Genomic DNA, 72,089 nt, shown 5'->3' with positions numbered 1-72,089 from the left:
ATGGTGCGTGACTTGGAGGGGAACTTGGAGCTGGTGGTGTTCCCATGCGCCTGCTGCCCTTGTCCTTCTAGGTGGAAGAGTTCACGGGTTTGGGAGGTGCTGCCGAAGAAGCCTTGGCGAGTTGCTGCAGTGCATCTTGTAAATGGTACACACTGCAGCCACGGTACGCCGGCGGTGGAGGGAGTGAATATTTAAGATGGTAGATGGAGTGCCAATCAAGTGGGCTGCTTTGTCCTTGATGGTGTCGAGCTGCTTGAGTGTTGTTGGAGCTGCACTCATCCAGGCAAGTGGAGAGCATTCCATCACACTCCATACTTGTGCCTTGTAGATGGTAGAAAGGCTTTGGGGAGTCAGGAGGTGAGACACTTGCTGCAGAATACCTAGCCTCTGACCTCTTTTTGCCACAGTATTTATGTGGCTGGTCCAGTTAAGTTTCTGGTCAATGGTGACCCCCCCAGGATGTTGATGGTGAGGGATTCAGCGATGGTAATGCCATTGAATGTCAAGGGGCGGTGGTTAGACTCTCGTTTGTTGGAGATAATCATTGCCTGGCACTTCTGTAGCACGAATGTTACCTGCCACTTATCAGCTAAGCTTGAACGTCACCCAGGTCCTGTTGCGTGCGGGCATGGACTGCTTCATTATCTGAGGAGTTACGAATGGCACTGAACACTGTGCAGTCATCAGCAAATATCCCCATTTCTGACCTTATGTTGGAGGGAAGGGCATTGATGAAGTAGCTGAAGATGGTTTGGCCTAGGACACTGCCCTGAGGAACTCCTGCAGCGATGTCCAGGGGCTGTAATGATTGACCTTCAATCACCACAACCATCTTCCTTTATGCTAGGTATGACTCCAGCCAGTGGAGATTCACTGCCTAGTATGACCTGAGCCTGGGTGGTCCCTGATCTGGGTTTGTGGTGAGTTTGTTGATCTCAGTCAAATGTGATAGTTGAGATGCTTCAATTGACCTCAGCATCCCTGGATTAGAAGGATAGAAAATCAACCGCGATCCCCTGTTCTGATTGCTCTCCAGTAACTCCTGGTAGAAAGTGTGCAGGGGGTGAAGGTCAGGTCAAGGAGTGGAATAGGCTCAGTTTTTATTACCTGCACACCCATTCTCCTCCCCTCCCCTGAAGTGAACAGAAAGTTAGGAGTAGGAAGGAAGTCAGGCAAACCTTTTTCACCCAAAAGTTTTGTGGAAGAAACTATTAGGGCAATTCACTGAAGTGGACAGTGTGAGTGGTTTCAAGAGACATTTCGATGCACTGATGAAGAGCAAATGGATTGAGAGATACAAGGGTCAGTTCCGCACTCCCAAAGGGGAGTAGCGCAGAGGGCGCACCTCATGGGCAATTGTAAGTCCACAGAATCCTGATGTTCCGCCGGTTCATATTAATAGATGGAAAATCACAGGTTGTGAATCCAATGCCCTTCACCAAGCTCCACTGCAAGGGTGAAATTGGCCCCATATTGAAGTGGGATTGATGCCTATCAAAAAAGAACAGGCTTTTTATGAACATACGAACATTGACGGACAGGTAAAGATCCTTTGGTCCATCGAGCCTGTCCCACGCATTTGTGATATCTTGTGTATCATAACATATACACTCCACCCCACACAAAACCAAAAAATCCAGGCAAATTTGGGGGAAAAAATCTGGAAAATTCCTCTCCGACCCATCTAGGCGATCAAAACTAATCCAGGAGATCATTCTGGCCCTGAATTCCCTGCGGTACTTACGTCTAATGGCTTTTCCCTGGTCCTAAACCTCCTATGTTCATAGAAAATGAATGCAGCGGCACCTTTAATGACACTGGCAGACCACAATTAGACTGCACTAAACTTCACGTCCTCTTTTAATTCCTCATACAGATCATGAAGCTTCTGTTTATTAGGTCTGAACCTGCAGTAACACTGAGTGCAAAGCCAGTCTGTAAAATTAATCTGCTGCTTGTACATCCTCTGGGATATAGTGCCCTTCTTTCCTATTTCTTTGATGTCTATGAATCTGTAAGCTTCAGGTGGTTTAGGAAATTGAAATGCTTTCTAAGGCACCTGGGCCTTATATGCTGTACTCTTGTTCCAATTCACACTGATGAAAGGAGGTATTAACCACGGCAGAGCAAACAACTTTAGCTATTCTTAATCGAAGAACAAAATAACATTCATCATTAGGTTGAGAACGATTGTGATTTGCTGATTTACCTCACCTTCTTCCCTCCCCTTCTAAACATGTTGGTGTCCTGTGTAGTGGCCCTTCATGTAGGTCCCTCATTAACAAAAGTTTAGCTTACATGTAGCGATGGTGTGTGGTGCTGTATGGCATTCATGATTAGTCTGTTCATTAGTAATATGGTATAATTAGGGCTTATCACTGCTGGCATAGAGTTTTGTGTGATGGGAGCACGCATCAGTGTTTCAGACACGCACAAAATTTGACGCCTGCACAATTATCTTAATCAATGGTTCATGCTGGGGTACAGCTCCATAAGCACCAGCCACCCACCTTGTGCCTCGCCAACTGCCCATTCTTCATGAGGCTGAGCAACAAAGGTTAGTAGGGAGGAATTGGATGTGGACCCAGTTCTGTCCTCAACCACACAAAGTGGGGGTGTGTGTTTACTGGAAATGTGAACATCCCTGAACTGTACGGAGTGCAGCTTGGAACAGAGTGTAAAGCTGTGATTTTGGTAAGTGAGGGAGTTCGGGTGGGGGGTGTTCCTTTTTTTTTCTATCTTTGTCAGCTTCCAGGAGAGCAGGAGTTAAAAAGCTGTGCAAGAGGGGACAGAGAACCAGCGGGAGTTCGGCTCTGTGACACCGCCGCCACCCCCCCAACCGCATTTGGAGAAAAATAAAAGGTGACATCACAGGGAAAAGGGTAAGGGATTGGTTGGTGAGTATTTTGCTCACTTCCCTTACCCTTTAAAGCCCAGGAAATGCATTAGTAATTGTAAGGTTTCAGTAGTACTAGTTTTCTAGCAGTAATAAATCTTATTAAGTGCAGTATGGTTTATCAATTAATTAATAAAAATAAATTAATTAAGACTCAATAAAGATCACAGAATCACAGAATCTACAGTGCAGATAGAGGCCATTTCGGCCCATCGAGCCTGCACCGACACATATCCCACCCTATCCCCGTAACCCCACGTATTTAATCCCCTAACACTAGGTCAATTTATCATAGCCAAATCAACCTAACCTGCACATCTTTGGACTGTGGGAGGAAAGGGCAGCACGGTGGCATAGTGGTTAGCACTGTTGCCTCACAGCGCCAGGGACCCGGGTTCGAATCCGGCCTCGGGTGACTGTCTGTGTGGAGTTTGCACATTCTCCCCGTGTTTGCGTGGGTTTCCTCCGGGTGCTCCGGTTTCCTCCCACAGTCCAAAGATGTGCGGGTTAGGTTGATTGGCTATGATAAATTGACCCTTAGTGTTAGGGGAATTAAATACGTGGGGTTACGGGGATAGGGTGGGATATGTGTTGGGGTTATGGGGATCGGGTGGGATATGTGTCGGTGCAGGCTCGATGGGCCGAAATGGCCTCTATCTGCACTGTGGGGTTTCTGTGATTTCTGTGATTCTGTGTGAAACCGGAGCACCCGGAGGAAACCCACGCAGACACAGGGAGAATGTGCAAACTCCACACAGACAGTCGCCTGAGGCCAGATTTGAACCCGGGTCCCTGGCGCTGTGAGGCAACAGTGCTAACCACTATGCCACCGTGCCAGATGGGAGGGCAGGTGATGTGTTGTGACTGCAGTATGTGGGAGCTCCTGGACGCCAGTGTGATCCAGGACAAACACGTCTGCGGTAAGTGTCTGCTGCTTGAGGAGCTTCAGCTCAGAGTTGATGAGCTGGAGGCCAAGCTGCGGACTCTGCGATGCATCAGGGAGGGGGAAAGTTACCTGGACACTTTATTCCAGGTGGCAGTCACACCCCTTAGGATAGGGTCTTCTAATTAGGTCAGTGGTCAGGGAGAGGAGAATGTGACTCTGAGTGAGGCAGGTATGGGGACCCAGGAGGTGGAGGAGCCTCAGCCTTTGCAATTGTCCAACAGGTTTCAGGTTCTTGCGGCCAGTATGGATGAAAGAACTGGCTACAGGGTGGATGTGCAAACTGATCATGGCACGGAGGTACAGGAAGCCATTCAAGCGGGGGAGTTAATAGAAATGTAGTGGTAATTGGGGACAGCATAGTCAGGGGGATAGATACAGTTCTCTGCGGCCAAGAGCGAGAGTCCAGACGGTTGTATTGCCTGCCCGGTGCCAGGGTTCGGGACATCTGCTCTGGGCTGGAGAGGAACTTGCAGTGGGAGGGGGAGGAGCCAGTGGTCATGGTCCATGTAGGTACCAATAGAAACATAGAAGATAGGAGCAGGAGTAGGCCATTCGGCCCTTCGAGCCTGCTCCGCCATTCAATGTGATCATGGCTGATCATCCAAACTCAATACCCTGTCCCCGCCTTTTCCCCATATCCCTTGATCCCTTCAGCCTCAAGAAACATATCCAACTCTTTCTTGAATATATTTAATGAACTGGCCTCCACCGCCCTCTGTGGCAGAGAATTCCACAGGTTCACCACTCTCTGGGTGAAGAAATTCCTCCTCATTTCAGTCCTAAATGGCTTACCCCTTATCCTTAGACTATGACCCCTGGTTCTGGACTCCCCGGCCATCAGAAACATCCTTCCTGCAACTAGTCTGTCCAGACCTGACAGAATTTTATAGGTTTCAATGAGATCCCCTCTCAATCTTCTAAACTCCAGTGAGGATAAGCCCAATCGACACAATCTCTCCTCATACGTCATTCCTGCCATCCCAGGTATCAGCCTGGTGAATCTTCGCTGCACTCCCTCCATGGCAAGAACGTCCTTCCTCAGGTATGGTGACCAAAACTGCACACAATACTCAAGGTGCGGTCTCACCAAGGCCCGGTACAACTGTAGCAAGCCATCCTTGTTCCTGTACTCGAACCCTCTTGCTACGAAGGCCAACATACCATTTGCCTTCTTAACCGCCTGCTGCACCTGCATGCTTACCTTCAGCGACTGGTGCACAAGGACACCCAGGTCTCTTTGCACTTCCCCTTCTCCCAATCTATTGCCATTCAAATAATAATCTGCCTTCCTGTTTTTGCCACCAAAGTGGATAACCTCACATTTATCCACATAATCACCCAACCTGTCCAAATCGTACTGGAGTTTCCCGACATCCTCCTCGCAGCTTACCCTCCTGCCCAGCTTTGTGTCGTCTGCAAATTTGGAGATATTACATCCAATTCCTTCATCCAGATCATTAATATATATTGTGAAAAGCTGGGGTCCTAGGTCCGATCCTTGCGGTACCCCACTAGTCACTGCCTGCCACTCGGAAAACGACCCGTTTATTCCAACTCTTTGCTTTCTGTCCGCCAACCAGTTCTCTATCCAAGTCAATACTGATATACCTATCAATTCATTCCATGAAAAGCGACGAGTTAAGATAGTAACTATAGGTTTTTATTGGCTAAATAACAGAGCCCACCCTCGTGGGTGATCGGTTCCAACAAGGAAGAATACTAGCCAATCAGTCACCTTTATACCTGGGCAAGCAGGCGGAGCCATGGGCGGAGTCAGCTGAGGTATGCCTAGGTATAACAGCGTGCGTGGCAAGAGGTAACCTTGTGTAGTGATAACAACAGTGTAACAATAGTGAACGGTTGTGAACGATAACAGTGGTTTACCACAAATACCTTGCCCCCAATCCCATGTGCCTTAATTTTGCACGCTAATCTCTTGTGTGGGACCTTATCGGAAGCCTTCTGAAAGTCCAAATACACCACATCCACTGGTTCTCCCTTATCTATTTTACCAGTTACATCCTCAAAAAATTCCAGTAGATTAGTCAAGCATGATTTACCTTTTGTAAATCCATGTTGACTTTGTCCGATCCTGTCACTGCTTTCCAAGTGCTCTGCTATTACATCTTTTATAATAGACTCCAGCATTTTCCCCACTACCGATGTCAGGCTTACCGGTCTATAATTCCCCGCTTTTTCTCTACCACCTTTTTTGAATAGTGGGGTAACATTAGCTACCCTCCAATCCATGGGTACCGTTCCAGAGTCTATCGAGTTCTGGAAGATGATCAGTAGTGCATCTACTATCTCTAGAGCCACTTCCTTAAGTACCCTGGGATGTAGACCATCAGGCCCTGGGGATTTATCGGCCTTCAGTCCCATTAATTTTCCTAACACCATTTTCCTACAAATACTAATTTCTTTCAGTTCCTCGCTTTCATCAGACCCTATGTTCCCCGGCATCTCTGGCAGGTTATTTGTGTCCTCCTTTGTGAAGACAGAACCAAATTATGCATTTAGTTGGTCTGCCATTTCCTTGTTTCCCATTATAAATTCCCCCGATTCTGACTGCAAGGGACCTACGCTTGACTTCACCAATCTTTTTCTCTTCACATATCTATAAAAGCTTTTACAGTCAGTTTTTATGTTCCCTGCAAGCTTACTCTCATATTCTATTTTCCCTTTCTTAATTAATCCCTTTGTCCTCCTTTGTTGACTCCTAAACTGCTCCCAATCCTCAGGATTATTGCTTTTTCTAGCCAATTTATATGTCCTCTCCTTGGATCTTATGCTATCCCTAATTTCCCTTGTTAGCCACGGTTGAGTCACCTTTTTTGTTTTATTTTTGCGCCAAACTGGGATGAACAAATTCTGTAGCTCATCCATTCGGTCTTTGAATGTTTGCCATTGCCTATCCACCGTCAACCCTTTGGGCGCCATTCTCCACTCAATCCTGCCCAACTCGCTCCTCAGACCATCGTAGTTTCCTTTATTTAAATTGAGGACCCTTGTCTCTGAGTCAACTACTTCATTCTCCATCTTAATAAAGAATTCGATCATATTATGATCGCTCTGACCCAAGGGGCCTCGTACAACAGGATTGCTAATTAATCCTTTCTCATTGCATAATACCCAGTCTAAGATGGCCTGATCTCTGGCTGGTTCCTCGACATATTGGTCCAGGAAACCATCCCGTAAACACTCCAGGAATTCCTCCTCCACAGTATTGTTACTAATTTGGTTGGCCCAATCTATATGTAGGTTAAAGTCACCCATGATGACTACTGTGCCCTTATTGCACGCTTCTTTTATTTCCCTTTTAATGCCATCCCCAACCTCCACCTTACTGTTTGGAGGTCTATATACCACTCCCACTAATGTTTTTTTCCCCTTAGTATTTCTCAATTCTACCCATACAGATTCCACATCATCAGAGCTAACATCCTTCATTACAAATGTATTAACCCCTTCTTTAACCAGTAATGCTACCCCACCTCCCTTTCCTTTTTGCCTATCTTTCCTGAATATCGAATACCCCTGAATGTTGAGTTCCCAGTCTTGGCCATCCTTGAGCCACATTTCTGTAATCCCAACCAAATCGTATTCGTTTACCTCTATTTGCGCAGCCAATTCATCCACCTTATTACAAATGCTCCTCGCATTAAGACACAAAGCCTTCAGGCTTGTTTTTTAATGCTCTTAGACCTATTAGAATTATTATTTACTGTGGCCACGTTTGATTTAAACCGTTGATTTCTCTGACTGCCACTTTTGTTTTTCTCCTTCCTATCTTTTGCTTTTATCCCTGTTTTCCTTTCCTCTGTCTCCCTGATTGAATTTTGCATTCAGTTTGAGAGAGAGAAGAGTGGGTCCCAGACTAGTATTTTATAGGTAGAAATAGGACAGAGGTTCTGCTGAGAGAGTATGAGCAGCTAGGGGCTAAATTAAAAAGCAGAACCTCAAGGGTAATAATGTCTGCATTATTACCTGAGCCACAAGAAAATTGGCATAGCATAAATAAAATTAGAGAGATGAATGCGTGGCTCAAAGACTGGTGTGGGAGAAATGGGTTTCAATTCCTGGGGCACTGGCACCAGTACTGGTGAATCGTTGGGACAGTCTTTACCTGAACCATGCTGGGACCAGTGTTCTGGCGAGTCGTATAACTAGGGCAGTAGAGAGGGCTTTAAACTAAATATTGGGGGCATGGGATCAAATTTGGGAAGATGTAGTAATTCAAAGATTAGAGACAAGGCAATAGAGAAAGGTATTAATATGGGAAATGATAAACAGACCATGACAGGAAGGGATAGAGAACACAAATCTAAGAGTAAATCAACTGATAAGGCTTGAGGTTACAAAAATAATGAAAGGACAAAACTAAAGGCTCTGCATCTGAATGCACGTAGCATTCGAAACAGAACAGATGAACTGATAGCGCAAATAGAAATAAATAAATATGATCTGATAGCCATTACAGAAACATGGCTGCAGGATGACAGATTGGGACCTGAATATTGAAGGGTACATGACATTTAGGAAGGACAGGTAGGTGGGAAAAGGTGGAGGGGTAGCTCTGTTAATTAATGATGGTATTAGCACAATAGAGAAGGATGACCTAAGTTGAAACCAGGATGTGGAAGCGGTTTGGGTAGAAATGAGAATTAATAAACGCAAGAAATCACTTGTGGGAGTGGTGTACAGGCCCCCTAACAGTAACCACATGGTAGGATGGAGTACAAAGGAAGAAATAATGGGAGCTTTTCAGAAGGGTACGGCAATAATCATGGGGGATTTTAATCTGCATATAGACTGGAAAAATCAGATGGGCAAAGGTAGCCTAGATGAGGAGTTCACGGAATGTTTTCGGGATAGTTTCTTACAACAGCACGTTCTGGAGCCAACCAGAGAGCAGGCTATACTGGACCTGGTATTGTGCAATGAGATAGAATTAATTAATGACCTCATAGTGAAGGCACCCCTAGGTAGCAGCGATCATAATATGATTGAATTTTGCATTCAGTTTGAGAGAGAGAAGAGTGGGTCCCAGACTAGTATTTTATACTTAAATGAGGGCAATTATGAGGACATGAAAGCAGAGCTAGCTAAAGTGAACTGGCAAATTAGGTTAAGGGATCGGTCAATAGAGTTGCAGTGGCAGACATTTAAGGGGATATTTCAAAATACACAGAATATATACATTCCAACAAGAAAGAAAATTCCAAGGGGAGGACCCACCATCCGTGGTTAACTAAAAAAGTTAAAGATAGTATTAAACTTAAAGAAAAAGCATATAATTGCGCAAAGATGGGTGGCAGGTCAGAAGATTGGACAGAATATAAAAAACAGCAAAGAATGACTAAAAGATTAATAAGGAGAAACATTAGAGTACGAGAGAAAGCTAGCTAGAAATATAAAAACAGATAGTGAGAGTTTCTGTAGATATTTTAAAAAGAAAAGAGTTAACAAAGTGAGCGTTGGTCCTATAAAAAGTGAGTCTGGGGAATTAATAATGGAAAATAAGGAGATGGCAGTTGAATTGAACAGGTATTTTGCATTGGTCTTCACTATAGAGGATACAAGTAACATCCCAGAAATAGCTGTAAATCAGGAAATGGAAGGGAGGGAGGAACTCAAGAAAATTATAATCACCAGGGAAGTGGTACTGAGCAAATTGTTGGAGCTGCGGGCTGACAAGTCCTCGGGTCCTGATGGACTTCGTCCTAGGGTCTTAAAAGAAGTGGCTAGTGAGATAGTTGATGCGTTGGTTTTAATTTTCCAAAATTCCCTAGATTTGGGGAAGGTTCCATTAGATTGGAAAATACCGAATGTAACTCCTTTATTCAAAAAGGGAGGGAGACAGAAAGCAAGAAACTATAGGCCAGTTAGCTTAACATCTGTCATAGGGAAGATGTTAGAAGCTATTATTAAAGATGTTATAGCAGGGCACTTAGAAAAATTCAAAGTAATCAGGCAGAGTCAACATGGTTTTGTGCCAGGGAAATCATGTTTAACCAATTTATTGGTGTTCTTTGAGGAAGTAACATGTGCTGTGGATAAAGGGGAACCAGTGGATATACTGTACTTAGATTTTCAGAAGGCATTTGATAAGGTGCCACATCAAAGGTTATTGCAGAAAATAAAAGTTCATGGTGTAGGGAGTAACATATTGGCATGGATAGAAGATTGGCTAGCTAACAGGAAACAGAGAGTAGGCATAAATGGGTCATTTTCTGATTGGCAAGATGTAACGAGTGGTGTGCCACAGGGATCAGTGCTGGGGCCTCAACATTTTACAATTTATATAAATGACTTGGTTGAAGGGACTGAAGGTATGGTTGCTAAATTTGCTGATGACGCAAAGATAGGTAGGAAAGTAAATTGTGAAGAGGACATAAGGAGGCTACAAAGGGATATAGATAGGTTAAGGGAGTGGGCAGAGATCTGGAAAATGGAGTATAATGTGGGAAAATATGAAGTTGTCCATTTTGGCAGGGAGAATAAAAAAGAAGCATACAGGAAACTTTGTGATATCTGGCACCGACAGGACCGAGCTGTTGCCGTCCCATCAAAACTGCCGGACAAACCAGCGCTAATGTTAAAACATACGGAAGTTTTTGAGCTCCATATCTGGCAACAAACCCTGTTGCTTAGCTTCTAAACAGTCGGCCATAGCTTGCAAGTGTCTCTGTAGCTAAGCGACAGCTTTAGCTAGACCTTGCAGAGCCTGACTGGTGAAAAAAAAGCAATGAAAAGAAAAAAAACTTACTGAACCGACTCCTGAATTTTGCTGGTGGTTCAAGCATTCCGGACAGTTAACCTCCGGATAAACCAAAGTTTCCTGTATTATCTAAATGGTGAGAGATTGCAGAGCTACCGACCATAGAGCACATATACCAGAAACGCTGTTTACGGAGGTCACGGACCATCATCAAAGACCCTACCCACCCCAGCCACAGTCTGTTCGCCCTCCTGCCATCTGGGAGACGCTACAGATGCATTCGCACCCGTACGACCAGATTTAGGAACAGCTTCTTTCCCAGGGCTGTCATCCTACTGAACTCCACAAATAAACTCTAAAGCCTGCACATCTGCCAATGCACTTTATTATGGTTATGTTTATGTTAATGTATTACAAGCCAAATGTATGTTGAATGTTTAAATGTCTTAATCTAAATGTACACTCTCGGGAGCCACAAGCCTACATTTCGTTGTACTGCACTTGTGCACTAACAATGACAATAAAGTTGATTATGATTATTATTATTATTATTATTAGATCTGAGATGCAGAGGGATCTGGGTGTCCTAGTGCATGAATCGCAAAAAGTTACTTTGCAGGTACAGCAAGTAACTAGGAAAGCTAACAGAATGTTCTCGTTTATTGCGAGGGGAATTGAATACAAAAGTAGGGATGTTATGCTTCAGTTATACAGGGCATTGGTGAGACCACATCTGGAGTACTGTATACAGTATTGGTCTCCTTGTTTAAGGAAGGATGTAAATGCATTGGAAGCAGTTCAGAGAAGGTTTACTAGACTAATACCTGGAATGGGCGGGTTGTCTTATGAGGAAAGGTTGGACAGGCTAGGCTTGTATCCACTGGAGTTTAGAAGAGTAAGAGGTGATTTAATTGAAACATATAAGATCCTGAGGGGTCTGGACAGGGTGAATGTGGAGAGGATGTTTCCTCTTGTGGGAGAATCTAGAACTAGGGGTCACTGTTTAAAAATAAGGGGTCGCCTATTTAAGACAGAGATGAGGAGAATTTTTTTATCACAGAGGGTCGTGAGTCTTTGGAACTCTCTTCCTCAGAGGGCAGTGAAAGCAGAGTCTTTGAATATTTTTAAGGCAGAGGCAGATAGATTATTGGTAAGCAAGGGGGTGAAAAGTTATCAGGGGTAGGCAGGAATGTGGAGTAATCGGATCAGCAATGATCTTATTGAATGGTGGAGCAGGCTCGAGGCGCCGAGTGGCCTACTCCTGCTCCTAATTCGTATGTTCGTACAGCTAAATAAGACACTGGGTGACATATTAACTCACTAAGCCACATGAATTTTAAGTATATGGAGAAATTTAGGTGAAAAAAAAGGGAGAACTCCCCTGCTCTTCTGCGGAATAGTGCCACAGGATCTTTTATTACCTCGACCTGAGAGGGCAGACGGGCTGTCAGTTGAACAACAGTGCAGCACTCCACTCCCTCAGTAAAAGAAAGACTTGCATTTATATATCGCCTTTAATGACCACCGGACGTCTCAAAGCGCTTTACAGCCAAAGAAGCAATTTTTGAAGTGGAGTCACTGTTGTAATGTGGGAAACGTGGCAGCCAATTTGCGCACAGCAAGCTCCCACAAACAGCAATGTGATAATGACCAGATAATCTGTTTTTTTGGTTGCGGGATAAATAATGGCCAGGACACCGGGGATAACTCCCCTGCTCTTCTTCGAAATAGTGCCAAGGGATCTTTTACATCCACCTGAGAGAGCAGACGGGGCCTCAATTTAGCGTCTCATCCGAAAGACGGCACCTCCGACAGTACAACACTCCCTCAGCACTGCACTGGAGTGTCAGCCTAGCTTTGTGTGCTCAAGTCCCTGGACTCAGAGGCGAGTGTGCCAGCAACTGAGCCACAGCTGACACCTGACACCTGATGAAGATCAGACGGGTAGGAACAGACAGGAGGTTTTTTTTAACCAAAATCCCATTAGAAGCATGGAGTACGGATAATATTGTTACAGAACAGACCTTCACAAACTGTCTTCACTCAGTGTAAAGATATCACGCTTCATTAAATTATGTTTTCATTCTTTGAAACCAGCCCAGTAAGATATACCACAATCACTGGACCGTAGAGAACTGTGATATATTTTGAAAATCAATTAAAACATATCAGGTTTATATGGTTTATGCATAATTGTACAGAAACCCAGCAGAGGATGTCAAGTAATGTCCTTAGAAAAATGTAACATTTAATCCATGACAAAATAAATTGCGTTCATCAAAGTGTGATAAACTCTAATTCAACGATTCTAAAACATTTTCCAAATTGTTATCCAGCAATAATTTCAAAGAATTTACAGGCAAAGAACATACATGTAAACAGATGAGATCGCATGACCTCCATTTAAATTGTGCATATGTGACAATGAATCATAACATAAGCAATTCATAATTCTGTGATGGAAGAGTCTGATAAACCTTTAACAATAATACATTCTTCACATTTTTTTAAACAGATTGTCTCTCGTCCCACTTCCCCCCCGCCCCCCCCCACCTCGCCCATCTCCTGAGGTCACCGACCTACGCTGGGGTATGGTTCTAAAAAGACAGTATCACACTTGCTTGTGATGCAGCCCACAGTCAAATGGAAGAAAAGAAAGACTTGCATTTATGTAGCACTTTTCACAACCTCATTGACGCCCCAAAGCACTTTACAGCCAATGAAGTGTAGTCACTGTTGTAATGTAGGAAACACGGCAGCCAATTTGCACACAGCAAGCTCCCACAAGCAGCAATGAGACATTGACCAGATAATCTGTTTTAGTGATGCTGGTCGAGGGACATATATTGGCCAGGACACTTGGGAGAACTCCCCTGCTCTTCTTCGAAATAGTGCCATGGGATTTTTTATGTCCGCCCGAGAGAGCAGACGGGGCCTCGGTTTAACATCTCATCCGAAAGACGGCGCCTCCGACAGTGCAGTGCTCCCTCAGCACTGCACCGCAGCGTCAGACTTAGATTTTGTGCTCAATTCTCTGGCGTGGGACTAGCAACCCACAACCATCCGAATCAGAGGCGAGAGTGGTACTAACTGAGCCTTGGCTGACAAATGACTCATCAACGTGTGTGAGCTTAATTTCCTCTGGCTTTGCCCTGCTGAATCAGTAAATGACTCTGTTAAAGTGGCACACAAATAAATTCCACGTGAGTGAATTAAGCGGTGTGCTATCAGAAGGAATAAAAGCCCAATTTGTCCAAGTTTAGACGCTTCAGTGCTGGGTCACTGCCCCAGTGGAGGACACCAGCAAGACTGAAACGCGTAAAATAGAAGAAACGATAAATTAAGAAATAATGGCTCGGCAGTTACCAAGGCTGGGTTTCAAAAGCCAATAAATTGTAGGAGAAATGGCAGAATGAGGGAATTAAGGAATGCTGCAATTCTGAGGCCCTGGAAATGAATAGGCTAGAGCATGCACTGCACAACAAGTCTTTATTTCAACACAATGGGGATACACGGATGAAGAAGAGCGTGTAGAACGACATAATTGCATTTTCACAGTACAAAATTATACAAAACTGAAGCATTATAAAAACACCCTAAACAGTTATTTTGCAGGTGTATGTCTTATTTCAGAGTAAAGAAAGAAAGAACAGATAGAGGTACAGCACCTTTCATGACCTCAGAGCACCCTAAAGCAGTTCACAACCAATGAAATACTTTTGAAATAAAAACAGAAAATGCTGGAAATACTCAGCAGGTCAGGCAGCACCTGTAGAGAGAGAGAAACAGAGTTAATGGGCAAGATTTTCATTCAGGAGTCGGGTTGGAGTCGGGATTACAACTTTCGGGGCTGTAGTCCCGCCTCCATCGAGATGCGGCCAATCCACGCGATTTTAACTTGATTGACCTTGTTGAGCCCGCCCAGTGGGCTCAGCAGGCCAATTAAGGGCCACCCGGCAACAGGTGACGTCACAGACTGAAATTTCATCTGTCAAGAGCTTTTGACAGATGAAATATCAGTGTTTCACAGCTGTTTGAAGCTGTCAAACACTGACAGTCTGACTTCTAACCTGAGTCCTTCTACACAGACTCAGTTAGAAATCTCTCCTGCACAGAAAGCTGCAGGCTGTCACTTTTGACAGATCGCGGCCATTCTGCTTTCTGTGCCGGTGAGATGAGGGACTCCCGAGACCTAAAGGAAGGAAGGCTGAAAAGATAAGAAAAGGTATGTAAAACTTATTTAATCACTTTAGACACACCAAACACACTTACCTTTGCACTCATGCACCCATCCCTCACCTGAACACTGACATCTCGACCACTCCAGGTCCTTCAACCCGACGGCCCGCCTCCTCTAACTTGGCATGGTTTGGAGCCACACTTCAACCTTAAAAATAGGGATTGGCTAAAAACTGCCTGTTAACTACCTGTTAACAGGCAGCTAATTGGCACTAATCCCTTCCCGCCTCGGGGAGGCGGGTCCCAGTGCGGGGCGGGTACCCGCCTCCTTTGAAACTGGCATGGAGGTGGGTTTGGGTGCGGGATGGGGTCGGGACCCCCGATTTCAGGATTTTAACCCCCCGCACGCCTCCAATCCCAAATCCATGGCCCAATGAAAATCCTGCCCAACGTTTCAGGTCGATGACCTTTCGTTCTGACGAAGGGTCATCGACCTGAAACGTTAACTCTGTTTCTCTTTCTACAGGTGCTGCCTGACCTGCTGAGTATTTCCAGCATTTTGTTTTTATTTCAGATTTCCCGCATCCGCAGTATTTTGCTTCTGAAATACTTTTGAAGTGTAGTCACTGTTGTAATGTAGGAGACGTGGCAGCCAATTTGCGCACAGCAAGGTCCCACAAAGAGCAATGTGATAATGACCAGATAATTTGTGTTCGTGATTGATAAGAGGAGGACCTCACTTGCTGTGTAATCACCTCCGTGGCCTGCCTCAGGGAATGTGGGGCCTTGGTCAAAGTCTTGCTGCTTCAGAAAATCGCTTTCCACTAACCTTCATCGACAACTGCGCCTCCTCTTTAAGGGGATGCGGGTAGCCTTTAATTAGCGGCTGTCCCTCTGGGTTGCCCGCCCGTCCAATCAGCCAGCTAACAATTAGTGCTGGCACCTCATCAATGATATTTAAATGAGGGCCAACCACAAAACGGCTTGGGTCTCCCGCCGATTGCATTGCTACACATGAAAGTCGACCCTTAGGGTTCAAACCTGGGATCTGCTGTTGTGTAAGGCTATGTACCACAGCAAGCAGTGCATTTACTCACTGAGTTGTTGGGACCTGTATAAGTTAAAGTCTGGCCTGTTTCGCATCCCTTATTTCCATCGCTCCACCATTGGTGGCTGTTCCTTCGGCTGCCTAGGCCCCAAGCTCTGGAATTCTCTTCCTAAACCTCACTGCTTCTCTCTCCTCCTTTAAGTCGCTCCTTAAAACCTACCTGTTTGACAAAGCTTTCAGTCACCTGTGCTAATATCTTCAGCTGCTGTAGCTCAGGTACTGTCCCCCTCTCCCTCAAACCTGCCGTCATCACCCCACTCCTCAAAAAAAACAATCCATGACCGCTCCGACTTTGCAAACTACCACCCTATCTCCAACCTCCCTTTCCTCTCCAAAGTCCTTGAATGTTTTGCAGCCTCCCAAATCCGTGCATATCTTTGGATCCCTCCAATCAGGTTTCCGCCCTTACCACAGTACCGAAACAGCTCTCATCAAAGTCACAAATGACATCTTTTGTGACTGTGACAAAGGTAAACTATCCCTCCTCATCCTTCTTGACTTGTCTGCAGCCTTTGACACGGTTGACCACTCCATCTTTCTCCAACGCCTCTCCACTGTCATCCAGCTGGGTGGGACTGCAGTCGCCTGGTTCCATTCTTATCTATCTAATCGTAGCCAGAGAATCAGCTGCAACAGCTTCTCTTCCCGCTCCCACATTGTTACCTCTGGTGTCCCCCAAGGATCTATCCTTGGCCCCCTCCTATTTCTCATCTACATGCTGCCCCTTGGCAACATCATCCAAAAACACAGCGTCAGTTTCCACATGTACGCTGATGACACCCAGCTTCACCTCACTGCCACTTCTCTCGACCCCTCCACAGTCTCTAAATTGTCAGGCTGCTTGTCCGACATCCAGTTCTAGATGAGCAGAAATTTTTTCCAGTTAAGTATTGGGAAGATCAAGGCCATTGTTTTCGGTCCCCACCACAAACTCCATTCCCTAGCCACTGACTCCTTCCCTCTCCCTAACATATGTCTGAGGCTGAATCACACTGTTTGCAACCTTGGTGTCATATTTCACCCTGAAGTGAGCTTCCAACCACATATCCACGGCATAACTAAGACCACCTATTTCCACCTCCGTAACATCACCCGTCTCCACCCAGCCTCAGCTCATCTGCTGCTGCAACCCTCATCCATGCCTTTGTTACCTCTAGACTTGACTATTCGACACACTCCTGGCTGGCCTCCCACATTCTACTCTACGTAAACTTAAGGTCATTCAAAACTCGCCTGCCCGTGTCCTAACTCGCACCAAGTCCTGTTCACCCATCACCCCTGTGCTCGCTGACCTACATTGGCTCCCGGTTAAGCAATGCCTCGATTTCAAAATTCTCATCCTTGTTTTCAAATCCCTCCATGGCCTTGACCCTCTCAACCTCTCTAATCACCTTCAGCCCCACAACCCCCCGAGATATCTGCGCTTCTCCAATTCTGCCCTCTTGAGCATCCCTGATTATAATCACTCAACCATTGGTGGCCGTGCCTTCTGTGGCCTCGGCCCTAAGCTCTGGAATTCCCTGCCTAAACCTCTCCACCTCACTACCTCTCTTTCCTCCTTTAAGACGCTCCTTAAAACCTACACCTTTGATAAAGTTTGCTCACCTGCCCTAATTTCTCCTTATGTAGCTCGGTGTCAAATTTGTTGTCTTATAATACTCCTGTGCAGCGCCTTGGGACATGTTACTACATTAAAGGCGCTATATAAATACAAGTTATTGTTGTTGGCCCAGAAATTCAGGTCCCAACGCATGAGTACACACGCATTGAACTTACTTTTTTTGCAGGTTTCTCCGGGAGGGTAAGTCTCCAGCAGTTACACTTTTAAAAAGCAGGAACAAGGCCTGCTTTTAACAAGGTAAGTGGTGAATTAATTCAAATTAAAACATTTCTCCACAGGTTTATTATTTTTAAAAACTTTAAAGAAAGGTAAGTTTATTTTTAGCCCTGTTAGAAAATGTAATTAATTTTTTCAAAAATTTAAGTTATTGTTTATTTCATGTAATTTACAGTTTATTTTAAAAATGTAATTAAAAAAAAAAAAAATTATTTGAAGATTTAGTGATGTTTTTGGGCTTATAGTTTTTATGGTTTTGACAGCTCTTCCTGTCAAACTTATGAATGAAGCATTCCCTGCTACCATTGGCTCTCCATGGCCCACGTGATCCCAGGGGACACATCGAACTAACTGTGTCCCTGGGATACGCAAGCACTGCACGCTGACAGTTGGAGGAGGCCCAGGATCGGAATCCCACGCGGGCCCACAGCTCAACGGCCGGCGCGCTAGGTAAGTGCAGGTCGGGGGCTTGTACCCACGGGAAGCCCCTGACCCGAATTTCTGGGCCGTTGTTTATCTGGCTCGGTTTCAAATTTTGTTTGGTAATTCTATGTGAAGTGCCTTGGGACATTTTAACTATGTTAAAGGTGCTCTCAAAATGCAAGTGGTTGTTGTTGTATTTTTATTAATCGCTTACTTGTTCTTTCTTTATGAGTGCTACTTTTTAAAATATGGGTGAAATTGCTTTTTAAGGCATTGTGGTCTCGCCCATGTGTAGGAGCATGGGTAATGTCTTCAGTCTTTAGGACATATGTGCAACATGGCCCTATGGATCAGAATCGCAAACATACTCAACCTCCGGGCAAAACAGATTTGATTCTGAGTCACTTCCAGAGACCGTCGCTCCCACTGCCAGCTTGGCATCTTGCTGTGGCATTGATGAATGTGTTTTCCTCTATAAACAGACGTGACACCCAGTGATCAGTGCAGATGTCACAAGATAGCTTTCTTGGCTGCGAAAGGAACCGTGCCCTTAAAGAGTAGCACAAGATGCAGTTTAAAATGAAACTTTTCAACATTTTCAAATGGAAATGGACCTTAAAAGACGCAAAAAAAAACATTCTTCTGCTTGCCATTCCCACTTGCTTACCTCTTCAACCCCCTTCTACCAGTTTAATTTTAAATTTTATCCAATATAACCTAATTTACCTATTCTATAGGTTTGATCAAATACTTTCGTAGAATCATAGAATATTACAGCACAGAAGGAGGCCATTCGGCCCATCGAGTCTGCGCCGGCTCTTTCGAAGAGCAATCCAGTTAGTCCCACTCTCCCGATCTTTCCCCGTATCCCTGCAATTTTTTCTCCTTCAAGTATTTATCCAATTCCCTTTTGAAGGTTACTTTGTTTATCTCTCCACTGCCTCTCACATTCTACTATACATTTTGGAGGTACGGATAATATGAGGGAAAAGATTGGCCTCTTCATCTTCTTCTTCTTCTTTTGTATGGTGGTAGCAAAGCGAACCAAATGTCAATATCGAAGTCAGATATCTAGGCCAAAGTTTCCGGTGTAACAGCATGGATATCTTGTAGGTTGCCTGCGAATTTCCTCTGAGGGCAGTGCTCAATGATGTGCTCCAGGGTCTGATCAGGAGCTCCACAGTCACATGATGGGGATGCTTTAATCTTCCATCTATGGAGAAGGTGGCAGCATCGACCGTGACCAGTTCTGAGGCGGTTGATGGTTGTCCACTGTTTGCGAGGAAGGTTTGATCCTTCAGGTTGTACTGTGGGGTCCTCTAAGGAATCCGTTCGGTATGTCGCAGTTCTTCCGAGCATTTCGCCATCGGTCATCAAGGCTGAGAGGAGATCGCTGAAGGGCTTCGGCCATGGTCGAAAATGGCCTTCTAGATTTGAGACGGGTTGGTGGTAGGTTGTTCAAGTCAGCCTGGATCGGCCTGTCTTTGCTGGTGTAGTGGTTGTATTCTCTGGAGACTGCATACTCGCGGCGTAGGTGTGGTGGGCGATGTTTGCAAGCATGGGCAGCCAAGGTGTTGGTGTCAATAAAAGCGTACCAGTGACAATTCTCATAGTAGAATTCAGCTGGACATAATACATTTTCAATACAAAAACTTTTTTATTTTACAAACTCTGTGTGTGTCATTTCTTCATGACAAACTAATAGAAACAAACCAAAAACTCATTAATTAACATAACTGGTTCTCTCAACCTGGAGATAATGTCCAAAACACTAAACAAAAGTTTGACAACGAACCGCAGCCTTTAATAAAAACATTCCCAACATTTCGTCAGACCTCCTACTTTTTGCCCTTCGAGGGTGATCTCCTTCCCTTGCGCACTTCCCCCCTTCCCACCCTCCTGCTCCTCTGTAATGAGGCCCCAGTGGCTGCAGCAAGGCTGGTGGAAGGCTGCTGAATGTCAGATCCTGAGACTACAGATGCCATTGAAGGATGCCCTCGACCAGCTCTGGGCCTGGAGGGCGCGGCTGCAAACTGCACCAACTCTGCATGGGCGGCAGCAGCCTGGGCTACAGGTGGTGGCAAGTGCAATGGGGAAGTGCCAGTGGTGGGAACAGGAATGCTGTCATCTTGAGGGAGGACAGCACCTTCCTGCTCGACCGACACACTGGCACTCCCACGGGGCAGCACCTCAGCATCCGGAGCAATCTGCTGGAGCATAGATTGCTGGCCTGCTGCGGCGCCGAGAGAGCCCCAGAAAAATGTGTCTGAACAAGCGACGATGGCAGCAATCAGTGCTTGCATGGCCTCAATCTGAGACTGCATGAGAGAAGTCTGAGATTGGATCACGGCAGCCAGTGACTGAATTGCAGCACTAATCATTTGCGTGGCATCCACCTGTGCTGCAGCGTAGTGCTCCACGCTCCTTGCCAGTGCTTCAATGCTTTCGGGCACCCTTCCCACTGCACCCATGAGCTGAGTGTGCATGTGTACTGCCTGGGTTTTCATTTCAGCGATGAGCCGCTCCTCCTCTGTGTCCAGTGCAGCAGGACTCCCTGGCCTACTCTCCCTCCAGGGAGAATGCCCCCGAGCTTCCTTACCCCCATGGTGTTGTTGCAGCCCGCTGGGTCCCGGAGCTTCACCCTCATCAGACCCTTCCCCACTGCTCCCCTCCAGGGAAGGCATGTTCCCAGTGTGGGCATGGGCTTCCTCAGGAGAGGGTGGCGCTGATGCTCCGGCTTCATCTTCCTCCTTGCCTGCAGCTTCACTCCCACTGGCAGCTTGAGGGCCCGTCTCCTCAGCTGGTGAATCACCATCTGAAAGCCGGGAGGTACAAGAATGGCTTTAGCATGAGGACAGGGAGGCAGTAAGGGAGGAAGGAGTGCAGCGATTTAGTAAGTTGGATTGAAAGTGTCAAAGGCTGGTGTTGTGAGGGACAAATGGAATGTGTAGGGGGGCATCCTTTACCTGGTTTACGGTAATTTACCTGGTCAGGCAGCCTTTTGCCACTGCATTGTGACCAATTCCAATCAGCGGTTTCGAATCGCTAAACCACCCCTTCCAGTTCTGACTGGAGGAACTTATAATTAATGATATATTAAAAACGGACAAATGGTCTGGATGCAAGAAAGTCAAATTTTATTAAAACTAAAGAAACTACACCACACGATCAAAGTAATCACGGTAAAATTGCTTAACAGGGGAAGGCAGACGGCAAAAATTGGGGATAAATGGCTACAATGTTAATTTTACAATCTTAGCAACATTTCCCTTAAATTACCACCCCTTTACTTCTCACTAGATTGTCTTGCTAGTGGGTCAGAAGCCTTGCTCACCTGCAGTCCAAAGAGTAAAAGAGAAGAGCGAGATGCTTCTGGGAAGCTATCTTTTATACCCCTTTTTTGGGGGGCCCGCCCAGACCTGCTGTTTCTGGGCTAAAACAAGAGATCCAAACTGTCCACTTGTCTTAGATGGGTTTTCGAATAAAGCTGCAGTGGTTTGAATGTGTTCTTGATTGTCTGTGATGGGCCATCGAATAAAGTTACTTCCTCGATTGCTTGAGTAAATAGCCTTGAAGGTATTGTAAACAGAAAGTCATTGTTCTGTGGTCAACTGAGACTGCAGTCTCAAGTGGTTACTTCCTTGTGTACACAAAGTAGCAGTTTCTGTAAACAAATCGATTATCTAACTTCCTGAACTGCCCTTGATTGGCAGATTCAAACGGGCTACTCCCCAGTGCAAACAAGCAGCGAGTAGGTTACCAGACCCGCCCAATACCACATGGTGACTGACAGCTCGGGCTCCATTCATATGCTAACAGCCTGTCTGCCCTTTTGAAATTCTGTTTCCATGAGGTCTGTTCAGCCATTTTTAACAGTCCAAAACTCAAGAGTACATCTTTTAATAAAATGTACAATCTTAAAGTGTGCGATTTTCACAAAGTTCTTTGATTCCAGTGTCCAAGTGCTGCCTAGCTTACGAGCTTTTTAACGCAGACTTTTTGAGGTTCTGGGTATGTTTTAAAACATTGTCCAACCCAGAGACAATTTAAATCACAGAGGTCTTCGTCCACGATGTGGATTAATATTTCCCGATCTTCGGGGGCTGAGGGGATTTTGTGACCCCTACATTCCTCCCTTGGATACTTCCAACTTGCTTGTCGTATCCTCTTGAAGAAGTGAGCAAAATTTTCTGACCCCCCACAAACAATCATCCCCTGTATTTACCTATAGCTACCTACCACTGATCCCCTGACCCGTCTATTCCCCTCAAATCCGAGAAAAACCGTGGTACGGTAGGCATCTACAGATACATCAACTACAAAATGTTACAATAGGGGTCTCATACACCTGCACCACTTGTTACATTATAACATATTACAAAATGTTGCAATCTTGGTTATACAATGTAATCAAAATGATCCCAAGCACAGAGAGGGTCCTACGCCTCTGCACCGCTTGGAACTGTAAAACAAAAAACAAAAATCTTCATTAAACATTTGAAACAAAGTGCTGAAACATTTGAAACAAAATGCTGAAATAAACCCCGACCATCACGTGTCAATGATGGGTCGCGAAATTCGAGTGGGTATTGCTCCTCCCACCCGGGCAGTAAATGTTCCTTCCACCCCCCCCGCCCTTTAATGGTCTTAAACTTTTAAAACATACGGAATGGATTTTACAGAACAGTCTGATCCACCAGCCCCGAGCCGTTCCCTTGTCCCTTTGTGGAGGCGGGGTACCCCTCATGTTTCACAGACCGAGACCGGAGAGTATTGGATCGTGACTCCCAGTCCCTCCCCCTCCCGTCTTCCCTCGACTGGCTGCAGAAAATGATGCGTGCCTGTGTGGCAGCTCTCACTGGCCCCACACTCAAACTTGGATCCCAGATCCAGCCACCCACTCATCCTTCCCAGCCACACTTACACTCTAACTTTGCCCGTGGGCCCCGGGTGAGTTCCTCCCTTCCCCGAACGCACCCACGCGACTCTTGGGTCTCCCCCTCCCCATTACAATCTTTCCCGGGCCATCACCACCCACTCCCGGGGAACGCATCCCAATCTGACAAGGCGCCCGCGCTTCCCCACCATGACTCCTCAATAGCGAGGTCTCCCACAAGTGAAATTCGGTCAGGATAGTGCTGGGTTGGGGCCGTGCCCCACCCAGCTGGGGCCATCTCTTCCGTGTAGGATGAGTAGGCAGGTTCCTCCGGACCCTGGATTTGTCTAGTGGCGAGGTGATCCCCAACATTATTTATATTTTCATTCGATGCCCAGGTCAGGCTGGGCGAACAGGGCTGCTCCTTTGTCCACTCTCCTGCAAAAGAACTTAAAAGGACATGCAGCCAGGTCTCTCACTGACCTGCTGCCTTATGTGGAGACATGGTCGGGTCCCTCCACCTCAGACCAAAATACAAGCATTTGGCACACTTATAATCTTAAACTTTAAACTTAAACTCAAACCTACCAGTTACATTCTAAACCTATAATTTAAACACCTTAAAAGCAATCTATAAACATTGGTAACTTAACACAAAGCTATAATACAAATGCCGCCCGTCTCCGGATGGCTAGGCTAATCTCTGGTGTCACTGTCGCAGATTACTGCTGCCTGCAGCGAAGCTGGACTGCCTCCTGCTTCTGGTCCCTGGCAGCTTATGGCTGCTAGTTGGGGACCTCTGTGATCTGTTTCCTCCTGGACTCGGGAGATTGCTCTTTGTGGTGGGTACTCTGGTGAACATCTTATCTTAAGAGCATAAGAACATAAGAAGATAAGAAATAGGAGCAGGAGTAGGCCATACGGCCCCTCGGGCCTGCTCCGCCATTCAATAGGATCATGGCTGATCTGAATCTAGACTCACGTCCACTTCCCTGCCCTCTCCCCATAACCCCTAATTCCCTTATCTGCTAGGAAACTGTCTATCTCCATTTTAAATGTATTTAATGTTGCAGCTTCCACAGCTCTCTGAGGTAGCAAATTCCATAGATTTACTACCCTCTGAGTGAAGAAGTTTCTCCTCATCTCAGTTTTGAAAGGGCAGCCCCTTAGTCTAAGATTATGCCCCCTAGTTCTAGTCTCACCCATCAGTGGAAACATCCTCACCGCATCCACCCGATCAAGCCCCCACACAATCTTATATGTTTCGATAAGATCGCCTCTCATTCTTCTGAACTCCAATGCATAGAGTCCCAACCTATTCAACCTTTCCTCATACGTCAACCCCCTCATCTCTGGAATCAACCGAGTGAACCTTCTCTGAACCGCCTCGAGAGCAAGTATATCTTTTCTTAAATATGGAAACCAAAGCTGCACGCAGTATTTCAGTTGTGGCCTCACCAATACCCTGTATAACTGCAGCAAGACTTCCCTGTTTTTATACTCCATCCCCCTTGCAATAAAAGCCAAGACTCCATTGGCCTTCCTGATCACCTGCTGCACCTGCATACTAACTTTTTGTCTTTCATGTACCAGGACCCCCAGATCCCTTTGTACTGTAGCACTTTGCAGTTTCTCTCCATTTAGATAATAACTTGCTCTTTGATTTTTTCTGCCAAAGTGCATAACCTCACACTTTCCAACATTATATTGCATCTGCCAAATCTCTGCCCACTCACTTAGCCTGTCTATGTCCTTTTGCAGGTTTTTTATGTCAACCTCACTCATTGCTTTCCCTCCCATCTTTGTATCATCGGCAAACTTGGATATGTTGCACTCGGTCCCTTCCTCCAAATCGTTAATATAGATTGCAAAGAGTTGGGGTCCCAGCACTGATCCCTGTGGGACACCACTAGTTACTGATTGCCAGCCCGAGAACGAACCATTTATCCCAACTCTTTGTTTTCTGTTAGATAGCCAATCTTCCACCCATGCCAGTATATTACCCCCAATCCTGTGATTATTTATCTTGATCAGTAATCTTTTGTGTGGAACCTTGTCAAATGCCTTTTGGAAGTCTAAATACACTACATCCACTGGTTCCCCTTTATCCACCCTGTATGTTACATCCTCAAAGAATTCGAGCAAATTTGTCAAACATGACTTCCCCTTCGTAAAACCATGCTGACTCTGTTCTATTAAATTATGTTTATCCAAATGCTCTGATACTGTTTCCTTAATAATGGACTCCAACATTTTGCCAACCACAGATGTTAGGCTAACTGGTCTATAGTTTCCAGCTTTTTGTCTACTTCCCTTCTTAAATAAGGGTGTTACATTAGCAGTTTTCCAATCTGCCGGGACCTTTCCTGAGTCCAGGGAGTTCTGGAAAATGATCACCAATGCATCCACAATCCCTACCTCCACTTCTCTCAAGACCCTAGGATGTAGGCCATCAGGTCCGGGGGACTTATCCGCCTTAAGTCCCATTATTTTACTGAGTACCATCTCTTTAGTGATTTTAATCGTGTTTAGCTCCTCCCTCCCAATTGCCCCCTGTTTGTCCAGTGTTGGGATATTTTTAGTGTCCTCTACTGTAAAGACTGATACAAAATATTTGTTCAGCGTCTTTGCCATCTCCATGTTCCCCACCACTACTTTCCCGGTCCCATCCTCTAAGGGACCAACGTTCACTTTAGCCACCCTTTTTCTTTTTATATAGCTGTAGAAACTCTTGCTATCTGTTTTTATATTTTTTGCTAGTTTACTTTCATAATCTATCTTCCCTTTCTTAATGAATCTTTTAGTTATTCTTTGCTGGCTTTTAAATGCTTCCCAATCTTCTATCCTCCCACTAGATTTGGCTAATTTATATGCCCTTGTTTTCAGTCGAATTCTATCCTTTATTACTTTACTAAGCCACGGATGGCTGTCTTTTCTTTTACTCCCCTTTTTCCTCAGTGGAATATATTTATCTTGAAAGATGTGAAATATCTCCTTGAATGTAGACCACTGCTCTTGTACCGTCTTACACTTTAATCTGTTTTCCCAGTCCACTTTAGTCAATTCTACTCTCATACCTTCATAGTCTCCTTTATTTAAGCTTAACACGCTGGTTTGAGATCCAACTCTCTCACCCTCAAACTGAATTTGGAATTCAACCATATTATGGTCACTCATTCGAAGGGGATCCTTTACTAGGACATTTTTTATTAATCCTGTCTCATTACACAGGGCCAGATCTAAGATTGCCTGCCCCCTGGTTGGTTCAGTTACATACTGCTCAAGGAACCTGTCCCTAATACACTCTATGAACTCTTCCTCAATGCTGCCATGCCCAATTTGATTAGTCCAGTCAATATGAAAGTTAAAATCCCCCATGATTATAGCTGTTCCCTTATTACAAGCCCCAACTATTTCCTGATTTATACTCCGACCAACAGAGTTGCAACTGTTAGGAGGCCTATAGACTACGCCCACTAGTGACTTTTTCCCCTTATTATTCCTTATCTCCGCCCAAACTGTTTCACTATCCTGATCCTTTGACCCAATATCATTTCTGACTATTGCAGTGATTCCATCCTTGATTAACATAGCAACCCCACCTCCCTTTCCTTCCTGTCTGTCCTTCCTAATTGTCAAATAGCCTTGTATGTTTAGTTCCCAGTCATGATTATCTTGCAGCCATGTTTCCGTAATGGCCATCAGATCATACCCATGTGTAGTTATTTGCACCGTCAACTCGTCAATTTTGTTACGAATGCTGCGTGCATTCAGATAAAGAACTTTCAAATATGTTTTCTGACAATTTATTCCTGCTTTGACCCCTTTTACTACTTTACCTTTATCATTATACATTCTGTCCCTTCCTGACACGCTCTGGTTTTTAATTCCCCCACTGCTACCTTGCTCTATTGCCTTCTCTGCTGTCATTTTTATTTTTCGCTCTCTTAAAACCTCCCCCCCATTAATTAGTTTAAAGCCCTCTCTACAGCCCTAGTTATTCGATTCGCCAGGATTCTAGTCCCAGCACTGGCCAAGTGAAGTCCGTCCCAATGGAACAGCTCTCCCCCATCCCAGTACTGATGCCAGTGTCCCAGGAAGCAAAACCCATTTCTCCCACACCAGTCTTTGAGCCACGCATTTAACTCTCTAATTTTATTTACCCTAGCCAAATTTGCACGTGGCTCAGGTAGTAATCCAGAGATTATTACCCTTGTGGTTCTGCTTTTTAATTTGGCCCCTAGCTGCTCAATCTCCCTCAGCTGAACCTCCTTCCTTGTCCTATCTATGTGTTGGTACCAACATGGACCACGACAACTGGATCCTCCCCCTCCCACTCCAAGTTTCTCTCCAGCCCAGAGGAGATGTCCTTAACCCTGGCACCGGGCAGGCAACACAGCCTTCGGGACTCTTGCTCTCAGCTGCAAAGAACTCTATCTATCCCCCTAATGATACTATCCCCTACCACTACAACATTTCTTTTAACTCCCCCCACTTGAATGGCCCCCCGCTCCATGGTGCTGTGGCCAGGTTGCTCATCCTCCCCGTAGTCCCTGTTCCCATCCTCACAGGGAGTAAGAGCCTCAAACCTGTTGGACAAGAGCAAGGGCTGCGGCTCCTCCAACACTACCTCCTGGATCCCCGTACCTACCTCACTTCTAGTCACACCATCCTGACCCTGGCCACGGACTACATCTGAATTAATTAACCTAATTGGTGTGACTACCTCGTGATACACAGAGTCCAGGTAACTCTCCCCCTCCCTGATGTGTCTCAGTGTTTGAAGCTCGGACTCCAGCTCTACAAAACGGAGCCGGAATTCCTCGAGCAGCCAACACTTACTGCAAATGTGATCACCGTGAGCATCAATGGTGTCCACCAGCTCCCACATATTGCAGCAGCAACACATCACCTGATCTCCCATTCTGTGTAATTAATTAAATTTATTAATATTATTTTTAAATATCCTCTGCCCTGATTCTATACGATGAACATCGCACTTTAGAAACTATAAACCAAAAAGAGTTTAAGCTTAAAAAAGAGAGAAATACTTACCAACCAATCACTTACCCGCTTTCTGGTGGCGTCACACTTGGATTACTTTTGACCTCTCTCCTTCCCTCCGAGTTCCGAGACTGGAGATTGGTATGCCTTACCTGGTCTCTGGGACTTTTATAGCCCCGCTGCTGCCGCTGAATTCCCGCCGACGCTGTGAGGCCTTACCTGGTCTCTGGGACTTTTATAGCCCCGCTGCTGCCGCTGAATTCACGCCGACGCTGTGAGGCCTTACCTGGTCTCTGGGACTTTTATAGCCCCGCTGCTGCCGCTGAATTCCCGTCGACGCTGTGAGGCCTTACCTGGTCTCTGGGACTTTTATAGCCCCGCTGCTGCCGCTGAATTCACGCCGACGCTGTGAGGCCTTACCTGGTCTCTGGGACTTTTATAGCCCCGCTGCTGCCGCTGAATTCCCGTCGACGCTGTGAGGCCTTACCTGGTCTCTGGGACTTTTATAGCCCTGCTGCTGCCGCTGAATTCCCGCCGACGCGCTGAGTCCTTCTGAGGGGTGTCTCTGTGGGGGAAACTTTGGCTGATGGACCCTGAGCCTGGGTCACAGCCCTAGCTGGCTAGGAACCTTCTCCCCCTGATGCAAACAGCCCGCACTGTTTAATATACCTGGCAGCCTGCCAGTAATCCGGATTTGTCTCCTTTTCCATACCCACTCCTGTACTGGGGGCAGGTATCCCCTCACCACCCGCTGCTGGTGGCTGAAAATCTTCCTCTCCAGATCCAAAACCTGGTACCGGCTCCTTCCATATGTCCCCTGCAAGAGGAATTGCTATCCCTTCCGCCCCAGAGTCCCACACCATAGGGGGAACCACTCTAGAAGCAGGCTGGGAAGCTTGTCCCTTTAAACAGGCACCTGCGCCTGCGCGAACCTCCTCCCTGGAGTCCCACGGCAGAGGCTGTGAAACCTCTGTATTCAAACAGGCGACTGCGCCTGCGTGGGAAAACTGAAGAGGAGCCACTGTGGTTATGGGCTGGGGAACTGCGCCTGCGCGAACAGACCATTCGAAAGACTGGGGAATTCCTGTCTCCAGACCAGCGACTACGCATGCGCGGGCAGTCTCTTCACAGGGCGGCTCCTCCCTGGGGCCCCCCAAGCGATTTTCTGTGAATGAACTCGCAGCAGCCTGCAGATTTCTACTCTCAGGCTGCGGTTTCTTTGTTTCTGAACTAAATAACTGGTTCAAATTTAAACTTTGGCCAAAATGTAGGTCCCACTGGGGCGGGGAAGTGTCCCAATTGATGGGCCGGACAACTTTTCCCTTGAAACAAGCCACAGCGCCTGTCTTTACAGCCTGTGAACTTGAACTTGTATGCTCAGATTTATACAATTTACAATGGTTGGCGTGGAACCACTTTGTGCACCAGGGTAGTTTTACTGCCTAGACCATGGGGCTGGCCCTATCAACTATACTATAGGGTCCCATGTAGAGTGGCTCTAAACTTCCCACCCAGCATAGTTTCTTACCATCACTAGGTCTCCTGGTGGCTCTTGTTAGGCTCGAGCAGCAGCCGGTTATTCCAATGCTGCTTCCCCATGCTGTCTGCTGCCTGCCCATAAATTCATTTGAGGGGTCTGGAGTATACTCCCGCCTGCTCCTGACCGGTGATTCCCAATAGTATGTATGGAACCCCGTTAGACAGAGGTGAGGTGGTGGGATTATCCGTATGGATCACGGTGCATGATGCCCCCGTATCCAATAGATAAGTCCCTGTAACCTTCTCTACCTCCATCTGTACGAGCGGTCTCTTCCATTCATCGTACCGGAGATTACACAGATGGACAGGCAACGCGGGCTCCAGTCATTGTGGGGAGGCAGAGGTGGGTGAAGGGGCTGCAGCACCACTGATGGCTGCTACCTTTCCCTGATTGGCCCTGAGGAAAGATTTTATCGAATCCATGATGGTCTCGACTGTATTGGGAGGAGTTTCTGTCTCTGCCTTCTGAGTTGGGGCTGCGGGGGTCCTGGCTTTATAGTCTCTCCCAGGCTTTTTACAATCCCTGTGCCAGTGGCCATCCACCCCGCACCTGAAACAAGTGACCTTGTTCTGGGAGGGACGGCTCACCTCCTGGCGCCACTCTTTCTTGTATTGAGCCCCAGGTTTAACCTCGTGGACCTTACCTTTTTGCTGGGGGGTCCCACTATTCCTACCATTCCTATATGCTACCGTGAGCTGCGGGATTACAGTCTCTTCAGTTGCTAGGGGGTCTCAGTGGTCAAACCAAGTATCAGCCTTTGCTTGTATCTGGGGCACGCAATTGGACACCAGGCAACGAAGCTGGTTCAGGTGTGGCCTATCTTGTCCCCCTGTACACACGCAGTGTTTTCCCTATGCGATTGAACGGACTGCCATCGTTCGTACCCATGGCTTCCAGTATTTCCTCCTTTAGATCCTCAAAACCCTTCTGCCCTCTCTTAGCCTCATCTGAAAGGGTCTGATAGAGCTTACTATCTACAGAGAAAAGCAACATTTTGGCTTTCTCTTCATCATCACAGCCGTTAACACAGGCTGCCTGTTCTATCCCTTGGAAGTGCATTGAGGGGTCTCCCTTTTCGGAGAGCAGGGGAATATGTTTCACCAGGCCTCTGAGCTGTTGGGTATCATAGGGTACCAGATAGGTATGCTGAACAGCCGCATGGTCATTATCGTTCACGGGCGGACCGTACCTCCGTTGTCGGAGGGGGTACACTGGTCCTGGTCCCCACCTGCCTAGTGGGACCTGCTGGCGCTCTCCTACCACCCCATTGTCCACCCTTCTTGCTGCCAGAGCTCCTCAAAACTCGGAGCTGTGGGCTGCGGTCTTGGGATCTCTAATTCCCTAGCCAGCTCTGTTCTGGGTGCTGCCTGTGGGGCGGTTTGATTTGGGCTGCTGGTACTGTCCAACGGACTTCCCTTCAGACTTATGAGACATACCATCCCTTTGGTCCTTAATAACTCCATACCCAAACTCTCTAACTTTCTGTTACATGGGGTATGATCTGCTCCACTAAACCTTTTGTCGCAGGCCAGCTTATAAGCTGTCTTTACCTCCCTAACCTTTTCCTCCTGCTCTGTTACTTCTGAGGTGAGGCGGGCATTCTCTTCCCACAGTCTCATCTCGTTACTCTTTGCTTCTGTAATTTGGCACTTTAGGAACTCTATCTTGTGCCTCGCGTGGCTTTTGCCCTCGCTTGCTTCTTGGGTGAGGTGTGCGTTTTCCTCCTGTAGCCTTATCTCACTGTCCCTAGCCTCTGTGACTTCCTGCACAAGACGCTCTATCTCTGCCTGGCATTTCGTGACCTCTAGTGTGAGGTGTGCATTTTCTTCCCGCATCCTCATCCCACTATCTCTGGCCTCATTCACCTCTCTTATGAGGTGTTCTACCTCCGCCTGGCATTTTTCAAACTCTGACTCCCGATTCTTGGCCTCTGTATCCTCCTCCCGCACCCTCATCTCACCCTTCTTAACCCAGCCACCTATACCATAATAGGTCAGCTTACACGCTGCCGCTAACTTCTGCAGGGCTACCCACAGACTGAAAGCAAGAAAAGCAAGAGATGATGCTTTCTCCAGATCCAGACCACTTATCATATCAAAAACTGCCTCCAGTCCCTTCGTGGTCGCCAATTTGTAGGGGGGCATCCTTTACCTGGTTTACGGTAATTTACCTGGTCAGGCAGCCTTTTGCCACTGCACTGTGACCAATTCCAATCAGCGGTTTCGAATTGCTAAACCACCCCTTCCAGTTCTGACTGGAGGAACTTATAATTAATGATATATTAAAAACGGACAAATGGTCTGGATGCAAGAAAGTCAAATTTTATTAAAACTAAAGAAACTACACCACACGATCAAAGTAATCATGGTAAAATTGCTTAACAGGGGAAGGCAGACGGCAAAAACGAGGGATGAATGGCTACAATGTTAATTTTACAATCTTAGCAACATTTCCCTTAAATTACAACCCCTTTACTTCTCACTAGATTGCCTTGCTAGTGGGTCAGAATCCTTGCTCACCTGCAGTCCAAAGAGTAAAAGAGAAGAGCGAGATGCTTCTGGGAAGCTATCTTTTATACCCCTTTTTTTGGGGGCCCGCCCAGATCTGATGTTTCTGGGCTAAAACAAAAGAGATCCAAACTGTCCACTTGTCTGGGATGGGTTTTCGAATAAAGCTGCAGTGGTTTGAATGTGTTCTTGATTGTCTGTGATGGGCCATCGAATAAAGCTATTTCCTCGATTGCTTGAATAAATAGCCTTGAAGGTATTGTAAACAGAAAGTCATTGTTCTGTGGTCAACTAAGACTGCAGTCTCAAGTGGTTACTTCCTTGTGTACACAAAGTAGCAGTTTCTGTAAACAAATCGATTATCTAACTTCCCGAACTGCCTTTGATTGGCAGATTCAAACGGGCTACACCCCAGTGCAAACAAGCAGCTAGTAGGTTACCGGACCCGCCCAATACCACAGGGTGACTGACAGCTCGGGCTCCATTCATATGCTAACAGCCTGTCTGCCCTTTTGAAATTCTGTTTCCATGAGGTCTGTTCAGCCATTTTTAACAGTCCAATACTCAAGAGTACATCTTTTAATAAAATGTACAATCTTAAAGTGTGCGATTTTCACAAAGTTCTTTGATTCCAGTGTCCAAGTGCCGCCTAGCTTACGAGCTTTTTAATGCAGCCTTTTTGCGGTTCTGGGTATGTTTTAAAACATTGCCCAACCCAGAGACAATTTAAATCACAGAGGTCTTCGTCCACGATGTGGATTAATATTTCCCGATCTTCGGGGGCTGAGGGGATTTTGCGACCCCTACAAATGAGAGAGGAGAGAAAGCTAATGACATTACCATTGCTGTCCCGAACGGGGTCGGCCTCTCCAGGGGCGATGGGACCGATCACCCGGCTTGACACAATCCTGTGGATGCGCACCTCAAGGTCGCTGAGGGGGTTGCAGCTGAGGCTGCCCTCTACCCATCCATTGCTGCTGTCTCCTGTTATGAAATAGCTTGGCCTGCAAGAAAAAGGACGGCGTCTGAGTAAATATACAGCCATGGTCTTGCCTGATGTGCCTCCCATAGTTGAATAGCCCTTACAATATACAGCCATGGTCTTGCCTGATGTGCTTCCTATAGTTGAATAGCCTTTACTGTATGCAAGGTGTGGAACCCACGTGTGTGTTTTTTAAGAGGGCCATAGGTGTTGGCTAAGTGTTGGGCATTGGGGTTTTAAGACCCTCTGGCCATAGAGTGAGGTTGAAATGGAGGGATGGAGAGGTATTGAAAAAAAGCCATTCACCCTGACAACCCGAGTGAGGTCTTTGAACTATTTGCGACATTGAGTATGGGTCCTGGGCACCATGCTCCTGGAGGAGACGTGCTGAGCCACCTCCCTCCACACTCTTCTCTAGTCACGTGGCAATGGCCTCCTGCCACTCTCAGGGTACAGTATAGCACTTCTGTGCTCCACCGTGCCAACCAGAGCCTCCAAGGGCCGCTCGCTGAAGCACTGAGCTCGTTCTCTCACCCTCTCCAGAGTTCTTGGTTGGAAAATTTAGGCACAGGTCTCTCCAGGCCGAAATTCAAGGCTCCAATGAGCAGGGTGTGGCTGGAGAGCAAGATCGACCCTTCCCTTTAAGAACTGGCCGGCGCCAGTGTGTCTGTCTTCCATCGCTAACTGACATCACCTGCGCTGCGCCCGCGCTCTGAGTTAGCGCCTCGCTCCTCGGCCTTTGCGCGTTAAGACAGGTGTGCAGCGCCTGATTTAGTGCTCCAATCACCTCCAGGGGCGATAAAAGCCAAGTTTGCAGCCGGAGGCAATAATTAGTGCCCGGCCGATACCGAATTTCTCCCCCCAGTCTCCACATCACAGCAAGGGTTAATGTGTGCCATTTAGATGTCAAGATTCCTAGCTTAAAGACTGAACTTCCAATCATTTTCATTGAGCTCACTCACACGCTCAAGCTCTGTAAGCATTCCAAACCGATACCTGACATGACAATGGCACTCAGTGTACGGCACCTCAAGTTCATTTGGCCTAATTCCACTTACTTTTCACGTCTGTGTTTTTAATCAGGAAAATAAAGGAAAACTTTAGACCATGCATGCAACCATTTATGTCTTTGAGTATTGCCAAAAGATTGAATGGTGTTCCCTCGGTCACCCAGACTCACACCTCCAGGTACAGTCGGACGGGGATATCAATCCATGTGCACAGATCACTAAAATATAGAGTCAGGTACAACAAAATAATCAAAAAGGCTAATACCAGGAAACTCTTTTTTATCCGGCACCGACGGGACCGGCGTGGTGCCGATTGATCAAAAAGTCCGGATTACCGAGAGGTATACTTACCAAGGTACGAGAGCCCCGGACATGGCCACAGGTGCAGGAGCCCCGGTTACACGGCCACAGAACCAGGAACCCCGGTTACACGGCCACTAATATATAATAAAACTTACCTGAACCTACTCCTGAATTTTGCCGGTTAAAAGAGGGATCCTGTAGAATGATGGCCTTTATATGTAGAGGGCTAGAATATAAAGGGGAGGAAGTTTTGTGAAACTATACAAAGCCCTGGTTAGACCACATCTGGAGTACCGTGTACAGTCCGCACCTTAGAAAGGATATATTGGCCTTGGAAGGAGTGCAGCGCAGATTCACCAGAATGTCACCAGGGCTCCAAGGGTCAAATTATGAGGAGAGATTACACCAACTACTTTGTATTCCCTGGAATATAGAAGTTTAAGGGGTGATTTAATTGAGACTTTTTGGATTTTGGAAAGAATTGATAAGGTAGATGGAGAGAAACCTTTTCGCTGGCGGAGGAGTCTGCGACAAGGGGACAGAACCTTATAATCAGAGCCAGGCCTTTCAGCAGCGCCCCACTGACGCCCCGGCCGCGATATTTGGCAGTGCCCCCTAATTTACCGCCGGACGCTATGTCCGACCGGTTCAGGGGGTGCTACCTGCGGCCGGGGAGGCTCAAACTAAAGGCGAGGTGTGGGGCGGCCATTTTTGTTGTTGGCCGCCTGCCAGCAGCTGCCTGCGCTCCTGTCCCCGGCCTCCTGAACCCCCCCGCCGCGGAGTGCCGGCTGCGTTCCAAGAGCCCGGCACTTCTCTTCGGTGCCGGGCTCTTTTGCCTGCACTCCCGATCCTCGGGGGCCCAGTGGGCCCCAGATCATGCTGCACAAGGCCCCTCCCCTTTAAGAAGGGGAGGAAGGCCTGCAATACCGCAGTGTGACATGCCGCAGCGTGTGGCGCTGCGGCACGTTGCGCCACGATATTCAGTCGCAGCGCCCCAAGTGGGATACGGGGCGCCTCCAGTAGCGCCGCGCTTCCCTTTGGGGCGCAACCACTCAATTTCCGGTGGACGGGCGTGAATGTTTCCGGGGCGCTACTTATAGCGCCCTGGCGAGGCTGGCGCCCCAAATGGGGCTATACTCAATTTCTCCCCCAAACCTATGGGTCCCAAAGCTCTCCATCACTGGGGATTCCTCACGTCATGTCTGAGTCTGTTGTTGACTGATTGATAGAGATTGTTTGCTATGATAAGTCAACAACTCCATTATCATTGTATCATGTGACTACCAATATGGTAGAAGGTGAACGAGATGGACCTTGGTCTTTTTTCATCTCAAAGAAAGAAAGACTTGCATTTATATAGCGCCTTTCATGACCACCAGACATCCCAAAGTGCTTTACAGCCAATGAAGTGCTTTTGAATTATAGTCACTGTTATAATGTAGGAAGCACAGCAGCCATTTGCACACAGCAAGCTCCCACAAACAGCAATGTGATAATGACCAGATAACCAGTTTTAGTGCCGTTGGTTGAGGAGTAAATATTGGCCAGAAAATCGGGGGTAACTCCCCTGCTCTTCTTCAGACTAGTGCCGTGGGATCTTTTACATCCACCCGAGAGAGCAGACGGGGCCTCGGTTTAACGTCTCATCTGAATGTTCCTGACTATACGAGAATATTGTCAGTAATTCTACTCAGATATGCAAGAAGCTCAGAGAAATCACTACAGTGATTGAAGCTTTAAAGCAGTGCTGATGTACTTGCGTATATGGGGCTCTCAGATACTAAAAGTGACCTGATCAACTTTGTAGATGCGGAGAAACAATGACATACTGCACACAGACCTTAGGGAGGACTATAGTATTTCCTCTGGAAAATTAAATACAGAAGAAATAATTTTACGAAGAGTATAAAGAAAACACAACACTTAAAGCCATTGAGTGGGATACTGTATCACTGGGACATCTCACAACTTCTCCTCAAGTGAAACAAGCAGTGGTGGGAGGGATGTGTTTACACAAAGCCAGTTGAGAAGAGCACTGAGAGCAATGAAATTCTTAGCCCCATTTGCTGAAAAAAGGGACCACCCACTTTCAGATACTTCAGATCCAAACAGTGAATGTAATTAGTGCCAAACCAGCTGTAGAGTTTGTTTCGAAGCCAAACGTCCAGCCATAATGCTTTTTAGTCTCCTAGTTAAGGAATAACTTGATGGTCAGGGCTGCAAGGGAATAATGACAGAATATTCATGCCTAGGTTTGGGGAGGAAATTTTGGTGTGTTTTTTTTCTATAGAGTTTGAGGCCCTTACAAGTCCTTACATTTGTCACAATTACTGTTTCTGAGAATCTGCAGCAAGAGGCTAATAGAGACCTTGCAGTTGTTCGATGTCTTTCCACCATATTCTGTTATGAAGATATTCATGTTCTCACAATGGAGATCCTTGACCCACTGGCCCTTGTTTCTCGCCCCTGGATTTCTGACAGTTATGGGTGGAGAGTGCCAGGTAACTGCTGGTTAAATGTATTCTCCTAAATATTGTTCCAATGTTTGGTGCAGTGAAAAAAACGTTTCAACAGTTAGGTTGTTTAAAGTCCATAGATGGCAGGAAGAAATCAAGGCCTAGAAATTGAGTTGGCGCCGCGCCAGGGCTTTAGCGCCGGAAATTTAGCGCCGGCGCTAAGTCCCCCTGCGCGCGCCAAAAATTCAGTAGCGCCGCGCCCAGACGGCTGCCGGCGCTACTGGCGGGCGTGAGCGCCTCCCAATGGGCGCTGACTGCCGCATTGCGGCGCTAATCCGGCGCTGCGGGACCCGATGCGGTGCGGCAGGCTGGGGAAGTGCAGGCCTCCTCCTTCAGTTAAGGAGGAGCTGCCTGCACCCGCCCGCTGTCCGTTCAAATATTGAAAAAAATGAGCCCGGCACCTCGGACAAGTGCCGGGCTTGCAGGCCAGACGCATCTGTTCCGCGGGGGGTGGGTGGAGGAGTCCGGGGAGGGAGGTGCGGGCAGGCGGCCGGCGGGAAAGCGGCCGGCCGCCGCGCGACCTTAATGCGCCGGCGCTAACTCGGGGAAGACTCGGTTGAAAAAATCTTAGTTGCGGCTGCCACGGGCGAGGCGGCCGCAACTCAATTTCGGCGCTGGGGCCCGTCACCACGGCAACCGGGACGCTGCGCACACCGATGACGTCATCGGTGCCGGCGCAGCGCTACCGGTCTACCGCCAATTCTAGGGCCCCAGGGAATTTCTAAACTGGCCATAACTCCGGCGCTAGGCCCTCTAGCGCCTCAAATGCGGCGCTAAGGCTACTCAATTTCTAGGCCCAACTGTGCAACACTACAGATACAACAATCTATGGCATTAAATTATGTCTATTAAAGAAAGAAGAAAGAATTTGGAATTATAAATGTGGAGATTCTTACGTAGATGTACCTGGGTCAGTTTGTACAGCTGTGTAGGTAAGTGTAAAATTGATAAAAATCGGATTCCCAACCTGAACCTGCCTCCAACCCTCCCACTTCCGGTTTTAACGGAGGCGGGATGGGAAGCAGGTCGGGAGCAGGCAGCCAACCCGATGCCAGGAGGAGAGACATCAATTTAAATATTACAATGAGGTTGGAAGCCTCTTTTTTATCCTCCATTTTGTTTTTAACTGCAGCTGGACGGGTTTTACGCACTTCCTAAAACCCAGCGGTTACAGCAAGGCGGGACCTGCTGCATCCAGGAGACAAATGCCTTTACACCTACCTCCTGAGTCCAGGGTCGCTGCCTAATTCACCCCCTGCGATTGGAGACCCCCCCGCTCACGATCATCCTGAGGCCGGCCACGATCTTCCCTTCCCCCCATCAGCATCAGGCAGGTCACAATATGATCTTCCCTCCCCCCCCACACCCATGATCATCAAGCGCCGGCCATGATCCTCTGGTGGCTGATCATCCCAGTCCCCCACCCCCTGATCTTCTCCCTCCCCCACACCCCCAGTCCCTCAATGTCCCCGATCTCCTTCCCCCCCACCCCTAGTCACTCGATGTCAGCGATCTTCTCTCCCCCCACCACCCCCTCTCCCCGGCCCCACGATGTCGGCAATCTTTCATCGACCACCCCCCCTTCCTCCGGAAGTCGGCACTGGGCCTCACCCGATCACTCCCCCGCTACCTCCGCACGGCTTTGTGCCACAGGCCTACCCACCCGCAGCAAGCCAGCCTCTCCATCTGGTTGGCTGCGGGCGGGAAACCGAGGCCTCGCCTGCAGTCTCGCCTGGTTAAAGTCACCAGGGCCTGCGGGAAAACCAGCCTCCCAGATTTCCCCACTGCCTCGGGGCCCTCCCAGATTTCCCCACCGCCTCGGGGCCCTCCCACGGGCCCTCCCACCCCCAACCTGCCCTCCTCCTTAAAATATATGTTTAAGCATTACTCCAGGATTCATGGGGCTAAAAATTGAGTAGCACCCCAATTGAGATGCTAACTTCGCTGGGGCGCTTAGCGCCCCAGAACAATTTGTGCCACCACGCCGGAAATTGAGTGGTTGCACCCCAAGAGGGAAGCGGGGCGCTACTGGAAGCGCCCGCCTCCCTCTTGGGGCGCTGCAAGTGAATATCGTGGCGCTACGTGCTGGAGCGCCACACGCTGTGGCACGTCACGCCCCGGTATTGCAGGCCTTCCTCCCCTTCTTAAAGGGGAGGGGCCTTGTGCAGCGTGACCTGAGGCCCAGCTGGGCCCCTGGGGATCGGGAGTGCAGGCAAAAGAGCCCGGCACCCAAGAGAAGTGCCGGGCTCTTGGAGCGCAGCCGGCACTCCACGGGGTGGGGGGGGTTTTAGGGGGCTGGGGATGGGAGCACAAGCAGGTGCTGGCAGGCAGCCAGCAACAAAAATGGCCACCCCGTACCTCGCCTTTAAATTGCACCTCCCCAGCCGCAGGTACGCCCCCCTGACCCCGTCGGACATAGCGTCCAGCGGTAAATCAGGGGGCGCTCCCGAAGATCGTGGCCGGGGTGTGAGTGGGGTGCTGCGCACTCCAATGATGTCATCGCCAGCAGCACAGTGCCGCAGGGCACTACCAGTTAGTGCCACACTAACCTCCCGCTGAATTTTGCGGGAGGCGTGGGCAGTGTCGCGCCCGGGCGCTAGTTGGTTTGCGCCCCACTTAGCGCCCTCTTAAGGCGCTAACGGGTGGCGCTACCAACTGAATGTTTCCCCCATGCACTTTACCTATCAGCATATCCTTCTATTCCTTTCTCTCTCACGTGCTCCACCCTTAAAGGGTCTATTCTATAGTCTCAACTACTCCTTGTGGTGCAATAACAATGACTGAAGCAGTCTACCTAGAACAGAAACATTTATGCATTATATTATTCTGAAGAGTTTGTTTGTGGGATGAAAGTCAGTACACAAAATTGTCCAAAGATAGCTATTGGTTTTGGACGGAGGTGCACAGCCACTAGTGGGTGGTGAATCTTTGGAATTCTCTACCCCAGAGGGCTGTGGAGGCTCAGTCGTTGAGTATATTCAAGACAGAGATCGATAGATTTTTGGATATTAAGGGAATCAAGGGATATGGGGAAAGTGGAGATGAGGTAGAAGATCAGCCATGAATGGTGGAGCAGGCTCGCGGGGCCAAATGGCCGACTCCTGCTCCTATTTCTTATGTTCTTATGTTCCACATTCTAACCACTCTCTTATTCCTTATTGAAAATTCTGAATCTAGACTTCATGGCAATGGAGGGGAACAAACGCGGGGTCTCATACATGCAAAGTAAATGCACTACCACTGAGCTAAAAACCCAATTATTAATCACCCTTCCTTCACTGGCAGGAAATAACTTGTAACTAAGGCTGACCCTATTTATCATTAAACTTTGTGATCGCAAAGGAACAGGCCAAGTTAAACATGGCTCTGCCTTAGAAACGGAAGAATACATTGGATAATGCTCTTATTATAAAACAGCAACTCATTTGATTTGACATGAGCAATGCCGCAGAAGATCTGCTAATTTATATGTCACATTTCAGTGAAACTTGTTATGCTGTGAGCATTGCTTTCAAATAAAACGTATTGTTATCCCGGGCAACTTTGGTCATTTTGCAGCCTTACTTGGCTGAATTGTGCGCACGTGCATATGCATGTTTGCTCACACACACAATACGAGACAGTAAACTATAAAAAACCTACAAAGAGATCACAGCAATGAGAAGCAAATAGCTGAGAACAAGTGATTAAAGAGCTGAGCATAACTGAACCAGGACTGCACACGTAGACAAACACAGCATGTGGGGGATATAACAAAGAGAATAGACACACCAGGCACTCAAGCTAAAGAACTCCAGGCCAAAAAAGGTATCAGAAACCAGTTACTCTGCTACTAAAGCATCAGCAAGCAATGTTGTCCACAGCTAACTCTTAATCAAAGAGCAGCCATAGTCACGATACAATAGCAAAATACTGCGGATGCTGGAAATCTGAAATAACAACAGAAAAAGCTGGAAAAACTCAGCAGGCCAGGGAACATCCATGGAGAGAGAAACAGAGTCAACGTTTCAGGTCGAAACCCTTTGTCAGAACTGAGAAAAAAGCAGGAAATGAAACAGATTAAAAGGCAAGTTTGGGGGCTAGGAAATGGGGGAGGGGATGAAAGAACAAAATGGAAGGTCTGAGAGGTGAAGAGACATTAAGAGATATTCAAGGAGAGACGAGATGGTAATAGGACAGGTAAAGAAACAAACAATGGCTCTAGATGAAGTGTGAAATGCGCTGGCAGAGTGAGAGACAGCTGCCATGTGGGAGAGAGGGAAAAAAAGGAAAAGGCACAAACCAAAAGTGTGGATAAAAAATATAAAAATATAATAGGGGCCGAGGTTATGATCTGAAATTGTTGAACTCGATATTGAAGGCTGTAAAGTGCCTAATCGGAAGATGAGGTGCTGTTCCTCAAGTTTACGCTGAGCTTCCGTGGAACAATGCAAGAGGCCGCGGACGGTGAGGTCTGAGTGGGAATGGAGCGGTGAATTGAAGTGACAGGCGACCGGAAGCACGGGGTCACCCTTACGGACTGAACAGAGGTGTTCCGCAAAGCGGTCACCCAATCTGCGTTTGATCTCCCCAATGAAGTGGAGACCACATCGTGAGCAGTGACTAGCCATAGTCAGACTGGCCACCTCTCTTTCATGGGTCAGGGACCAGAACTGTCATTCCTGGTGGGCAACGAGACCAATCCTGTCATTTTTTGAAAATTAATTCACTGGCAAGGCCAGCATTTTTATTGCCCATCCGTTATTGCCCTTGAGAAGGTGGTGGTGAGCCACCTTCTTGAACCGCTGCAGTCCGTGTGGTGAAGGTACTCCCGCAGTGCTGTTAGGTGGGGAGTTCCAGGATTTTGACCCAGCGACGATGAAGGATCGGCGATATACTTCCAATTCAGGATGGTGTGTGACGTGGAGGGGAACTTGGAGGTGGTGGTGTTCCCATGCGCCTGCTACCCTTATCCTTCTAGGTGGTAGAGGCCGCGGGTTTGGAAGGTGCTGCCGAAGAAGCCTTGGCGAGTTGCTGCAGAGTATCTTGTAGATGGTACACACTGCAGCCACGGTGCGCTGGTGGTGGAGGGAGTGAATGTTTAAGATGGTCGATGGGGTGCCAATTAAGCAGGCTGCTTTGTCCTGGATGGTGTCGAGCTTCTTGAGTGTTGTTGGAGCTGCACTCATCCAGGCAAGTGGAGAGTATTCCATCACACTCCTTACTTGTGCCTTGTAGATGGGGGAAAGTCTTTGGGGAGTCAGGAGGTGAGACACTCACCGCAGAATACCTAGCCTCTGACCTGCTCTTGTTGCCACAGTATTTATATGGCTGGTCCAGTTAACTATAGTATACTGACTTTGCATATTAGTCCTGCCAAAGTGCATCACTTCACACTTCTCCACATTAAACTCCATCGGCCCTGCTTCTGCCCATTTCACCATCCTGTCTATGTCATCCTGATGTCTAAAACTATTCTCATCACTATCTGCTATGTTGCTAAGTTTTGTATCATCTGCAAACTTTATAATGCTGCTCCCGACACCCGAGTCAAGGTCGCTTATAAAAATTGGAAAGAGGAATGGACCCTTGGCGAACACCACTGCAAATTACCTACCAGTCTGAAAATCTTCTGTCCTCCACCAACCTCTGCTTCCTGTTACTGAGCCAATCCCATATCCATGCCGCCACTTTCCCCTTAATTCCTTGAGCTTCCATCTTCTTAACAAGCCTCCTGTGTAGCACTTTGTCAAATGCGTTCTGAAAGTCCATATATGCAACATCTACTGCATTACCTTGATCAACCTTCTCTGTTACCTCGTCAAAGAATTCAATCAAGTTAGTCAGACACAATCTAAGTTTAACAAATCCATGCTGGCTTTCTTTGATTAACCCGCGCCTTTCCAAATGAAAGTTTATTTTGTCCCTGGTAATGGTTTCCAATAACTTACCCGCCACCAATGTTAGGCTGACTGACCTGTAGTTTCCTGGTTTATACCCTCCCCTTACTTGAATAGTGGTATAACATTAGCAACCCTCCGGCACTACTCCTGTATCCAATGAGGATTGAAAGATTGCGACCAATGACTCTGCTATTTCTACCTTTGCTCCTTTCAGCAACCGAGGATGCATTCCATCTGGACCAGGTGACTTACCTACATTTAGTAATGCTAATCTTTTTAGTATGTCTTCTCTATCTATTACTATACTGTCTATAACTTCCCTCTTCCCTTTTAGTGTAACCCTCACATCAGCCGCTTCCTTTGTGAAGATAGATGCAAAGTACTCATTTAACACTTCAGCCATGTGCTCTGCCTGCACATGAAGATTTCCCTTTGGGTCCTTAATAGGCCCAACTTTTTCCCTAGCCAACCTCTTACACTTTATATGTTTATAAAAATGTTTTAGGGTTCAATATAATGCAGCCTGCTAATATTTTCTCGTCACCTCTCTTTGCCTCCCGTATTAACATTTTCAATTACCTCCTGTACTTTCATAATCTTCCTGGTCACTAACTGAATCTTGATCCTGGCATTTGTCGTAAGCCTCCTTTTTCTGTTTTATTTTATCTTTTATTTCCTTTGTCATCCAGGGCGCATTAGCTTTGGATGCTCTACCTTTTCCCTTCAAAGGACTATGCTTAGATGTACCTGAGCTATCTCTTCCCTGAATGCCTTCCATTTCTCTGTTACTGTTTTATCCTGCAATCGCCTTTTCCATCTACTTGTGCTAGGTCCCTTCTTAAATCACTGAAATTAGCTCTTCCCTCCCCTTGAGCATTTTTACCTTCGATATTTTCTAGTCTCTTTCCATAATTACTCTAACCGAATTATGTTGTGGTCCCTGTTAACTAGATACTCTCCTACTGTATTACCCTCCACTTGCCCTACATTATTTCCCAGACCCAGATCCAAAAGTGCTTCCTTCCTTGTTGGACTGGAGATATATTGATTGAGAAAGTTCTCCTGTACACGAATCAGAAATTCCTCTCCTTCCCTACCCTTAGCATTATGTTTTTCCCAGTCTGAATTAGGGTAATTAAAGTCTCCTAATATTACTACTCTATTTTTGCACCACGCCTTTGACATTTGCCAACAAATTTGCTTATTTATCTCCTCCTCACTGTTTGACGCTCTATTAAAACAAAACTCCCAACAATGTAACAGCTCCCCTCTGCTCCTTAATTCAACCCAAATAGATTCAGTCCTCGAACCATCTATTATATCCTTTCTATTTAGAACTGTAACATCCTCCTTAATCAATATTGCCACACCCCCTCCTCTTTTTCCTTCTCTACCATTCCTGAATACTTCGTAACCAGGAATATTAAGAACCCATTCCTGGCCTTGTTTGAGCCATGTCTCTGTTACTGCAACCACATCGTAATCCCATGTGGCAAATTGTGCCTGCAGCTCACCAACCTTATTGGTTAACCTTATAAGAGTCTACTGTTTACTATTATATAAAGTAGAGCCTTAGCTTAGTATGGAACACATCATTCCACAACGCATTGGTTATTGTTTATTTTAGAATAATTGTAAGTTTTATCTTTAGTAATTTATTTCTTTAAAAAAAAACCTCATAGTGTTGGAAGGGTTAATGACCCAGTTCTATAGTTCAGATCAATAGACACCTCCGACACCCTTCAGCGCTTTCAATGTGAACTACCGGCTCAATCGTGTCTCCGATCTCCTGTATTTTGCTAGAGCCAGACCTTCTATTGACTGCCTGTTCCACAACTGCCTATCATTGTACATTTGATAAAAGCACTGCTCCCCGCCATCACTGAAGAGGCTTGCGATGGGGCGAGGCTGCCAACAAGCAATTAGAATCGCTGTTACTGCGCTCTCACGCTGATCGGGCTCTGCTTTTGGGGATTTTCAAAGCGGTACTAGTTGACAAAACTCAGCCAGTGCTGCTGCCTTTGAAAGTGATGGGCAGCTTCTGCCTTCACCTTGACAGCAATTGCTACAATGCAATGGTTGGTCAGCAGGAAGAGCAATTCAAGCGGGGAGAGCTGCTTGATCTTGTTTTCCTTCTTCCTGATGATGCGAAACTTGACTTGCATGGAGTGCTTTATTCAGTGGGCCCAACAGCGGGAGTTCAAACTCACTCGATTGAGAAAGATGGGAGCAGCGAGAAGCAGTCGTAGGAGCTGAAGTCTCATGCCTTCCTGGCTTAGCTACCTCCAAACAGGCCTATTTTTGTTTAATTTGTTCAGAGGTTTGGCTTTTATGTTTGCTATCTGTTCACTTTTTGAACTCTTGATTCAGCCCTGGCTCAGTTGGTAGCACTCTCATCTCTTTGAGTCAGAAGGTCATGAGCTCAAGCCTCACTCCAGCACAAAATCTCAGCTGATGCTCCGGTGCAGTACAGAGAGAGTGCTGCACTGTCGGAGGGACCGTCTTTCGGATGAGACATTAGAACAAAACCTTTTCACAGGTGGATCCCGTGGCACTGTTCAAAGAAGAGCAGGGGAGTCTTCCCTGGTGTCCTGGCCAATATTTATCCCTCAACCAACAATCACTAAAACAGATTATTTGGTCATTATCTCATTGCTATTCATGGGAGCTTGCTGTGGGCAAATTGGCTGCCGCGTTTCCTACATTACAACCCAAATAGATTCAGTCCTCGAACCATCTAGTATATCCTTTCTATTTAGAACTGTAACATCCTCCTTAACCAATACTGCCACACCCCCCTCCTCTTTTTCCTTCTCTACCATTCCTGAATACTTAGTAACCAGGAATATTAAGAACCCATTCCTGGCCTTGTTTGAGCCATGTCTCTGTTACTGCAACCACATCATAATCCCATGTGGCAAATTGTGCCTGCAGCTCACCAACCTTATTGGTTAACCTTATAAGTTTCGACTGTTTAATCTATATATATAAAGGAATCGATCTGTCTGTCTGTCCTTCTGTCTGTCCTTTTGTCTGTCCTCGGGTGTGCGTCTGTCCAGCTATGCGCTCGAAAGTTACAGAGCGTACCTACGCGTGCGTTACGTCGAAAGAAAGCTCACCGTTCCAAAACGATGGTAAGCGTATTTACGTTTCGGCCAGACGAAAATTGCGCCTGCGGTATCCGAGAAACCTTCAAAATTCCGCTCATTAGCATCACATTATCCGCTCATTAGCGACAGAGTGACCTCGAGGTCGACCAATCGTACGCCAGGTTCCTGGCGCGTGCAGCCGGGCCCTCCTACGGTCGAATGACGGGACGATTGACCAATCCTACGCTTTGGTGATCTGACGGTCGACCAATCGGTGCGTGTGTGGGCGGGCCTTATCGTTCTGAACCGAGGTGAGTAGCCGCCATCTTGCTTCCATTCTTTTTCCTGCTTTCTGCGTCTTTCTTTTCAAATATACATTTCCAGCAAAATAAAATTGCTTTTATTAAATTGTTTTAAAAAGAACTTCATTCATTTGTAAATATTTTCTCTAACCTGAAGATTCTTTTTCCTACCTTTCCACGTTTTTGTTAGGCCTCAAAGTCTGGGCCTTTCTTGCCCAGCCAGGCCCGAGCTAGGTAATTGTCCCACGGCTTCTGCAAAGCTCCTCACCCCCTCCCCCGCCCCCGGTGTCACATTACCCGGGGCAACAGCGTCAGCCACGAGGGTCAGGGTGCGCGCGCAGCAGGAGCAGCTGAGACGCGGCGTCTCTCTCTGTTCCCCGCTCGGCTCGGGCGGCCCCCCCCCCGTGTCACGTTACCCGGGGCAACAGCGTCAGCCACGAGGGCCACGAGGGTCAGGGTGCGCGCGCAGCAGGAGCAGCTGAGACGCGGCGTCTCTCTCTGTTCCCCCGCTCGGCTCGGGCGGGGGGGGGGCGGGGCTCTCAGGAGTGCGGATCTCGGGCGGGGCTTGGAGAGCGGGAAGGGTTAACCCGGCAACCGGGCCCGCCGGCCGTCTCTCACAGCAGCAATCGGCGGACTTGAAGCCAGCTCGGGAGGGCGGGGGGCCGGTGCTCGGGAGATCGGGCCTCCGGAGTTCGGTGCTTGGTTGGGGGGGGTGGCGGGAGATCGGGGGGGGGGCGAGCCTCGGGAGATCGGGGGGGGGTGGGGGGGCGAGCCTCGGGAGATCGGGGGGGCGGGGCTCCGGAGATCCGGGGGGGCGGGGATCGGGGGGGCGGGGCTCGGGAGATCGGGGGGGGCGGGGCTCGGGAGATTGGGGGAGCGGGGCTCGGGTGATGGGGGGGGCGGAGATCAGGGGGCTCAGGGACTCTCCCCCTTCCCCCCTCCCCCTTCCCTCCCCTTCCCCCCTCCCCTCCCCCCCCTCCCCCTCCCCTCCCCTCCCCTTCCCTCCTCTTCCCCCTCCTCTTCCCCCCCTCCCGCCTCCCCTTCCCCCCCTCTTCCCCCCTCCCCCTTCCCCCTCCCCTTCCCCCCATCTTTCCCCCCTCCCCTTCCCCCCTCCCCTTCCCCCCTCCCCTTCCCCCCAGTCGCTCTCTCTCTTCCCCCCAGTCGCTCTCTCTCTTCCCCCCAGTCGCTCTCTCTCTTCCCCCCAGTCGCTCTCTCTCTTCCCCCTAGTCACTTTCTCTCTTCCCCCCAGTCGCTCTCTCTCTTCCCCCCAGTCGCTCTCTCTCTTCCCCCCAGTCGCTCTCTCTCTTCCCCCTAGTCGCTTTCTCTCTTCCCCCCAGTCGCTCTCTCTCTTCCCCCCAGTCGCTCTCTCTCTTCCCCCCAGTCGCTCTCTCCCCCCCAGTCGCGCTCTCTCTTCCCCCCAGTCGCTCTCTCTCTCTCTTCCAACAACAACATGCCCTCGAAAAAGCCTCGGCACCGCCGGGCACTTTAGCTAGTATTATATAATGTAGAGCCTTAGCTTAGTATGGAATCACACCATTCCACAATGCATTGATTTTTGTTTATTTTTAGAATAATTGTAAGTTTTATCTTTAGTAATTTATTTCTTTAAAAAAAAACCTCATGGTGTTGGAAGGGTTAATGATCCAGTTCTATAGTTCAGGTCAATAGACACCTCCGACACCCTTCAGCGCTTCAGAGAGTGTGAAAGGACCCCTGCTGGATGATCGCATTGTTAACATGCTGAGCAGTTAATGGTTGTTGAATAAATTCTCAGCATTAGACAAAAATGTTCATTTCAGAAACAAAAGTACTTCCTGAGATAATATTGAAGCTACTGCGAACATTAATAACTATTTAATTAGAGTTTTGCTTAATGGGTCCATGATGTCTTGTCCTGACCTACATTGGCTCCCAGTTAAGCAGCGCCTCGATTTCCAAATTCTCATCCATGTTTTCAAATCCCTCCATGGCCTGGCCCCTCCCTATCTCTGTAATCTACTTCGGCCCCCCCCCCCCGCCGACATATCTGCGCTCCTCTAATTATGTCCTCTTGAGCATCCCTGATTATAATCGCTCAACCATTGGTGGCCGTGCCTTCTGTTGCCTGGGCCCTAATCTCTGGAATTCCCTCCCTAAACCTCTCCGCCTCTCTACCTCTCTTTCCTCCTTTAACACGCCCCTTAAAACCTACCAAGGTGCTATATAAACAAAAGTTGTTGTTGTTGTCAGGTTTGATGGCGAAATGAGGTCAAGACCATGAACCTTCCAGTCCCTACTCAAGACAGTAAGCATAAGGTTAAATTGCCTCTGGTTCGCTTGAAGTGATTAACAGGACCCTGTAACAATTTTCTTCGTGTGCTATCATAACACAATCACCAAACCCTTTATTGTCAATGGGTTATTGACTCGGTAAAAATGACACTCAAAAGTACCACAAGGATGTTGCCGGGAGTGGAGAATCTTAGCTATGAGGCAAGACTGGATAGGCTGGGTCTGTTTTCCTTGGAACAGAGGAGGCTGAGGGGAGACCTTATTGAGGTGTATAAAATTATGTGGGGCATAGTTAAAGTGAATAGAAAGGACCTATTTCCCTTAGCAGAGGGGTCAAAAACCAGGGGGCACAGATTTAAAGTAATAGGGGGAAGGTTTAGAGGGGATTTGAGTGGAAATTTCTTCACCCAGAGGGTTGTGGGGGTCTGGAACTCACTGCCTGAAAGGGTGGTAGAGGCAGGAACCCTAACCACATTTAAAAAGTACTTGGATGTGCACTTGGGATGCTCTAACCTGCAGCGCTACGGTCCAAGAGCTGGGAAGTGGGATTAGGCTGGATAGCTCTTTGTTGGCCAGCGCGGACACGATGGGCCGAAATGGCCTCCTTCTGTGCTGTAACTTTCTACGATTCAATGATTCTATGATTTTAATTTTACGGGAACGGCTTCTCCAGTTTGCTACCACAGGAGATGAAACCCGTTGAAGATGATTCCCGCTGCACTACCTTCCTTCACGGGGCAGTAGTGGAGCGGGAATGTCCTTTCAATGTGAACCACCGGCTCGATCATGTCGCCGACCTCCTGTATTTTGCCAGAGCCAGACCTCCTATTGACTGCCTATTCCACAACTGCCTATCATTGTACATTTGATAAAAGCACTGCTCCCCGCCATCACTGAAGAGGCTTGCGATGGGGCGAGGCTGCAACAAGCAATTAGAATCGCTGTTACTGCGCTCTCATGCTGATCGGGCTCTGCTTTTGGGGATTTTCAAAGCGGTACTGGTTGACAAAACTCAGCCAGTGCTGCTACCTTTGAAAGTGATGGGCAGCTTCTGCCTTCACCTTGACAGCAATTGCTACAATGCAATGGTTGGTCAGCAGGAAGAGCAATTCAAGCGGGGAGAGCTGCTTGATCTTGTTTTCCTTCTTCCTGATGATGCGAAACTTGACTTGCATGGAGTGCTTTATTCAGTGGGCCCAACGGCGGGAGTTCAAACTCACTCGATTGAGAAAGCTGGGAGCAGCGAGAAGCATTCGTAGGAGCTGAAGTCACATGCCTTCCTGGCTTAGCTACCTCTAAACAGGCCTATTTTTGTTTAATTTGTTCAGAGGTTTGGCTTTTATGTTTGCTATCTGTTCACTTTTCGAACTCTTGATTCAGCCCTGGCTCAGTTGGTAGCACTCTCATCTCTTTGAGTCAGAAGGTCATGAGCTCAAGCCTCACTCCAGCACAAAATCTCAGCTGATGCTCCGGTGCAGTACAGAGGGAGTGCTGCACTGTCGGAGGGACCGTCTTTCGGATGAGACATTAGAACAAAGCCTTTTCACAGGTGGATCCCGTGGCACTGTTCAAAGAAGAGTAGGGTAGTCTTCCCTGGTGTCCTGGCCAATATTTATCCCTCAACCAACAATCACTAAAACAGATTATTTGGTCATTATCTCATTGCTATTCATGGGAGCTTGCTGTGGGCAAATTGGCTGCCGCATTTCCTACTTTACAACAGTGACTACACCTCAAAAATACTTCATTGGCTGTAAAGCACTTTGGGACATCCAGTGGTCGTAAAAGGCGCTATATAATTGCAAGACTTCCTTTCTTATTTCTTTATTCAGCTGTAAGAAATCCATTTCCTAGCCATATTCTCAGGGTGTGGTTCCTCTAATGGAGCTAAAATTGGGGGAACGCCTGTCTTCCCCCCTTATTAATAATGGACTAAAGAAATTGTGGCAACACAAACAAAATCATTCCTGTTACTTTCTGTTTTGATAATCAAAGTATTGATACTGCTGTGTGCTGGCAATTTAATTTGTGCTCATTATATTTATAGTTTCATTAATTCGTTGCTTACGGACTCCCTTGCTGGGCTGTAGCTTTCTAAATATGTTAAAGGTCCAGAAAAGGTAAATTTGGAAATAAAGTTCCAGTAGGTCATCATCAGCGCCCAGCAGGACCACGCAAGGACTTCCACTGTGCTATCTTCTGTTGCAATAATTAGTGCTGCTTAAGGCTGGAATGAGCATTCTGTTCACAAAAATAATCACAGCTGATAGACACGTAGGGAGCTAAATGCTGGAGAGCCAAGCTGTGAAAGAGGTTGGTACATGCAAGGGATAACTTAGCGTTGCCAATATTTTGCTTGATAGATACAATATACAAGCAAAGGGATTCTCAGTGAGGCAGTAGTAATTCCAATGCATGGAACATAGGAAGATCATAGGCACAGGAGTAGGCCATTCAGCCCCTCGAGCCTGTTCTGCCATTCAGTTAGATCATGGCTGATTTGTATCGTAACCAATGTTACCGTTACACTGCGCAGCCGGGCGGCCGTGCAGCAGACTGGAGATCCCTTGCAGGCCACTTGTCAGCTTCACAATGGGAAAAACCACACATGCATGGAAATTTGAATAGGCTGCACAGCCTGTTAAAGGGGCCACGCACCCAAAAAAATATTAAAGGGCACATTGATCTTAACTCCATCTACCCACCTTGTTTCGATAACCCTTAATACCCTTGCCTTCTCAGTCATGACATTTTTAATTGACCCCCAGCATCAACAGCTTTTTGGGGGAGAGAATTCCAGATTTCCACTTCCCTTTGTGTGTGAAGTGCTTCCTGACATCACCCCTGAACAGCCTAAATCTAATTTTAAGGTTATGCCTGTAATGATATCAGCAAATAGTGATGGTATTTGCCTGTTTGATTATTATGCCTTACCAGCATATTTGCCTGTTTGATTATTTATGCCTTACCAGCAGAGGGCATGTGAGAGAGGAGTTTAGTTTAGTTTAGTTTTAGATGGATCTCTAAGATGGTGTCTCCTGTAATGCTGTTAATTGAGTTGAACATACTTTAGATTAAAAGACATTCCCTTTCATCAATGTGTCGTCATTGAACCCACGTAGAAATCAATACAATGCCCCCCTTGTTCGGCGCTCCCCAGCCAGAGGAAATAGTTTTTCTCTATCTACCCTATCAACTCCTTTAATCATCTTAAACATCTCAATTGGGTCACAGTCTCAGGATACGGGGTAGAACATGGGGTAGGACATTTAGGACTGAGATGAGGAGAAATTTCTTCACTCAGAGGGTGGTGAATCTGTGGAAATCTCTACCACAAAAGGCTGTGGAGGCCAAGTCACTGTACATTTTTAAGAGGGAGATAGATTTCTAGACACAAAAGGCATCAAGGGGTATGGGGAGAGAGCGGGAATATGGTATTGAGATAGAGGATCAGCCATGATCATATTGAATGGCAGAGCAGGCTCGAAGAGCCGAATGGCCTACTCCTGCTCCTATTTTTGTATGTTCTTCTATGTAATTAGATCACCCCTTAATCTTCTATACTCGAGGCAATACAAGCCTAGTCTAGTCTAGGCTACCTGTCCTCGTAATTTTACCCTTTTAACCCCGGTATCATGCTGGTGAATCTGTGCTGCACCCCCTCCAAGACCAATATTCCCTTCCTAAGGTGCGGTGCCCAGAACTAAACGCAGATGGGGTCTAACTAGAGCTTTATATATCTGTAACCTAACTTCCACCACTTTGTAATCCAGCCCTCCTTGAGATAAAAGCCAACATTCCATTAACCTTTTCATTTATTTTTTATGTCTGTCCAGCCGACAAGCCTCTCAGTAATAAAACAGTGTCAGCTCCTGTTCAATAGTAAGACCATTATATGGAAATGCCCAACATTAGCTGTAATATAAAAAAATCTGGAATTCTGCCTCGTTTTGTAAAAATACTAAAAATTCCATTGGTCTGCATTGCCCCACCAAGAAGAAAGACTGCTTGATTCACCCACACTGCTCATGAATTATGAGTCTGCTACATTTTATCCAGTAATGCCTCACTGCCAGTATGATTGAAGCAGATGTCTATTTGGCCCAGGGAAGAGCACAGTTGGACCCTTCATCTCTTTCCCCTCACCTCCCCCAGAACCATTCTCACCAAATCCTTCTCACTCAGTTCAGGATAAATGCAGGCTGCATCTATAATACTAAACAAAAAAACAGGAGTTTATGTAAAAGAAAAGAGATACACATCATTCACTTGATTTGTAACTACCATTCACATGCTAAGCTGCCAGACATTTAAATGCACTGGACTGTTCACAGCTATAATGTGACACAGACCACCACGATATATATAGAGATGAAGAAGGCAGTCCCTCCTACACAACATAGAATCTTACAGCACAAACGGTGGTCCATTTGAAAGAGTTATCAAATTAGTCTCACTCCCGTGCTCTTTTCCCACAGCCCTGCCTCTTTTTAATCCCTTCATGTATTTATCCAATTCCCTTTTTGAAAGTTGCTGTTGAATCTGCTTCCATCACCCTTTCAGGCAGTGCAAACATCTTGCTGTTTTTTCAATGATTCTCGGGCTTTGGATTCCATTGTCCTACATGGGGGTTCATTCCACGCATTGATCACTCTTTCTGAACAATTGAGCCATAGAGGTTCACAGCACAGACATCTTAAGGGGCTGGATTTTGTCAATGGGGACTTGATGGAGGCGGGACTCCCACTTTTTGGGTTGTAGTCCCGCCTCCATTGACTTGTGGCCAACCCACGCTATTTTCCCTTGATTGACCTTGTTAAGCCCGCCCAGCAGGCTCAGCTGGCCAATTAATGGACACCTGGTTACTGGTGACGCCAGCGATTGACATTTCCTCTGTCAAGAGCTTTTGACTGATGCAAAATCAGCGTTTGACAGCTCTGGAAACTGTCAAACACTGACAATCTGTCTTCTAACTTGAGTCCTTCTACTCAGACTCAGTTAGAGAACTCTTCAGACCAGAAAGCAAAGGCTGCAGCTTTTGACAGTTCAGCGGCCATTCTGCTTTCTGTGCCGGTGAACTGAGGGACTCCCGAGAACTGAAGGAAGGAAGCCTGCAGGAGAAAGTAAAGTAAGTAAAACTTATTAAAACACTTTACACTTACCTCACACACCTACCTCTGCACACATGCACCCATCACTCACCTGAACAATGGACATCTCGACCCCTCCAACCCATTCAGACCGACGGTCCACCTCGCTAACTTGGCGTGGTTTGGAGCCATCGGGAAGCCCACACTTCAGGGCTAAAAATAGGGATTAGGCAAAAAACTGCCGGTTAACTATCTGTTAACAGGCAGTTAATTGGCACTAAACCCCTCCCCGCCTCGGGGAGGCGGCTCCCAGCACAGTTCGGATACCCACCTCCTGGGACATTGGTACAGAGGTGGGTTGGGGGCGGGATGGGTTCCTGCCCCCCGATTCTGCAATTTTCCCACCACTCCCGCCTCCAAACCCGCCTCCACGGGGCTTGGAAATTCGAGCCCCTAGTCTGTGCCGATTCTTTAATCGAGCAAACCAAAACAATGCCCACAATCCTGCGCTCTCCCCAAAGCCCTGAATCTTCCTCTGCTTCAAATATTTATCCAATTTTCCCTTAAAAGATGCAAGGGCCTCTGCCTCATCTACTTCCTCTGGCAAATCTTTCCATGCTCCAACAAGCTACTGTGTAAAGAAATGTCTGCTAATTTCTCTCCTGACTCTCCTATTCACAATTTCAAATTCCCAACCATAGGGCTGGATTTTATCAATGGGGGCGCATTGGGGGTGGGATTGCTGGTTGTCAGGTTTCAGTCCTGCCCCCAACGACGTCCGGCCAACCCACGCTATTTTCCCTTGATTGACCTTGTTAAGCCCGCATTAATATGTATTCTAACTCCAATTACACACCTTGGCTTATATCACTTAATAGCCTTTGCTAGCAAAAAATCTATCAATCTCAGATTATAAATTATTAATTGAGCTAGCATCTACTGCTTTTTTCAGGATAGAGGTCCACACTTTTACCACCCTTTGGTGAAGAAGTATTTCCTACCTTCTCTCCTGAGTGGCCTGGCTCTGATTTTAAGGTTATGTCCCCTTGTCCTAGATTTTTTTTTCGTTCCTGGGATGTGGGCATTGCTGGCAAGGCCAGCATTTATTGCCCATCCCAAATGCCCTTTGACAAGGTGGTCGTGAGCCACCTTCTTGAACCGCTGCAGTCTGTGTGGTGAAGGTACTCCCACATTGCTTTTAGGGATGGAGTGAAGGGATAATTACTAGTTCTAGCCCCTTTCGGGCTACCCCAGATCAGGCATATTCCCCAGACATTCACCTTCAACTAAAGTTAGAGGTAGCCGAATCCTAAAGACACTTAATTGGGTGTAAAGGTCCAGACTATCTCTTCCTAAAGGAAAGGAATGACCTGAAGATGTTACCATCCTCCAGATAGCACTTTTAATAAGTTTAACTAGACTGTAACCTTCCGGATATTATGAGGGTCCGGAAAACTCCCCCAGAATTCTGCAACTCCTCACCAAGGAGCATACAGAGATTGAGTTCGTGAGTTTGATACAGAAGTGCTATGTGAGACAATTCTAAAAAAATATAGATTTATTAAAGAACCGACATGTAACTTACAGCTGGTAATTCAATCGCAACTTTAACAGTTCCAACAACAGAAATCTTACAATTCTTATCATCAGAGATCCATCCTTATTCTCAAATCTTAACTTCGTTGCATTTTTACATTTCTTACTTAGTCTTATTCCAGGATATCCACCAAAATCAAATACTTTGATACCCGAGACTCAAACAGTTAAAGACTTACAGAACCGGCCTCTGAAGCCTGAGAATCGCTTTGCTCCTTCCAGCGAATCTGTCTTCCCATTTGAAAGTGCTATATTTATACTCTTTCTCAGTGGTATATTCTTTGAAGTTTTCTGCTGATGTAAGCTAATTATCTCTAGTCATTTTTCTGTTGACTTCTGCTATTCTTACTGTCAGTTCAGATGTAGCATTAAGAATTATGTCTGCTGTATAGGTGTTCAAAACTTATCATAAAAACAATGAGACAGCAGTGGTTCTATTTGATGTCATTTTTATCAAAGTCTCCTGTTTGTATCTTTTGTATTTAGAACACCTCAACTGGTTGTAACATAGACTGCGTGTCTCCTAGGTGTTCCAAGTTCAACACAAAAACAATGTGATGGCTAGTGCCTCCCGTGTTTCATTTGATGTCAGGTGTTTCTTTTGCTTGATGTCATTTTTACAAAGGCACATGTTTCTTTAATCTTTCTGTGTTTCTTTCTGAAGTGTTGGTTTATAACACTTAAACAGGGTATGGCTATTGTGTTCTTTCCAATGCTACAGACTTTTAGGAATCTTTAACTTTCTACTTCAATAGGGCTATTGATTTAGTGTCAACAACTTATCTTACCTCAAATGCCTGTATGCTGTTTACAGCTCAGTGTCAACAACTTATCTTATCTCAAAAGCCTGTATGCCATTTACAGATTGGTAAGGTTTCCAGACTTCCAAACCCAGTATGTCATGCTTTGACAAGGCTTTTTCTTTCATAGGATGGTGTATTTTTCTGAATATGGCATATTCCTTCACAGGAGTTCCAGGTTTTTGGCCCAGTGACAATGAAGGAATGGCGATATACTTCCAAGTCAGGATAGTGTGTGACTTGGAGGGGAACTTGGAGGTGGTGGTGTTCTCATGTGCCTGCTGTCCTTGTCCTTCTAGGTGGAAGAGGTCGCGGGTTTGGGAGGTGCTGCCGAAGAAGCCTTGGCGAGTTGCTGCAGTGCATCTTGTATTCCATCGCACTCCTGACTTGTGCCTTGTAGATGGTGGAAAGGCTTTGGGGGTCAGGAAGTGAGACACTTGCCACAGAATACCCAGCCTCTAAGCTTCTCTTGTAGCCACAATATTTATGTGGCTGGTCCAGTTAAATTTCTGGTCAATGGTGACCCCCAGGATGTTGATGGTGGGGAATTTGGTGATGGTAATGCCATTGAATGTCAAGGGGCAGTGGTTAGACTCTTGCTTGTTGGAGATAGTCATTGTCTGGCATTTGTGTGGCGCGAATGTTACTTGCCACTTATCTATCCTATCAATTCCTATCAAAATTGTAAAAACCTCAGTCAAATCACCCCTTAACCTTCTATATTCCAGGGAATACAAGCGTAGTTCATGTGATCATGATTTGTCACACTGCTTGTTTGACATTCATTAGTGGATGAGTAGAAATTTCCTCCAACTAAATATTGGAAAGACTAAAGCCATTAGGGGCAGGATTTTCATTGGGCCATGGAGGCGGGATTGGAGGCATGTGGGGGGTTAAAATCCAGAAATTGGGGGGCACGAAGCCATCCCGCCCCCAACTCGCCTCCATGCCAGTTTTAATGGAGGTGGGTACCCGACCCGCGCTGGGACCCGCCTCCACGAGGCGGGAAGGGGATTAGTGCCAATTAACTGCCTGTTAACAGATAGTTAACCGGCAGTTTTTAGCCTAATCCCTATTTTCATTGGTGAAATGTGGGATTCACGACGGCTCCAAACCACGCCAAGTTAGCGAGGCGGGCCGTCGGGATGAAGGGCTTGGAGGGGTCGCGATGTCCGGTGTTCAGGTGAGTGATGGGTGCATGAGTGAAGAGGTAAGTGTGTTTGGTGGGTTTAAAGAAGTTTTACTTACCTTTACAGCCTTCCTTCCTTCAGGTCTCGGGAGTCCCTCATCTCACCGGCACAGAAAGCAGAATGGCCACGATCTGTCAAAAATTGCAGCATTCAGCTTTCTGTTCCAGAGAGATCTCTAAATCATCCTGAGAGGAAGGAATTAACCTGGAGTACAGATTGTCAGTGATTGACAGCTTCAAACAGCCGTGAAACGCTGATATTTCATCTGTCAAAAGATCTTGACAGATGAAATATCAATCTGTGACGTCACCTGTTGTCGGGTGGCCCTTAATTGGCCTGCTGAGCCCGCTGGGTGGGCTCAACAAGGTCAATCAAGTCAAAATCACGTGGGTTGGCTAGTAATCGATGGAGGCGGGACTACAACCCCGAAAGCTATAGTCCCACCTCCTACCCACCTCCTTAATGAAAATCCAGCCCATAGTCTTTGGTCCCTACCACGAATTCCCTTCACTGGCCCTTAAAGTGGCCATGCAGCACCAATATATTACAGGGAACATTGCTCGGATCTGTCCTTTTTTGGTCCAAAACTGGATGACCTCACACTTAACTGCATTGATATTCCATCTGCCACAGTTTTGCCATCTTAATTAATCTATCAATGTTTCTTTCTAATTATATTAAAAGGAATTTAAAATAGAATATAGGATCTATGGAAAAGGAAGAAAATAGAGAGAGGGTTAGGTTTCTATAGAGAATCCAAATAAATATAACAGCAAAGTGGGAGGTGTAGTCAATGCAAAAGAAGAATATGACAAAATACAGGAAGACGTTAATAAACTTGCAGAATGGGTGTGTAATTAGGAAATCGATTTCAATGCAGAATAGTGTGAGTTGGTGTATTTTGGTAGGAAGAATAAGGAGCCTGCAAACTGCTTGGATAATAAGAATCTGAATGGGGTGGGAGAACAAAAGGATCGAGGGATACAGATACACAAAGCAATAAAAGTAGCGATGCAGGTTAATATGGCCACAAAAAACAAGCAAACCAAGCACTCGGATTCTTTTCTGGAGGTATAGAACTGAAAATCAGAGACAATTGGCCCAGAACTTCGGGTCTCCACGGGTGAGTACGCATGGGGTACTCACCCGTAAGCCCAATGGAAGTGCCAGTTTCCTGCATGCACTGTACATGCGTGGGAAACCGGTACGTCCGTTCCCCTGAACGAAGGGGTTCAGAGGTGGAACGCGTGCGCAGGAGAGGCTGCGCGTGCGCATCGAACTTACATTTTTTTTGCAGGTTTTCCTGGGATGGTAAGTCTCCAGGAGTTAGACATGTAAAAAGCAGTCGCAAGGCCTGCTTTTTACAAGGTAAGTGGTGAATTAATTAAAATTAAAACATTTTTTCCACAGGTTTATTATTTTTAAATACTTTAAAGAAAGGTATGTTTATTTTTAGCCCCGTTGGAAAAAAAAATATTTTTTCCAAAAATTTAAATTATTGTTTAAAATAGTTATTTCATGTAATTTATAGTTTATTTTAAAAATGTGATGGTTTTTTAAAAATTTATTTGAAGATTTAGTGATGTTTTGGGGCTCGTAGTATTTATAAGTTTGACAGCACTTCCTGTCAAACTTATGAATGAAGCATTCCCTGCTACGATTGGCTCCCCATGGCCCACGTGATCCCAGGGGATGCATCAAACTAACTGCGCCCCTGGGATATGCAAGCACTGCGTGCCGGCAGTTGAAGGAGGCCCAGGATCGGAATACCACGTGGGCCCACTGTTGAGTCTGTGTTTCCAAATGTAGTTATGCTGAATAACTGGACACAGACTACAGAAATAATTAAACAGGTCTTTAGTAATTGAGGGTCAGGGCTGAACTGGAATACACTTTGCTCCACAAGGTTTATATACCGGTGTGGTCACCACCGGTACTAGAATGTACAGGAGCCATCAAAAAGTAGTCCATCACCTTAAGGTATCCTCTTAAGGTGGTACAGGTTACATACACTACAATTCCTCCCCTTTTAGCTTAACAGTGTACACCCCAATTTAAACATTACATGGATAACATATATACAACTTTCACACAAAACTGTTCAAAGATTCAGTCTCTGAGGAGGCCTCCTGATCCGGGCCGGATAACGCCTTTCAGGGGTCTCTGGTTCTCGTTGCTGGGCAGACTCATCCATTTGATCTCCTATGGATTGAACATCATCATGTATGTTCGAGTCTGAGGTAGATGCTACAGGCTCAATAACTTCTTCAACTGGTGTCTCTGCCGTAGACATGGGGTCGACCCTTGTTCTCGATTCCACAAGTTGGTCAGCATGACGTCGTATTACGTTCTCTCCAGCATCTACCGTGTACATCAAGGGTCCTTGTCGGGCACGAATTGTTCCGGATTGCCATTTATCATTCCTATAGTCCCTGGCCAACACTGGTTGTCCTATTTCGAAACTCCGAGTGGCCTTGTTATTTACGTGCTGGAATTGCTTGTTTTCGACTTCCCTACGCACACTGGGTTTTAACAAATCCAACCGGGACCGCAACCTCCTGTTATAGAACATTATGGCAGGGCTTTGATTTGTCACTGCATGCGTGGCGTTTCGATATGCCATCAGGAAATTGTCCACCTTGTGTTGTAGTGGAATATGGTCTTCGCTCATGGCCTTTATCGCCTTTTTGAACGTTTGTACAAATCTCTCGGCCAACCCATTTGTAGCCGGATGATATGGGGCAGATGTATAGTGTTTCACCCCATTCTTTTTCATGAATTTCTGGAATTCTTCTGACACAAACTGTGGTCCGTTGTCTGAACATATTTGTTCCGGCAACCCATTCCTTGCAAATATGGTTCTTAGAACTGCGATCGTCTTTTCAGAGGTAGTGGTCGACATCTTAATCACTTCTGGCCATTTAGAATGTGCGTCTACTGCTATCAAAAACATGGAATCCATGAATGGACCTGCAAAGTCGATATGCACACGTTGCCATGGGGTTGAAGGCCATTCCCACAGATGCAGCGGTGCAATTGGAGGTGCGTTTTGAACTTTTTGGCACCCTGAGCAGCTTTTAGTCAGATCCTCTATTTGTTTGTCGATACCTGGCCACCACACATAAGCCCTAGCAAGGCTTTTCATCTTGACTCCCCCAGATGACCTTCATGCAATTCCTTCAGAACTCTCTCCCTTAATTTAGGAGGAATAATCACCCTTGTTCCATACATCAATGTTCCTTGACAGACGGACAGCTGTTCTCGTCTGGCTGAGAATGCTGGTAACAGTGGGTCGCCATGTGCTGGCCATCCCTTCACTGTCAAATCGTAGACCCGAGACAGTGTCTGGTCGTTTCGGGTCTCTCACTCAATACCCGCATTGGTGACTGGTAAGCATTCGATGATGGTCGAGTGAAATATCTCGACAGGGTCAACTGCCGGTGCCTCTTCCGCTGTAGGTAGTGGCAGGCGCGACAGCCCATCAGCATTACCATGTTGCTTTGTACCTTTGAATTCGATATCATATTGATGTGCCCCTAGGAAAAGGGACCATCTCTGAAGCCTCTGCGCCGTCATAACCGGAACACCCTTCTTAGGGTTAAAAATGGAAACCAACGGCTGGTGATCTGTCAGCAGCGTAAACTTTTGGCCTTGCAGGTAATGGTTAAATTTCTTAACTCCCCACACGAGGCTGAGAGCCTCCCTATCTATCTGAGCATAGTTGCGCTCTGCGGAGATCAATGATCTGGATGCGAACGCGACTGGCCTTTCCAAGCCATTTGGAAACTTATGTGAGAGCACTGCCCCGATACCATATGCAGAAGCTTCACAAGCTAAGTGAATAGGCAGCGTTGGGTTAAATTGAGCCAACACTGCCTTAGAGGTGATCAGTGCCTTGCTTTTTTGAAAAGCCCGCTTACAATCATCGCTCCACTTCCATGGTATTCCCATTTGCAAAAGAATGTTCAGCGGGTGTAACACCGTGGATAAATTTGGAAGAAACTTGTGGTAATAGTTAACCAACCCAAGGAACGACCTCAACTGGGATACATTTTCCGGAGTGGGAGCTTTCACAACAGCTTCGATCTTGTCAGGTGACTTATGGAGCCCCTCCTGGTCAATGACATGGCCGCAGTACGAGATTCGCTTTTGAAAGAACTCACATTTCTGGCGATTAACTCTGAGCCCATATTCTTTCAATCTGGTGAGCACCTGCTCCAAATTCACGAGGTGATCCTTATCATCATCTCCTGTAATCAGAATGTCGTCCAGGTAGCATTGTGTGCCTGGAATTCCCTGCAATACCTGTTCCATGGCCCTTTGCCAAATCGCTGGAGCCGATGCCACTCCAAAAACCAGTCTATTATACCGATATAAGCCCTTATGTGTGTTGATCGTGAGATACTGGCGTGACGCTTCATCAACTTCCGTCTGTAGGTACGCCTGCGCCAGGTCTATCTTGGTGAAGTGTTTCCCGCCAGACAGCGAAGCGAAGATATCTTCAATCCGCGGAAGCGGATATTGCACCGTGTGAAGAACTGGATTAACAGTGATCTTGAAATCACCACAGATGCGAACCTTCCCAGGTTCCCCCGGCTTGTTGCTCAACGAACGCTTCATGACAGGAAAAATGGGTGTAGCCCATTCGCTCCAGTCCACCTTGGACAGTACCCCTGAATGTTCTAGCCCTTCCAGCTCTGCTTCCACAGCAGGTCGTATCGCATAAGGTACCGGTCTGGCTTTGAAAAATTTTGGGTTTGCATGTTCTTCAACCTTGATGTTTGCCGTAATTCCTTTCAGTGTTCCCAGTCCCTGTTGGAACACCTCCTTAGCATCGTCCAATATTTTGGACAGTCGTTTAGGTTTGACATCGTCCTCTTTACAGGAATCTACAGTCAGTGCTTGTATGGAATGCCAGTCCACATTTATTCTCCGGATCCATTCCCGTCCCAGTAGTGGCGGACCTCCATCAGGTAACACATACAAGTCCATTTCCTGACTTTCTTTACCATTGTAGACCACATTTACTTTTATCTTTCCGATGAGGTATACTATTTGCCCCGTGTATGTTTTCAATACAATCTCCGTATCCCTCAGGGGAATGTGCGAGAATAACCTTTTGTAATCTTGCTTATTCATGACCATCAATGCTGATCCAGTGTCCAATTCCATCTTCACTTGGACTCCTGCTATCCGAAGCATGACCCAGATAGTTTGGTGGTCTGCTGTGTTACCCACATTATGTATTTTTAGACAACCCAGTTCCTTACTGCTGGAGTCTGAATCCATCTTCTGTTCATCCGAACTGTTCTCTGTCACCTTGTGTACTTTCTTGTACTTCTCCTGTGGCGACTTTTTGCTGCTGGTCTTCTTTCCTGACCGGCATACTCTCGCTATGTGACCAAGTTTGCCACATTGCCTGCATTCTTTATCTTTGAACCAGCACTGGTTCTGGTCATGCGTTGTCCTTCCGCAGCGATAGCACTTTACTGCGCCCAATGCCATTTCATTGGTGCTGAATTCCAATGGCCTTTGCTGTATCACTGCAGCGCCTCGTGCTGCTGCCTCGTGCGATGCTGCAATGCTGAAAGCTTTGTCCAGCGTAAGATCCTTTTCCTCTAGCAGTCGCTTCTGGGTTCCTTCCCTTAGGAGCCCACACACAAACTTATCTCTCAGTGCGTCTGCTAGTCCTGTACCGAACTGACAGTACTTTGATAACTTGCGCAGTTCGATTAAGAATTCAGCGTTGCTTTCCTCTTTAAGTTGAATTCTTTTGTAGAATTTAAATCGTTCCGCTATCAGCAGCGGCGTGGGGTTTAAATGCTCTTGCAGGATAGTAACAATACCCGCGAAACTCTTTCCTACCGGTTTATCTGGTGTTACAAGGTTCCTTAATAACCCGTACGTCTTCGCACCCATCGAGTTTAATAGGGTTAGTGCTTTCTTATCCTCTGGTACCTCATTCGTTGTACAGTAAACTTTGACGCGTTCCACATAAGTGGCCCAATCTTCCACATCGCTATCAAAAGCAGTGATGTTACCCGTTTTTGGCATCCTTGTTGAGTTTCCTTTCCTTCGGATATGATTATTATTTTATTTTATTTTTTTCAAAATGGCGGCTTCCTGCGCTTGGCGGCTTTTCCCGCGCTTGTCTTCTTCCCCCGCCGACTCAAAATGGCGATTACCGCGCTGTTGCCGTTCTCACCTCCCAGCGGTCCTTTATTTTCCCCTATGCTGCTGCTCTTGTTCCCCGCCGCTCCCGCGGTCCTTGTGGACATAAACGCTTTTCTGGCTGCTGCGCGTCTCTGCCCCGATTGCAGTCCGGCCCCTGACACCGGCTGCGGTCGTGTTCTCTGCCCTTTTTGTCATTTCCCTCCCCTTCTCTTACTGACAACTCGGCCGACTTCCCCCCCGTGCCGCTCGATCGGGCTTACCCGCCGCTGTCGTCGAAGGGATGTTCACTGATGTTTGACTTCGTGTCCAGAAACCAACCCGGGTTCCTGATTGCCTCCCGTGCTATGCAGTGCCCAGCAGGATGTTGAGGGTGGATGTCCTTGATCGACGCCCGTTTCAGAGGCGAAGCTTCCTTTGATGCAACTGCCGCTAGGTAAGATCAGACTCGTCGCCACTGTTGAGTCTGTGTTTCCAAATGTAGTTATGCTGAATAACTGGACACAGACTACAGAAATAATTAAACAGGTCTTTAGTAATTGAGGGTCAGGGCTGAACTGGAATATACTTTGCTCCACAGGGTTTATATACCAGTGTGTTCACCACCGGTACTACAATGTACAGGAGCCATCAAAAAGTAATCCATCACCTTAAGGTATCCTCTTAAGGTGGTACAGGTTACATACACTACACCCACAGCACAACGGCCAGCGCACAAGGTAAATGCACCCGTGGGAAGCCCCCGGCCCAAATTTCTGGGCCGTTATGTTATACTTGTATCGAACCGTGGTTAGACTGCACTTGGAGTACATTGCACAGCTCTGGTTTCCATACTATAAAAATGATTTAAAGGCATTGGGCAAGGTGCAAAAAAGATTCACAAGGATGATACCAGAACTGAGAGGAAATACTTATCAGGAAAGGCTGAACCACTAGGGTGCTTTTTTTTTTAGAGAAGAGAAGGCTGAGGGGGTGACCTGATAGAGATCTTCAAGATTATGAAAGGGTTTGATATGGTGGACTGAAAGAAAATGCTTCCACTTGTGGGGAGTCTAAAACTAGAAGTCATAAATATAAGATAGTCACTAATAGTCAAGAGAAATTTCTTTACCCAAAGAGAGGTATAAATGTGGAACACACTTCCACAAGGGGTAGTTGAGACAAGTTGAACATATGCATTTAAAGAGAAGCTAGATAAACACACGAGGGAGAAAGGAATAGAAGTTTATGCTGATGGAGTTAGAGGAAGACGGGTGGGAGCAAGCTCGTGTGGAGCATAACCGCCGGCATAGACCAGTTGGACCGAATGGCCTGTTTTTGTGCCGTACACTCAATGTAACTCAATGTAAATATAAGAGATAAAATAGAGGAAGGGACAATACCTGGGAGTCTGTGCCTAAAGGATGGGACAAAGGAATGGCTGAAAACTAGGGCCAAAGTCTGGAGTCTGAGCACAGTAAGAAACAGCAGGCTGCACTGGAGGAATCCCTGCCAATGGAGCATGAGGAACACTTGAAGAAGAAGCAACTGGATAATTGACTGATGTTGACAATGGGGAGGAAAGAAAAACAGTTGGCTAGGCTGAACCAGTCAGAAAGCAGTAAACATTGTACAGGAAGAACAACATTAAAAAAAAAGGCATTCAATTTCTTGGACATAAATCACACTAATAGTTGCAAAGCAGGTGCTTATGATGAATTAAATTATATCGTAAATTGTGACTGCGTAGAAAAGCTGGATGTCTTCATACAATAGCAGATGCATAGTGAATGTGATACACAGAATCAGAGGTGTCATCTCCCTACAGACTGACGTATTTCATAGGGTACAGCAGAAATATCTGCGGAATACCAGTAACATTTTCGTCTTGGGCCAAGATTCATTAGGTTGAAATAATCTATGCCTTCCCAAGGTTATTAATGCTTGCTTTGATTTATTTGGTATGAGATGAGTTTGTCTGCTTTCTCCCTCCTTAGTCATAATTGCTCTCAGTTCTTTAGCTCTGGCAATCAAGAAGCCTTCAGACATATAGGGAAGGTTGGTTGGGGCAAATGACACTACCTTTAAAAAGAATGCAGAAAGCAGGGGGAAAAGAATTAGGATGACAAAATCAGAGGCAAATATTTGTTCTCAGGCAGATAATCACTTTCGCCAAGATGACGTTGAAGCCAAACACATTAAGATTAGTTACTGATCTTCAGCCTCAACTCCCAAAAATAATTTGACACTTAACTTTACACTTGGGCCTCTTCAGTTCCATTGCCTGTCCTACTAGTCAGAGCTTGCACGGTGCAACCCCACTGACCAGTTCCCACCTAAAATGTCAATCAGGGTTCGATTTGCGTCGTAAGACCCTGATTTCCATTTTCAAAGTGGCCTATCTCCTGAAACTGGCAGGCGCTTTGGACACTTGGCGGTAGGCCCCTTTCAAAATGGAGCCGGTCACATCATCAGTGTTAACGGGCCGGTGAGATGTCCGATGCCATTTTGAGGCCAGGTGAATGGAGTCAAAATCGACCCCAAAGTCTTTACTTTCTGCACCAAAATGTGTGTGTGTGGGGGAGGGGTGGAGGTGTGGAGAATGTCTTATGCTGAATATTGAATGTAATAGATTTGATAAATAGTAACGTCTTATCTGCACTGCACATTGTCTTAAAATCCGATAAAAAAAATTCTAAGCCATAATATTCTAAATTCTTACAATCAATTTTAATTTTTAATTTCTATCCTGTTATACTAAAACTTACATCCATAATAATCATAGCATTAACAGCAGAGAAGAAGGCCATTCAGCCCATTCCACCTGTACGGGTGCTAGATCTTCAACTGAAACTGTCTACTCTAATTCTGTTTTGCTTTTTTTGCCTATATCCTTGTCAACCACTTATCCTATTCCCTTTTAAAAAGTGTTATCCTATCTGCCTCAATAGCCATGTGTAGCAAAAAAATTACAGTTGCCCCCTTTGTGAAAAAAGGATTCTGCTACCTTTCCCCTAGGAGAATCAAGGGATATGGGGGTCGGGCGGGAAAGTGGAGTTGAGGTCGAAGATCAAACAGGGTCTTATTGAATGGCGGAGCAGGCTCGAGGGGCCGTATGGCCGACTCCTGCTCCTAATTCTTATGTTCTTATGTTCTCATTCATTTACTGGTAATTTTGAGCTTATTACCAACTCGCCAACCAGGGGAAACAATCTTTCATTAATTACAATCTCAAAACCTTTCTTAATTTAAATAATATATATGATATTCGCACCCTCCCAATGTGGCCTTCTTAGTTGCAGTTTGCACATTGTTTCAGATTTTTACAGGATGTTACCACCCAGACAGGTGATTTTCCAGTGTATTCAATTTGGGAAAAAATTGTAGTAACTGGAAGGGAGACAGATTCCAAATCTAGGACAGGAGTTAATAAAGAGCACAAAACTGATATTAGTCATCCTTTAACAGTCCACAGTGATCCAAACATGCATTTACTATTTTGAAAGGATGTATTTGTGCATCAGACTCAAGACCTCCTCCCGGATTGACCATTGATATCTACAATAGTTTGCCTGCAGAATTACAGTCAGTATTAAATCTGTTTCTTTTCGTATGTTCTTCCCTCCTCCCTCCCTCCCTCCCTCCTTTATTCCGGTTGTGACAATTGTATCTGCATTTTCTTGCCATTACCATTAATGAAACAGCAGCGCTTTGCAAAATGAGTGGTTATTTGGCAACTGGAAGCGGCTGCCTCCTAGGAAAAAGGGCGGTGATTAATGCCAGTAATTGTTCTCTTGTTCTAAGCCATTGATGTAGGAGTGGGGAATAATTGATGCCTACAGGAGGGTTATCAGTCAAAAGAAAGACAATTAGCAGGAAGAAACAAGGCCCAGGACACAGCGTTGATAACAAATTATCCCCCAGAACCATCCATAAGGAGTGATTTTATTGGGCCACAAAGTAGAGCTCTACCTGATTATACTTACTTTCCAGTTTAACAGATGATGGCACATTAGTCTTCAAGTAAAATTGCGACTGAATATTGCTTTCCCGGCTTTCGGCCGCCTGGGTTCTAGAATTTCATAGCTTCTTGTTAAAGAAAATAAACTGATTAGGTTCATAACAAGATTCTGTGTTAACCTTCCCCTCCCCAGTCCCAATGAAACAGTCGTTCCATCAGTGCAGCTTCCAGCAATCGCGATGCAGTCTTTATTTTCGAAGATTGTTTTATCTACTGATTTCGTATTTTTTTAATTACTTTATTTTTCGTGGCACTGCACCATTTTTAGATTTCTCTGCGACGAACAGGAATGTCGCTCCAGCGTACAGGAGCAAATCAAAAAAACAGAGCCGGATAAATGTTACACATTCACTCAATGCAAAGCTGAACACTTCCATCATGTGAGCCCCAACTTCCCCCCCCACCCCACCCCCATCATTGGAACTGATTGGCTGAAAATTGTTGGGCCTCACAAAGCAGGTGGAAAAAAGTCACCACCCAGGCAGCCCCTAGGACTGCAACGTTTGACCATTTGGCTACAAGCCACCCACGTGAGTTACTGGAATGGGACCAGCTGCACAGCAAATTCAATATTGCATGATTGCAAAGTGCAGCTTTGCTGCGGGTTGTCCAAATTGGATCATGTGGGAGGTTTGATTCGCTTGATGTCGGCAGTGGTGGGGGAGGGGGGATGCACTCTGCTCAACATTTTGTCCCAGAAATGAGGGAAAGCCGCAATAGAGAAACGCTTGGTGGGGTAAAGGTTCATTGTAAATGTTGTTGCAGAACAGGCAATCGAGTTGGGTTAAGAAACCAGATTTTTGAAAAAAATGTTGAAAGAGATAGTTAATGTTGTAAGTATTGAGGTTGAATGAAGCTTGAGATTCTTGAAAAGTCTGCTGTTTCCCCTGAGGCACTGCTTGCTGTTTGTCAGATGGTACTCTGTTTTATCATTACAGGAGCCTTACACCATATAATATACAAAGGAAGACTGGCATATAATATACAAAGAAGGACGTCCCAAAGCGCTTTACAGCCAATGAAGTACTTTTGAAGTGTAGTCACTGTCTTAATGTAGGAAACGTGGCAGCCAATTTGCGCACAGCAAGTTCCCACAAACTGCAATGTGATAAAGACCAGAGAATCTGTTTTAGTGATTTTAGTGTTGCTGATTGAGAGATAAATATTGGCCAATTGTGGGGCACTGGCACAAGTACTGGGATAAGAGGGAGCTGTTCCGTTTGGACGAGCTTCACTTGAACCATGCTGGGGCTAGAGTGCTGGCGAATCGAATAACTAGGGCTGTAGAGAGGGCTTTAAACTAAATAATGGGGGGAGGGTCCAGGTGAGCGGGAATTTAAAAAGTCAATGAGAAATGAGAAACCAATAGAGCAGGATAGAGATAATAACCAGAGTGTGACAAGAAGGGACAGAATGTTTAAAAATAAGAGTGCAACAGAAAATGGGGCCAAAACAGGGAGAAATGGTAAAAAGACAAAGTTAAAAGCTCTATATCTGAATGCACACATCATTCATAACAAGATAGATGAGTTGACAGCACAAGAAGATACAAATGGGTGTGATCTGATCGCCATTACAGAGACGTGGTTGCAAGGTGACCCAGGCTGGGAACTGAAAATTCCAGGGTACTTGACAATTTGGAAGGATAGACAGAAAGGAAAGGGAGGTGGGGTGGCTTTGTTGGTAAAGGATGGAATCAGTGCAGTGGTGAGAAGTGATATTGGCTCAGAAGATCAAGATATAGAATTGGTTTGGGTGGAGATAAAAATAATAAGGGAAAAAGTCTCTGCTGGGCTTAGTCTACAGGCCCCCGAACAGTAGCTGTACTGTTGGACAGAGTATAAATCAACAAATAATGGAGGCCTGTAAAAAAGATACGGTAATAATCATGGGTGATTTTAAACTCCATATTGATTGGACAAATCAAATTGACCATTGTAGCCTTGAGAAGGAGTTCATAGAGTGTATCCGAGATGGTTTCCTAGAACCGTATGTAATGGAACCAACCAGGGAGCAGGCTATCTTGGATCTGGTACTGTGTAATGAGACAGAATTAATAAATGATCTCATAGTAAAGGATCCTCCAGGAAAGAGTGATCATAGCATGGTTGAATTTCAAATTCAGTTGGAGGGTCCTGATCTTAAACAAAGGCAATTACAATAGCATGAGGGCAGAACTGGCTAAAGTGGACTGGAAAAATAAATTAAATGGTAAGACAGTTGAAATGCAGTGGCGGACATTTAAGAAGCTATTTCATAACTCTCAACAAAAATATATTCCAGTGAGAAAGAAAAATTTTAAGAGAAGGGTACACCATCCGTGGCTAACTAAAGAAGTAAAGGATGGTATCAAATTGAAAACGAAGGCATACAATGTTGCCAAGATTGGTGGGAGACCAGAGTATTGGAAAATTTAAAAAAACCAGCAAAGGATGATTAAAAAAAAAATAAAGAGAAGGTGAATTATGAGAGTAAACTGGCAAGAAATATTGAAACAGATCTTAAGAGCTTCTACAGTTATATAAAAAGGAAGAGAGTAGCTAAAGTAAATGTTGGTCCCTTAGAGGATGAGACTGGGGAATTAATAATGGGGAACGGGGAAATGGCAGAGACTCTGAACAAATATTTTTTATCTGTCTTCACTGTAGAAGACAATAACAACATCTCAATAATGGATAATCAAGGGGCCACAGGGAGGGGGGAACTGAAGATAATCACTATCACTAAGGAAAAAGTATTTGGTAAAATAATGGGACTAAAAGACGACAAGTCCCCTGGACCAGATGGCTTGCATCCCAGGGTCTTAAAAGAAGTGGCTGCAGAGATAGTGGATGCATTGGTTGCAATATATCAAAATTCCCTGGACTCAGGAGAGGTCCCAGCAGATTGGAAAACCTCAAATTTAACACCCCTATTTAAGAAAGGAGGGAGACAGAAAGCAGGAAACTATAGACCAGTTAGCCTAACATCTGTCATTGGGAAAATGCTGGAGTCTTTCATTAAGGAAGCAATAGCAGGGCATTTGGAAAATCATAATGTAGTCAAGCAGAGACAATATGATTTTATGAAAGGGAAATCAATTTTAACAAATTTGCTGGAGGTCTTTGAGGATGTAACGAGCAGGGTGGACAAAGGTGAGCCAGTGGATGTGGTGTATTTGGATTTCCAGAAGGCATTTGACAAGGTGCCACATAAAAGGTTACTGCATAAGATAAGAGCTCATGGAGTTGGGGTAATATATTAGCATGGATAGAGAATTGGCTAACTAACAGAAAGCAGAGAGTTGGGATAAATGGGTCATTTTCCGGTTGGCGAACGGTGACTAGTGGGGGTGCCACAGGAATCAGTGCTGGGGCCTCAACTATTTACAATCTACATTAATGACTTGGATGAAGGGACCGAGTGTAATGTTGCCAAGTTTGCGGATGATACAAAGATGGGTGGGAAAGTAAGTTGTGCAGAGGACTCAAAGAATCTGCAAAGGGATATAGACAGGCTAAGTGAGTGGGCAAACATTTGGCAGATGGAGTACAATGTGAGAAAGTGCGAGGTTATCCACTTTGGCAGGAAAAATAAAAAAGCAAATTATTATTTAAATGGAGAGAGATTACAAAATGCTACAGTTCAGAGGGACCTGGGGGTCCTTGTGCATCAAACACAAAAAGTTAGCATGCAGGTGCAGCAAGTAATCAAAAAGACAAATGGAATGTTGACCTTTATTGCAAGGGGGTTGGAGTATAAAAGCAGGGAAGTCCTGCTACAACTGTACAGGGTGTTGGTGAGACCACACCTTGAGCACTGCGTACAGTTTTGGTCTCCTTATCTAAGGAAGGATATACTTGCATTGGAGGCAGTTCAGAGACGATTCACTAGGTTAATTCCAGAGATGAGGGGGTTGACTTATGAAGAAAGGTTGAGCAGGTTGGGCCTATATTCATTGGAATTTAGAAGAATGAGAGGTGATCTTATTGAAACATGTAAGTTACTGAGGAGGCTCGGCAAGGTAGGTGCTGAGAGGATGTTTCCCCTCGTGGGGAAATCTAGAACTCGGGGGCATAGTTTCAGAATAAAGGGTCGCCCTTTTAGAACTGAGATGAGGAGGAACTTCTTCTCTCAGAGGGTCTTAAATCTGTGGAATTCTCTGCCCCAGTGAGCCATGGAGGCTGGGTCATTAAATACATTTAAGGTGGAGATAGACAGATTTTTGCAAGATAAGGGAGTGAAAGGTTATGGGGAGCGGGCAGGGAAGTGGCTTTGAGCCCAAGATCAGCCATGATCTTATTGAATGGCGGAGCAGGCTCAAGGGACCAAGTGGCCTATTCCTGCTCCTATTTCTTATGTTGTTATGTTCTTTTGGCCAGGACACTGGGGATAACTCCCCTGCTCTTCTTCGAAATAGTGCCATGGGATCCTTTAAGTCCAACTGAGAACAGGCAGAGCCTCGGTTTAACGTCTCATCCCAAAGACGGCAGCTCCGACAGTGCAGCAACTCTGTTATTACTGCACTGGAGTGTCAGCCTAGATTTTTGTGTTCAAATCTCTGGAGCGGGACTATGAACCCACAACCTTCTGACTCAGAGGCGAGAGTGCTACTAACTGAACCGTACATTGTACAAAACAGATGATAAAGGCAGACGGAGAAAGACCAGCTGGTCCATCAGGTCTGTCCCATTCAGCCATGTCGCAACTAGACAACAAAAGGGCCGATGCTTCCCACCCACCCACCCACCAGTGGTCATGTAACCTCCTGCTGCAAAAGTGCAGCTGTGTTTAATGTGGCCTGTCTCATTAAAAGGTCATAAAGTCTAATTGCCAATGAGCACATACTTAGGTCAATTACATGCTAATTG

Source organism: Somniosus microcephalus, chromosome 8 (assembly GCF_052327205.1).
Source record: "Somniosus microcephalus isolate GS21.2 chromosome 8, FLI_Smic_1.0, whole genome shotgun sequence".
Taxonomy (NCBI): Eukaryota; Metazoa; Chordata; class Chondrichthyes; order Squaliformes; family Somniosidae; genus Somniosus; species Somniosus microcephalus.
This window is presented reverse-complemented; position numbering follows the sequence as displayed.